The sequence below is a fragment of the Hordeum vulgare genome, chromosome 5H (genome assembly GCF_904849725.1).
Source record: "Hordeum vulgare subsp. vulgare chromosome 5H, MorexV3_pseudomolecules_assembly, whole genome shotgun sequence".
NCBI lineage: Eukaryota > Viridiplantae > Streptophyta > Magnoliopsida > Poales > Poaceae > Hordeum > Hordeum vulgare.
In genome coordinates, this window is record NC_058522.1 from 481,037,048 (window position 1) to 481,108,307 (window position 71,260).

Sequence of the window (71,260 nt, forward strand, 5' to 3'; positions counted from 1 at the left end):
AAGCGATGATCCTACGTGTCATCCTAGTCGGTTAACACGTGAAACATAGATCGGAGCTACGGCACAAGAAACATACAACACACGATATATATGCCATGAATGCGTCATGCATGCAAGTCATCACACCACGGCAAGAGGAGAAGAAGCCTATGTCGCCACAGCGAGCGAGAGGGAACCATGGCGGCAAAACGGAAACGATGCCACGACAACGTTCCTATCCCGATACTCAACGAGATATTGTGCAAACTTATACAAGCGTGTGCGGAAACGTTAAATAAAGAATGGGGTGATCTCGTATCTCGGGTTCCCATGTGTCGAGGCACGACGAAAGAGGACAACGGGCGACGGGCAACATAAGGTGCATACATACATATATTCATACATCACTTGTACACGGTACACCACGTTATACCTTCGGAGCATGCACATCGGAGCGGTTCGCTTCGGTGAAGGGGAACAACGGTCGTCGTGGACGTCGTGGAAGTCGAGGTACTCGGGTCTCGTCGACGGTAGTCGTTCGCTCGGCGTCGTGGTTCTCAGGTCTTCGGCGTCGGTAGTTGAACTCGTTTTTCGAAGCCGTCCGGGGGTCGTCGAGGACGTCGTGGTTCTCGGCGAGCTCGTCGTCGACCCACGGCAGGCAGGAATGGTGCACGCGGCGACGGCATACAGCGACAGCGGCAACACAACTACATCATCTACAACAAGGCACCTAACAACAACAGCTAGCTTCCTAGCAGCAACTAGCACTAGCATGCATCGGCAACCAAGCAGCACCTAGCACAACAACTAGCAAAGCTAGCAAGCAGCAACCAAGCAGCTGCAACAGCAGCAACTGCATCGGCAGGCAACAACAAGGCAGCGGCTAGCAGGAGCATCTAGCTAGCAACCGGCTACAGCAAGCACTAACAGCAACAACATGCAGCGGCAGCTATAGCAATCAGGCAGCACGCAAGCAAAGCACGGCACAAGCAGGCAGCAAGCAGCGGCAAGAAAGCACAGCAACAGCAGCATGTGCAGCAACAACAATAGCAGCTACTAGCATCTATCTAGCAGGCTAGCAAGCAAGCGCAGCAAGCTGCCAGCATGCAAAAACGGAAGCAGCAGCTACTAGCAACACCTGCAGCGGCTAAGCAACAGCTCGACAGGAGGAGCAGCTCCAGCAAGCAACACATCGGCAACAGCACGGGACAGCTATAGCAACTCGGCAACAGCATCAGCGGCAAGGCAAGCGCATCAGCATCTTCGCGAGCTCGGTAGGGGAACGGCGCCATGGCTCCTGCAGCAGGTGACGCAGCGAGGCCGGCGGCGGCTTGCTCGGCATGGTGCCGCGGCTCCTTGCAGCAGGTAAGACAGCAGGCGACCAACCGGCGAGAGGAGACAGCCGGCAGGCGGCGAGCCACGGGACGAGGGCGGCGCGCGGGGAGGAGCACGGCGGGGCGCAGCGCGGGGAGGCGAGATTGTGAGGGGCGAGGGGTGAGGCGGCGCACGGGGCTGCTGGCGCGGGGAGGTGCAGGCGGCGCAGCTGGGCGGCGCGGGGCTGGAGGCGGTTAACCGGCGGCGAGGAAGAGGAGAGGCGAGGCCATGGCGGGGCGAGGGAGGCGAGGCCAGGGCGCAGGCGGCATGGGGAGGAAGGAGGCGCACGGGGAGGGACGAGGGCTCGAGGGGAGGCAGCGCGAGGCATGGGGATCGGGACAGAGGAGGTTGCGCGAGGGGAGGATGACGGCGCGTGGAGGGAGCCACGAGGAAACACGGGATTGGGAGGCTGCTCGCTAGGGTTGAGGAAGAGGAGGCCTTGGGCCTTGGTCGGCTGGGCCTCTCCCTCTCTTGGTTTTTTTCCCTTTTTTAAAAACGAACAACAACACACACAAGATAGGAAAAAAAGGATTAAACAAAATAGAAAAAGGCTTTTGGGCTCCTTTGAAAAATTTACCCCAACTATAAAATAGATTGGGCATTTCAAACAAATAAAAATAAAACCCTTTTGAAGAATAAAATAAAACCTCTTTATTTAAAGAATAAAATAAAAGCCCTTTTAAATAGAAAAGAAAATGAGAGGGTTTGAAAATAAAACACAAGGAGAAATAAAATAAAAAACCCAAGGGTTGCCCCCACATTTAATAAAATGATTTTCTTTAAAAGAAGACGAATCTTTATTTTTAAAATAGGGGTTAAAACGGAACTTTAGCAAAACCACAAAGAAAGAAATAAGGGGAGAGAGAGCGGGAGTTTCTATCGCACTACGACTCGGTAATCTCTCGAAGCACAACACTCAAAACACCACACGTGACAGACGATGCAAGATGACATGCATGATGCGACGATGCAAACTAAATGACGATGCAACAAATAAAACTAATCACACGACAGAAACGGAAATAAAGGGGGAATCATGACGATGATGCCGGAGTACAACCTTGACGCAGCTCTTCCCCTTGGCGGTGTGTGTGCGTGCATGTGTAGGTTGTCAGGTCGCCATGTGTGCCTTGTTGTGGCGGGCGTATTGTGACGGTTTTAGCCCGGTTTTCCGATTATTAACCGGGCTAAAACCGTCACAATAACTTTTTTAATGAGATTGGTACCTAAGGGACCACGTTTCAAAAAAATGATTCACTCTTTAACTTAGTCTTGATCAACCTTGTATCTTATATTTCCTATAACCAATCGTTGGATAAAACCTTGAATACCACCTTCATCACCATACAAACTCTTTGAAACAAACAGATGAACTTCAAGAAGTGTCTATGGACAAATCCTTCGAATATAACTCAAGACGACAATTAGTCCATAGGGATTGTCATCAATTACCAAAACCATACATGAAAAATATGCTCTAACATGAGCACTCCTTGCATTTAAGGGACTCACTACGTTGGTTGTATCAAATGTACCGATAACAATAAATTGTAAGGTGGCTTTTTGATTGTATGCAATGTATGTTGGATTTTGCATTTCGATTCAAAAGCGAGATTCCAACGGGAACCATCTATGCTGAATCTAGTGATCCACATCGATATGTAATCACTACATTTATCAACTACATAGATAGATGATTTTGTAGTGTCAATGATATAAGTTATTTAAAAGAGATTTCACCTCTCAAGAATAGTGGGTATCTGCATGAACCCTTGTGCTACAATACTTGCTCTATATTTCACCACCTTCTGAAGAAAACCCATGTAGATATCACTACTGCAGGAATGCCTAGTACTGGCGGGCGCCAAATCGCGAGCAGTGGCTGGCAAGGCACCCAGAGGCGCCCGCCAGTGACTTCCTGCCACTTTATAATGTCATCATTGGTGGGTGGGTTCCCGCCGCTGTTACATCTTATCCACTAGCGGGCGTTGTTGAGTGCCCACCATTGGTGTGTGTCAATAGTTGCAGCGAGCAGTTCCTCGCACCCACCACTGCTACCTCTTCAACCTGCTACCGTAGCATCTCCTATGTATTATAGTATGATACACATTACTACATTACAACATACAACTAACGTTAGCGATCACACATATTACATTTAACATATAAATAATCTAAACTTCATACAAATAAATGTATGCATTACTATACAACAACTCATGTCGCATCATTACTCCGTACACATGCATACAAGACCTCATGATAACAACAATATCATAATGACAATGAGCAGGATAAAGGTAATCAAATTCTTTACTCGTCCACTTGTCCACACGGTCTTGCATACTTCATAGTTTATTTTCTGTTAGCGGATGTAGTTGGCATGATGACCCTCAGCTTCTCTGCGGACGTAGTTGGCATAAGCACCCTCAGCTTCTTTTTTAGTCTTATATCCTTTGTAGCAGCTTTTTGTAACCGTTCACTTGCTTCTTGGATATCTCCCATGAATCATAAATTCCAGGATTACTTCTGATGTACACCACATACCGGTTCCACTTTATCTACATAAATAAATAAAGAAGCTAACAACTCAATTTCATAGTTATCCAATCACATTGAGCTAAGTCACATCTTAATTTTCATAGCATCATAGACGATACAAGTTACCATGTTGCACAGTTCATTAGTAGTTTGGAAGCACATGTTTAGTTACATCATAGCATTAGAAATCTAGTTCACAAGCATCGATCATATAGATCACATGAAAGAAGTGCACTAGTTGTTCAGCTCCATCGCAGCTTCGATGGCTTCTCGAGCACTCTTCGCGTCTGCTCTAGCGCTCACAGGGGCTGCTCTAGCATTCTCTGAATATGACTGGTAGCTCTCGTTGGCTGCTCGATCACTCTTGACATAGGCGAGCACGATCTCGGTGTACTGAGCCACCCTGGTGACGTTGTCTATGACAGTAGGAATTCCATCTACGTGTGTGGGAGTCCTAACGAGGCATCTTGGCTTCTTCATCTAAATCACATTAAACAATTTGACATTTAAATATGGCATTTAGAAGAAGAAAAAACATGACCTTTGATAGAAATTGGACATATTGAGTGTTAGAAATTAAGCGAAACAAAACTTAATCCACGTTTCGCAAAAACATTGGCACTCACTATGAATACACATGCATCATGAAAAAACTCATGTACCATATGCTCATCCAGATTTTAAGGCAGTCACTTATGAAGATTAATGGTACAATTTAACTAAATTAATAAAATGTTGTATGAATATTTGTAGACATTGGCACTTATAGACATTGACGGTCTTGTGGCTGCTCAAGCACTCACAACAAATTTTAGCTACACTAATAAAATGCTATACTAGAGTTTTATTCATATATTGTACATTTAACTAAACTAATAAAATCATACCGCGAGTAACATTAACAAAGAGAAGGGAGGCGTGCTTACCGGGCCGAAGTCAGATGGTGGGCTCGACGAGGCGCGGGTCGATGGCGTCTGTGTCGGCAGACGGCGAGTTCAACAAAGACAAGGATGATGTTGGATGCGGAGGAAGGAACGAGCGACAGTCACGAGCAAATAGTTCGAGGTAGCATTGCACGGTAATGTCGACAAACTTCGAGGCGGGGATGGACAACGCGGGCGACGTGGAAGATTAGATCATCGACACCATTCGAGGCGGCGGACAACAACCTTGGTGGTGGCGACGAACGACACCACGGTGCTAGTGACGGCGAGAGAGGAGGGAGAAAGATTGAGAGTTCAGAAACATATCCGACTTCCGCGGGTGTAGGTAAGGTCTTCTTTAGGAGTGACGAGTGTGGAGTGACAACCGCCACCCCAGTATAAGCATTGGAGGCGGCAACGTGACCAAATATAGTAGTGACGAGCGGGGAACCCGCCACCCAACCCATGAAATTGTTAGAAAACATTTGGCGCGAGGGTGCCCAAATATGGCTATGGCGGGCAAGGAAGGCCGCCGGCCACTGGTATGGAAGCTAGCTATGACGGGAAGTAATCTGCACCCACCGCAGTAGCTTGTGAGCTAGGCACGAATTGGAAAGAACTTAAGTGTTGCCACCCGCCACAGCTACATGTGTAGCACTGACGACTGGGATTTAGTGCCCGCCACTGCTTGCTTTCAAAATTAGCTGACACGCACCGCCCGCCACAGAAGGGGGTTCACCTATAAGCCCTTTTCGAGTAATGTATTGCTTACCATTGCATTATTGTGCAAAAATAGTTCTACCTAGATTATACCTTTTGCTTGAGTTCGGTCCGAGTGTTGTTCACACTTTGCCATGGCCATGGCCTTTGGATGTGAATCATTTGAAATGTTTTACAATCTAGTTGAGAAATGTATGCTCATAATTGTAGACTTCTGGTTATATGTTTCTTCAGAATCTATGTATGGTTGATGGAAATATCGTTACTCATGATGGTTGCTCGCGATTTTCCAATGCGATTGAGTCGGGTATTTCGATGTTCCGGTCATTGTGTGCACCATGACCTCGGTTGGTGGAGGTTTTTCGTCCACTTGGTATACTACTCATTAGGTGTGTGTTAACGTAAAATTGACTTGCATTTACTGATTCAGAGGCATTGATATCCTTGCTTGCAAGAAACTGAATCCTGATGTACTATTGTCGTACTTCTCTTCCTCTTGCTTTGAACGGGGAGTTGAGTGGTTTTAGTTGGTACCTTCACTTTTTCAGACAATTTTTTTTCAGAATTGTAGGATTGTATGACATCTTTACAGTCAATAAATGAATCTGTCAAGTTATTTGTAATGAGTTGCAAATTTTCTGAACAAATGGTTCAGATCTTTAAGTACGTGAAATTGAGGCAGAAATATGTTGAACATTCTACTAATTTTCTGGTATTCTTTATAATACTTAAAATCTTTCCCTAATCTTCTCTACTATTAAAGCAGGATGTGCCATCGTGATGGTTCAACCTTCGCGATGGTTCGACCTCTCGATTCCACCTCCGTTCGACCTCCTCCTCATACGTAAAGAAAAACCCCATGTAAAGAAAAACCGGATTGGCCCCAGTGTTTCCCCCGCGCACTTGGCCTGGCTCGCCTAGATGCGATCTGGCGAAGCTCCATCCCCACCGCGCCGCCGCACCTCACGCCCGTCTCCTCTGTCACGCCCAAGATGCGACCCTATCCTCAATTTGGCACGAAGGCCTCGTCGGGGATAGAAGCGCATCTCGTGGTGTCGCAAGAATGGATATCATTACAAGTACATGTACTAAAAAGAAGAGATAAATACAGAGTTGGCTTACACTCGCCACAAGCTACATCAGAGTCTCATCAGTACGTTACATAATCATCAAGAGTAAGAGCAGGGTCCGACTACGGACGAAAACAAACGAGAAAATAAGAACGACGTCCATCCTTGCTACCCCAGGCTGCCGGCCTGGAACCCATCCTAGATCGATGAAGAAGAAGGAGAAGAAGCAACTCCAAATGAACAATCAACGCGCTCGCGTCAAGTAATCTTTTCCTGTACCTGCAACTGGTGTTGTAGTAATCTGTGAGCCACACGGGACTCAGCAATCTCATTTCCAAAGGTATCAAGACTAGCAAAGCTTAATGGCTGAGGTATGGATAAGTTGTGAGGTTGTAGCAGCGGCTAAGCATATATTTGGTGGCTAACTTACGAGTACAAGAAATAAGAGGGGGAAGATCTACGCATAACGGTCGTGAACTACTCATGATCAAATGAATGATCCTGAACACCTACCTACGTCAGACATAACCCCACCGTGTCCTCGATCGGAGAAGGAACTCACAAAAGAGACAGTCACGGTTACGCACGCAGTTGGCATATTTTAATTAAGTTAACTTCAAGTTATCTAGAATCAGTGTTAAACAAAGTTTCCACGTTGCCACATAACCGCGAGCACGGCTTTCCGAAAGATTTAACCCTGGAGGGGTGCTCCAACTAGTCCATCACAAATTACCACAAGCCGCATAGAAATCCTCAATCACGAAGCTCGTGATCTCGTCGGATTCCCTAGTGGAAAACCTCAACTCTGAGATTACCCAAAGCATGCACAAGATATTCCGTTAAAGGTAAAACTAATCCAGCAAGGCCGCCCGACGTGTCGACGATCCCGATAGGAGTCGCGTACCTCGTTCTCAGGACACGGCGGATGAGCTAGACGTCGGGATCGCTAAACCTCCGGGTGACCAGAGGGGCGCCGGACATCGCTCAGTTGGGGCCAACACTCATGAGGAGCACTGGCTCGGGGGTTGATTAAATTATCCTCGGGGTCCGGAAAGTCCCTATGCAATTTTATTAGGTGTTTAGGCAAATGTAGTACCAAAGTTGGGCCTTGCCAGACCAGCTTTAATCTAAAACGAATTATCAAGGGGGTCCCCATAACAACCCCGATCGTGTTAGGAGCGCTCATTTATGGAACATAACACCGGTAGCCGAAACTAAGGGGGCAAAGGTGGAACAAAACACCAGGCTAGAAAGGCCGAGCCTTCCACCTTTTACCAAATATATAGGTGCATTAAATTAGATAGCAATTGATATGGTGATATAACAAGGAACCCATGCTTTCGCATGGAAGCATCTGCACCTACAACTAGCAACGTTAACACAGGGTTAAGCAAGTGGTAACATAGCCAATCAGTGGTTTGCTAGGTTGAACAGGTTGAAGGTTTTCATGGCATTGTTGAGAGGCTGAATTTAACAGGTGGTAGGCAACGAGACATAAACGATAGAAGCGATAAACTAGCATGGCAATGATAGTAATGGTATCTGGGGAAATGGTCATCTTGCCTGAGATCCCGCTTGGAAGAAGAATGCCTCCGTGAAGCAGACGAACAGACGTCGTCGAACGGGTCCTCACAATCTGGCACGCTGCGGAACTCTATCGAGACGAAGCAAACCGGAAACACAAATCAACACACGATATACACCACACGACGCACAACACATATGATGCATGAACGGTCTAATGCAAGGCATGACAAGCACAACAATCAAACACTACACATTAAGTGAAGTTCAATTTGCAACGAGTTGCATATTGACGAAACTCCACGTTTAATTATTTAGTTCTATCCCGATTAGATACACGGCAATATTAATGTTGTCAAACATACGAGAGGTGAAGCGGAGATTAATCTACCTACCTAGACATTTTAAATGAGGTCGGAAGTGACATATAGCATCTCCGAGACGACCTCATATGTTAACTTACAATTCTGTCCACATCTGAACTAATGCATTTAATTAGTTGTTAAACAGCAAAACAAATAGGTTCACGTGATTCTACGCGTCATTTCAAGCAATCTACACATAAAGAACATCTCCAACGGAGCTACGGATCAAAAGTTACAAGCACCGCAAGATATGATGGCATGAATGCAATATGTGTGCAACGACGGTCACGAGCACTTCAAAATATAGATCCAGCAAGAGAAAATGAAACTACACGAGATTCTAAGCAAGTTTCATGTAGGACACGATCAAATCGGAGCTACGGTTCAACAACTACGAGCAAAACAAGAACTGACTACAATCTGCCAAAATCAGCCACATAGCATTTTCTTCGCCCCACAACTACGAGCTACACAACTCCGATAAACTCAACCAATGCATGGCACGAAAGAGGGCAAGACGCTCTACTACAAACAACTAACAACCACTAGCATGGCAGCAAGGAGCACTAGGACAAGAAGACACAAAACGGCATCTCACACACTATTTCAGACTTAGTGAAAATTACACCTCATGAAAGTGCAGTTTTCGATCTGAAGCAATATTGACAGCAGCAAAACCTATAGCTACAGGAATCCAAATGGCATGAAAATTTACAGCATGATATAGAAACACAAGGGGTACAACTAACTCCATTGGACCAACCTCAAAAGAGCTACAGATCACAAGATGCAAGCAATACAAGACAGCAACAAAATATAACAGATTCCAGACTTAGAAATATTTCAGCTCCTCTAAAACAGCACTATTTCTAGCAACTTGAGGGCAATCAAAACACACCTAAACATGCATTCCTATTGAAACTAAAAATACCAGGGGCTAGTCTAAACATCCAAGATCAAATCTCTAGTTGACAACTTAATCAAACGGAGCACGGAATAAATCCTACGAAATAAACAAAAGGGCATCACGGCAAAATATCGCGCGAACCAACTTGCTCTAATGCTAAAGCTAATTGCACAAAAAAATCCCATGGATTTTTCCACCCCGAAAACATATATAATTTGTGGGGTTGCACAACAACATAATGCCACACGTTAAATGCGAGAGAAATAACATATGCACGGGAAAATAAACTACCGCAAATCACTACGCGCAAAAATACCAACAGCTACTCTAAAATACATGCAAAAATGATTCCTAAAACATGGGCATTTAATCTAAGGCATACGGGCAATCCGGACTTGCACGAAAATTATTACGGGCACTAATCTAAAGGGACAGCACGGTAAACAGTGCATTTGACACGCTAAACTAACTCGAACAAATACGCAAGGTGCACAAACGTAAACTACGCGAAAACCATATGCTAAATGTCGCGATCCGACTTACGAAATGGAAACTACGGTCGTTTAAATATACGTTTATTTACTGGAATTATCTAAAACGAAATAAAAAAAACCTAAAATACTACATGGGCCGACAGGGGCGCAAGATTAGCAAAGAAGCGCCCAGGGCCAGGAATTAACGGCTCACCTTGGGGAGGCCTCGGGCCGGAGGTCGGTGGAGCTGGGCCGGGAGGCGAGGCCGGCCCACCTCGGACTGGGCCGTGGGGAGGCCGAGCCGGCCTGGGGCGCTGCGGCCCATGCGCGTTGGAAGGGGCATCGTCCTCCTCCTCGCTCCCGACCGAGAGGAGAGGAGACCAGCGAGGTGGTTGGCGGCGGGTTACAGAGCTCGCACAGGCAGCCCGCGGCGGGGCAAGGGAGGCCAGATCCGGCCGGCCCCGGGCAGATCCGGGCACCGGGGATCCGTTCCCGGCGGTGCACCAGGCGGCCGGCGACTCGAGGAGCGTCGCGATGGGCAGAGGGCGGCGCAAACAGGACAGGGAGGCGGCGAGGAGCTGCGGGCTCGGCTCTCCGCGAGATACAGCCGGCGGCGGGAAGAGGGCATCCCCGGAGCGGCGCGGGCAGGCCGGCGGCGGAGGGAGCTGCGCGGCTCGGGGCAGCTCGGGGACGGCAGGACCAGGGAGGCGCTGGCCCTCGGGCGGCGGTGCTGCGGGGCTTGCGCGGCGGCGGGGCGATTCGGGCTCGGGCGGGCCCCGGATGGGCTTCGCGGGCCCGGCTGCTGGAGGAAGGAGAGAAGCTGGCTAGGGTTTCGGGGGTAGGCACGGATTTCGAGGAGGAGAGAGAGAGGGGGTTGTCTAAAAATAATAGGAGGGGCTATATATAGACAAAGGGGGTCTAGGTTACCCGGAATCGCGTTCCGGATCCAACCGTGCGGTCGGATTCGGACGATTCCGAACGCGGGAATGGGTACGCGGCCGTGTAGAGGGTATAACCGGAGACGAGAGGGAGAACGGGCGGCGCGGCGACACAATTTAAAACACCGGAACACGTCTGACGGTATACCGAATACGGTGCCGCTACGGTCGACCGTTCGGGTACCAGACGGACTCCGATCGCGATGAAATTCGACAGGCGGCCTAGCTATAATAAAATAACACCGTACGTCAAATCTCAACCCGATCAGAGAAAGTTTAACGCACACTTTTAAAACAGGGTTTCAACGGTGCCGCGGGCGCGTGCGTGTGCGGTCAGGCTCGGAACGAACAACGACGAACGCGAAGAGAAGCGGCAACTAATAACGGATGCAAGTTTTTTTGAAAACTGGCGGCAACGGAGATGCCGATGCAATGCAGATGATGCGCATGATGCGATGATGACACGACAAATAAAATAAGCCACACGACGAAAACAGAAAGAGGGGGAAATCTTCTGGAACGTCGGCATCGGGCTGTCACATCCTCCGACCAGCCTGCACCCGCAACCTCCCCCCTCCCGTTTTCAGAAGGGAAGCGAAGGGAAGATAAGAGGGAGAGCGAGAAGGTGAGGCGACGACCATGGCCCTCGCAGATCCGTCGGCCCCGTGGTCGTCCTCGACGCGTGATTCTGCTTAGCGGCGTGACGGGGTGCCTGCTCCGCGCCCACGCCATGGCCGGCTCGGGACGCCGCCCTCCCCCCTCGTGCTTCTTCTCGGGACGCCGCCATCGACCTCGGACCACACCGCCGCCACCATGGATGCATAGGTCTCCTCCCTCGACCCATGTTCTTCTTCTTCTTAGTCCTATACGTCTCGGCTCCGGCCCTAACGTTGGATCCGATGTGCGATTCAGAAACCGCTTCCCCCGGGGAGTACTTGGTACTACGGTGCCCAGAACGGCGAGGAAGAAACAGGAGAAAAAAGTTGAGGAGTAAAGGCCGACCACCGGAGGCAGGTAGGTGTCCCTCTCGGATACCTTTCTTTTTCTCTTTTCCCCTTCTTCCTTCTCGGTGGATTGACAAGTCGGGGGCGTGAACTGTGAATTCGAAGTGTTAAGGACTGCCTTTTTTCGATATACTATTTGCTATTATCCTCGTTGGTGGTTCCCATCCTTACCGGTGAATCGATGGTTGCATGTCCTGCTATTGAATTGCTATATAATTTTATACTTTTAAGAAAGTGGTGTTGTTTTTGATAAATTTTACAGTAACTTTAGGCTTGTGAAAGAATCCTTTGGTTGAGCTTTTTCATGGGGGAGTCGGAGTCCTTGGGCTTGGCCTCGATTTCCTCGGCGCTGGCCGGACCGCCGCCGCCACTGGTCCTGCCCTCGAGCAGCCTCCTCCTGATTCGCGACGGCACCCTCGCCGCCGCACCCTCCTCCTCCGGTATGTCCATCACCACGGCTCCCTCACCCACATCACCTCACCGATCAGACTCCCCTCCGTCTCCCTCGTACTTCGCCGCATCCTTCTCTGCATAGACGGATCTGTTCTTCCTGGCTGTTTTCAGCGAGCCAGTAGGCACTCTGCATTTTCAGTCTCGTAGTATTTTGAAGCTTGAAACAGCTTGGGTTGTTCATTTCACAGTTTTCTTGTCTGGATCTTTTTGTGTTCACTTATAAGTACAATAAGTAGCAGCAATGCTGCAAAAGATACATGCCATGCGTTTCCAGTTACATGGTTTAATTGCTCAAGTCATTTTCTTCATGCCATTGATGCTCTCAAGAAAGGCGCCCATCTACTCAAGTGTGGGAAGAGAGGGAAGCCCAGGTTCTGCCCTTTCAGGCTATCATGTGTGAGTAGCCTCTTTGGCACTACGGAATACTACCAGCACAAGAATTTGGACGTTCTTTCACTACCCTCATACACAATATATTTTGAACCGTGCCAAGTTAATAGACAAATCCAAATCTAGATTTCAGGATTGGTCATGTATTCTCTGTTTTCATACCAAGTATGCATTTTATAATTGTACTAAAACTTGTAACCGTAAAAAAGTTCAGGTATAGAAAAAATAAAAGGCATTTCACACTAGCCCAACATAACTTCTCTTTTCTGTTTGCAGGATGAAAACCTGCTAATATGGTACTCCAAAGAAAAGCAAAAAAGTCTGAGCTTGAGTTTAGTGTCGAGTGTGGTTCTTGGACAGAAAATAGTATGTGGTTTTCTTCCCCGAACACTTACTTTAAGTACATGAAGACATGTTTAAAAAAAGTACACGAAGACATACATATTCTGAGAATGTATGTATTTGCAGACAAACCATTTGCGTTTGCATTGGCCAGAAAAGGAACCTCACTCCTTGTCAGTCATCTATCTATATATACTATATTACTATTAAAGCAGGATCTGCTGTTTGTCGTGATGGTTCGACCTCGTACGATCCCACTTCCTCCCGCTGGCTCCGGCTCCAGTGAGATCCTAAACCCTAACCAGACCTGTATAGATATAATATATGGTTTCTGATTCCGGATTTCACCGTCGGTCTTTATAATTATCTGTGTCTAAGTTTAGAATTTTGTGCCTGGTTAACTATCTGTTTGAGCCATATATGTGATTGGTGGATTTGGGGGTGTTCTGAACTGAACCTGATGATTATCAGATATCAACCTGCAGGGGGTGAGAGCATCTATGGGGCACTATTCGCTGACGAGTTCCATTCATGTTTGAGGTTTAATCACAGGGGTTTATTGGCGTGTGCCAATGCGGGGACACACGTCATTCTAATGGAAGCCGGTTCTTTATTACCCTTGACCGCTACGATTGGCTTGATAAGAAGAATACAGTTTTTGGGAAGGTATGTGTCTAGCTTGACTGTCCCCGTTGTGCATGTATTGGTGTAAACCTTTGTTTCATTGGAGGTGATTACAGTTTACCGTGTGTGTGTGCACGCGTCCAGGTCACTGGGGATTCTATCTTCAATCTTCTGGCCTTGGCTGATATCGAGACTGATAAGGATGATCGGCCTGTATACCTGTAGAAAGTTCTTTCAGTCGAGGTAGCTTTTCCCCTCATGTTTCATTTAGTTATGGAATACTTCTCAAACAAAGCAGATTCTTCTATCTGTTTTTCTGTTACCTGTGACGCCTAAGTGGTTGTTGATTACTTATGTGTGTTTATGCTTTTATAGGTACTCTGGAACCCATTTGATGATATAGTTCCACGACAACTTACGAAAATTCAGCCTGCTCCCAGGGCTGATGCTGAGAGGAAACCAGAGAAGAAAGCTGTTAAGTATGTTCTCTACATGTTGGAACCAATTGTCCTTGGTTTATCACGTCAAAAGGGAAAAAATGTGAGAGGGTCGTTTTGGTGCTCGGGCTCAGCTACACCCGAAATCTAAGCCCCTGGCAGGTGCGTAGGGATGGTCGAAAGGGTGTCAGGCGTGTCAGGGTTGAAGCGGCGGCAGCCCTGGGCGGTCTGCACGCGAGTGCCGCTGGAGTAAGATGTTGGAATTATGCCCTAGAGGCAATAATAAATATAGTTATTATTATAATTCCTGTATCAAGATAATCGTTTATTATCCATGTTATAATTGTATTGAATAAAGACTTGTATACATGTATGGATACATAGACAAAACACTGTCCCTAGCAAGCCTCTAGTTGGCTAACCAGTTGATCAAAGATAGTCAGGGTCTTCTGATTATGAACAAGGTGTTGTTGCTTGATAACTGGATCACGTCATTAGGAGAATCACGTGATGGGCTAGACCCAAACTAATAGACGTAGCATGTTGATCGTGTCATTTTTGTTGCTACTGTTTTCTGCGTGTCAAGTATTTGTTCCTATGACCATGAGATCATATAACTCACTGACACCGGAGGAATGCTTTGTGTGTATCAAACGTCGCAACGTAACTGGGTGACCATAAAGATGCTCTACAGGTATCTCCGAAGGTGTTTGTTGAGTTAGTATGGATCGAGACTGGGATTTGTCACTCCGTGTGACGGAGAGGTATCTCGGGGCCCACTCGGTAATACAACATCACACACAAGCCTTGCAAGCAATGTGACTTAGTGTAAGTTGCGGGATCTTGTATTACGGAACGAGTAAAGAGACTTGCCGGTAAACGAGATTGAAATAGGTATGCGGATACTGACGATCGAATCTCGGGCAAGTAACATACCGAAGGACAAAGGGAATGACATACGGGATTATATGAATCATTGGCACTAAGGTTCAAATGATAAGATCTTATGTAGGATCCAATATGGGCATCCAGGTCCCGCTATTGGATATTGACCGAGGAGTCTCTCGGGTCATGTCTACATAGTTCTCGAACCCGCAGGGTCTGCACACTTAAGGTTCGACGTTGTTTTATGCGTATTTGAGTTATATGGTTGGTCACCGAATGTTGTTCGGAGTCTCGGATGAGATCACGGACGTCACGAGGGTTTCCGGAATGGTCCGGAAACGAAGATTGATATATAGGATGACCTCATTTGATTACCGGAAGGTTTTCGAAGTTACCGGGAATGTACCGGGAATGACGAATGGGTTCCGGATGTTCACCGGGGGGGGGGAACCCACCCCGGGGAAGCCCATAGGCCTTGGGGGTGGCGCACCAGCCCTTAGTGGGCTGGTGGGACAGCCCAAGAAGGCCCTATGCGCCATAGGAAGAAAATCAAAGAGAAAAGAAAAAAAAGGGGAGGTGGGAAAAGGGGGAAGGACTCCTCCTTCCAAACCTAGTTGGACTCGGTTTGGAAGGGGAGGGTTGCCCCCCTTGGCTCGGCCGAACCCCTTGGGGGTCCTTGGACCCCAAGGCAAGGCTCCCCCTCTTCCCCCTATATATACGGAGGTTTTAGGGCTGATTTGAGACAACTTTGCCACGGCAGCCCGACCACATATCTCCACGGTTTTACCTCTAGATCGCGTTTCTGCGGAGCTCGGGTGGAGCCCTGCTGAGATTAGATCACCACCAACCTCCGGAGCGTCGTCACGCTGCCGGAGAACTCATCTACCTCTCCGTCTCTCTTGCTGGATCAAGAAGGCTGAGATCATCGTCGAGCTGTACGTGTGCTGAACGCGGAGGTGCCGTCCGTTCGGCACTAGATCGTGGGACTGATCGCGGGACGGTTCGTGGGGCGGATCGAGGGACGTGAGGACGTTCCACTACATCAACCGCGTTCACTAACACTTCTGATGTGCGGTCTACAAGGGTACGTAGATCGAATACCCCCTCTCGTAGATGGACATCACCATGATAGGTCTTCGTGCGCGTAGGAAATTTTTTGTTTCCCATACGACGTTCCCCAACGTAAGAATGCCTCGCCGACCCACTCTGCGCAATCTACTAGGGAGGTGAATCCTAAAGCCCCTGATGTGCGAAGAGGTAATCCAGTCACTTTTGTTTGTTCGAATCCTCCTGTGCGTGGCCATCATATAACTATATGTTGCTAAAAATCCTCAGAGTTAATTAGTTCATGTATTCTATTGTATGATTGGTCCCATGTGTTTGGATCGTTTGTGCCGTCTGTTCAGCGTGCTCAAATATTGTTGTTAGGTGATTTATTTATTTTTTACAGAATTGGGAAAACTGCTAATAGTTGATAGAACTTTCTGGGTAATTCAGGTTGTGCTTCGGTAGTCAGACCACGATTGGGAGGAGGTTGCCGATGTTGATTTCTGGAGAGCAACAGGATTCAGAGGGAGGGATCTGGGGAATGGGAGTGGGACATGTGACGTGTGACGTGGGTATGGTTTTATTTTTTTCCTTTTGTGCGACGTGTGGAGAGGAGGCAAGGCGATTTGTTTTTTTTGGCGTGCGGGGAGTTTACACGTCAAGGAAAGGCCTGGTTGAACCATCACGACAAGAAATGATGAGTGCCAAGCTCTCATCATTACGATAAGGCCTACCCAGAAAGAAATATCATGCTTCCCGTTTTAGTAACGCAATGCTGAAGAGACAACACAAACACACCATGTTCTATTCTTTTTCTTTTTGAAGATCACACCAGGTTATATTTGTACACCATTTTCTACCAGTAATTGCTGAGTATGTGAACACAATCATGTGTGAGCAAAAGTTGAACTATAAGTTGCGATATTGGAGATGTGTACACACAGAAAGGCATCAATTCAATTGATCGTCAGATTCAGAATAGTACGTGTGCAGTAGCTTCTATCTCAATTTGTTTTTTTATGTTGTTTGTGTCTGAATTAGTTAGTACATTGACCATCGTGTTTGTTCAGCCTGCAAGGTGATTACCACTCAGCAAACTATTGGAAAGATGTTGATAGCTCGTTTTTGAAGCTCTGAAGACATGAAGATTCAAGAATAGGTGTGGCTACATGCTTTCTATACCTGTCAGCTTCATAAAGCATTTTGGAGGGGTGCATTTTATTCGAGATGTCTGGTATGCATATTTAATTGAAGATTATTTTATATAATAAAGTTGATGAAAATTTGAACTTTAGACCGTATGAGGGAGAATTTTCATGATAAATTACTGGTAGTTTGTATCTTGGGGACATCTTGATGCCGACTGCCGTACTATATTAGGATATGTCCTCTCATGTGCCAGTTTTGAGATTTTGTTAGAACTTTTTAGATGCTGAACCGGAGAAAGTGAATTATTGGAACAAGTGAATTATTTGAAAATTAAATTTTTAGTCTGTTACATGTGGAAAGAGACCTCTTGGAACAAGTGAATTATTTGAAAACTAAAATCTTCAAATTTGTTAAAAGTGAAGTTAATCTGCAACTACAATTCTATGCAAGCACTGATCTTTAAATTGAAGGTGATTATTCTTTTTATAGGGGAGAATGATTCACTTTGGTGTATATGATCCGATGGTCTTTTCTATTGATTGCTATGTTTGTTCCTATTATATCCTCTAACTGACCCAACTTGTCATTTCATACTCATGCTATTAGATCGAGTGTTCATGCACGGAGGTTACTTCTCTTAAGTGTGTGTTACTGTTTAATTATGTTTGAAAAACAATAAGTGCCAACCTCTCATGATTACGGTAACTAATTATTCATCTAAGACATGCAGATTATCAGAAACTACCGGATGCCGCCACTTTGAAGTAGTGTCATATTTGTGTTGGTGAGACAGGGGACCAGCGAGTTGCACCGGGTGGAAGGTGCAGAGGTTGCTGCGAGAAAGCTGGCAAGCAGTGGCGTCCTACATGTTTAAGGTTTGATGCTTGCTGCTCACGTAGATGAATACTTATATCAGTGATGAGTTTCTTTCAGAAGTTAGTTTGTATCAGAAGTTAGCTTAAACTCTATTTCCTTTCAGCTGACTTAAACTACAAGATAGTGGGTATTTTCTTCCATGAAGCTACTATTGAATTTGATATAATCTGCACTTGTAATAAAAAAGCTGAAGAAATCTGCAGCTGTAATAAAAAAGCTGAAGAACTACATTGATTTTGCTACCTACCAAGTGTTGTTGTTTTTCGACATTGATTTCGTTGGTGGTTTTTGGTATCATGCTTGTTAGCTTGCTCGGCTGCTGTAGAGAGGTGACACGACGCGACGGGACGAGTGAAGGTAGACATAGTCGGAGACGAGCGTTGGATACAGAGGTAGCGCGACGACAACTGAGATGAGGGTGGCAAGACGGAGACAGGTACATAGGCAGCTTTTCATGCCATTTTGCATGCTAAATAATAAATATGACAGCGAAGTAATAATGGGCATTGGTTGTTATTTGCTAATGGTAATAGTACTGGACAGAGCATCATTCTGTTGTGGAAAGATATCTCTTATGTACAAACTTAACTTGTTAGTCATTTTACGGGGGCACACTTATATCGTTTGTTTCTCAATTTCTCATCTAGCTATTGATTAAATTTGGTGATACATAAATAAAGGCTGCCGCAAAGGATGAGCGTGTACTTGGATCAGTAAAAATGTCACGTGTTATATTTTCTTTCTTTTCTTTATCAAACTAGCCAATTCCTATCTAGCAAAAGAAGAAAAACATTAATAGACATAGACTATTTTTATTTTACTAAAATGTCTTCCATCTAAGCATATCAGACCTAAAATATGTTTTGTTAACAAATTATGCTTTACCCTAATTTGTACTTTTTGTTTAGGCCTTGCAGAGTAAAGAAAAGTATATGCCGTGATTGCTATGCATCAAAATCATTTAGCTAGGGTTAAGGTTTCAGGAAAAAAAAAAGACATTTTCTTGACAATGAACCTGGTCAAAGTACATAATGCAATTTCTTTATGCAGAGAAATTATTTTTCCTGCTAAAGGGAATCATGGTCTCACGGCTTAACATAATTGCTTATTGTGTAATTCTATAGATTGAAATGTAAGCTTGTAGATGCTTGAGCATGGGAGGCAGCATGGATTTCTCTATAAGGGTGTCAGGCGCCACCTTGAGGTGAGCACACACAAGCGCTCCATTTGACGTTCTTCAGAAATGTTGAAGATTACATTCAAGGAGAGAACATAGCCATGGCGACACTCAATAAAGTGAAGCAACCGCTAGCCTTGCAAGAGAGAGAGAGAGTAGTCCGGGCCTATCATACAATTTAAATATGTTAACTGATGTTTGCAGAATCGCTACAAAATTCATGTTAATTTCCTGTGAATGAATAAGGTCTGATTTTTTGTATGTATTTCTATTTCATGTTGTCTAGGGTTAGCAAGGTGGACATGACTAATACTATTGTAGAAAGCACTGCAAATTTTGTCTTGAATGAAACATGGTCTTTGGGTGAGACTGTGAGCACCCAAAACATTTTTGCTTGCTTCTTTTTTAAGATTCCAGTTATCCTCTATTTTCGGACTTCATGTTTACTGGTTGTGAATCATTCGTTGATGTCAGTAAATCCTTGTTGGAAAATCTTCATCGGTTTGACATAGGCACATTGATGAGAGTGCTTAAAGCTGCCACAGTTAAGCCAGAGCCATCTTATTTTCATTTTTATTTTGCTAGAGAATGATGTTACCAAGTATGTATGAAAATTACATGACTTCATGATCGATGGATATTTATCAATTCAGGCAACTATTTTAGAACTATATTTTTTTAACCCGTGACAACGCACGGGCCTTTAACTAGTGCCTGTAAATGTTCCTCATTAAATCAATCTACTGACATTAAATAACTTTTCATATCAAGGACTTAAGGTACACATATTAATTAAACATTAACATGCATGACCATGCGGTCTCGATCAGCCGGCCTGCCGTGCTTTATTTACGGTAGGGGTTGCTAAGCTAAGTAGCTAGGAGTAGGTAGTCGTCGGAATATCGGACCCAAATCGACAGACAGTTGAACCACTGCCCTAACTAACGAGGATGCATCCATCCATGACCATCCGCCCATGCAGAATGATGGTAACCTTGCAGCTAATGTTTGTTAATTTCTGGTGTGATGATTAAGTTATACTCTAAATACAACAAGCTATAGCGAGACCCACAACGTGTGTGCGTGCGTGGGTGCTTATCGATTATTGCCGACACGATTTCCACGGACATGATCATATGAAAGAGAAGGCTTGATGTCTCATGTCCCTTTTGTTGTCCATATCCTTGTCTTTCCTTCTTTCCTTTTGACAATCTTCACCCAACCATCGATCCTTTTCAGTTACGTTCACGGCCAGAGATATACTATTAGCTCGTCACGGGGAATATACTTGAGTCTTGAGATCGATGTGTCGATCGGTCACGGGTGAACACAGTTAATGCGAATTATGGGATGGAATTGAATGGGGATCCGATCGATCGAGTAATCAGGCCAGTGGTGCTTGCATTGCATTGCGCTGCGCTGCGCTGCATGGAGCACATTTGCAGCCGGGTCCATGCCATGGTGGCAGCGCTTGTCTCTTGCTGTAACAGGAAACACCACCAACAACAAGAATGATCAATGTGCCCTACTGCCCTTGGTTGTCATTTGCAATCTTATGCAGTACTCCTACCACCAAAACGAAAGCTGACAATCCGTGTTAGGTTTGGACGTCCTATACTGCGTGTGTTTGTCCATGACGAACTCACTCCGTTTCTGATGAATTTTCGTGCACTCTTTGAACGGCGGAGCTGCGTCGGTGTCCAACGGGGAGCTTTTTGAACGGCGCGAGGAGGAACTGGACGGAGACACATGCATGCACGTAGCCCGCCGCAAAAAGGAGGCAAATGTTGAAAAAGAATATGTAAAGGGTTTGGTTGGTGGCCCTATCCTATCAATCAACATGTCCGATGAGATGCCGGCGGCGGGCGGGTGCCATGAAACTTCCTCGAGATTTGCCAAATCCACGACGCTGCTGTTGGGATCGATCGATGGAGAGAATGGACCTCCTGATAGCATTCAGATCCTGTGCTTAGCAGGCACAGTGCAGTAGGTACATGGGCCCCGGCCTCGGATCCGCCACCGACGCGCGACACACGGCCGCGCCGCGCAGACACAGCCGGCGCGGGGGCGGGCGAGCCAGGTCGCATGCACGCAGCATATGCAGCCAGCAGGGCTGCCGAGTCCACGTCCACCTGGTGCCACCAGCCACACGTGTACCAACTCGTCCAGCGCTCCCCACAAAAAAAAAAAAAAAAACTCGTCCAGCGCACCGCACCCGACTGCCCGGCCCCGGCCGGGTGGCGGATTTCCGGTCCGCATCACGCGTCCGACGGTCCAAGCCGACGCAGCGTAGTACCGCATGATTGAGCATGACGACAGATTACTAACTCATGAACTGTACACATCAACGAGCCATCGGTAGCACTGTATACTACTGTAGCGTCGGGAGGTGGGTGGCGGATGGGTGGCTAGGCTAGCTGGTCCCGCGCGCGCATCGCCATGGCCGGCCGGCATCTGTAGGCCTGTAGGTGCATGCACGCACGCACGCACGCGCGCGAGCTTCACCGACGCGCAGGCTGCATGCATGCATGCAGCGCGCGCGGGAGGCTCGACCGGCTCGCCTGACCCCGCTCGGCGCCGCGCTCTGCCGCACGAGCCCGTGCGCGCGGCGGCCGGCCCCGTTCGCGATCCCCGTGGCCTCACCCACGCACGCACGCACGCACCCACGCACCTGTTTATTTATTCGCCACGGCCGCGTTACGCGATACGGCCTCCGCTGTAGATGCTCTGCTCCCTGCCGCTTCCCGCTTCATTTGGTTGCTTTCGCCGTGGCTCGTTTGTTTACGTACGGAGTACTCCTATTCTGAACGTAACACCCGAGACCGGCGGCATAAAATATGCAAGATTCGCGGATTCGGTGCTTGGCCTCGACAGTTCCCGATCCCGTCGGATCTTTCATCGCCCATCATCCCTGCCCCCTCCCTCCTGCTCCAACGAGCACCAGCGCGACCCGAGCACAAGCGCAAGCGGGCAGGCAGCGGCCGGCTCCCCGTCGTCGCCGTCCGTACTCGTGCCGGATCGGAATCGGAATTTACGCGGGCTGGCCCCTGTGGTGGTGGTCACATCGGGATCCGGACGGTGACGCGTCGCACTGACAGGTAAGGCTATATGGCAGGAACAATCACGCCTTGTTGGCATGGAGCACGAAACGGGTACCGTGACAGGGACAGCGGAGCCAAGCCAAAGATCGCTGGGGTTCACGAGTCACGGGTCGGGCGTACGTGTCAGCCCCGTGCGTGCGTGCGTGCGTGCGCAGCCTCTGCATGCGCGCAATCTTGGTTGGATCGCCGGTACAGTAGTACAAAAGCAGCGCCGGCGCCGGGGTGAACCGGGTTGATGATGACCAGCAAGTGAAGGATCCTCGCTCGACGCAACGCCAGCCTTGTTTGCTTGCGTTGCGCAGAAAGGCGCAGCGCCGGCTTCTCTTCCTCCTCCCGCACTCATAGCATCATCAAAGGAATCTACGTCTCCTCCATCCAAAGGAAGGAAAGGAAATCCAAGAGAAGAGGAGCATTAATCTTGAGAGGGGGCGGATAGTGGATGACCAACAAGTAGAAAAACGCGAGACGACCGACCAATCTGTGTGGGGTGGGTGACGGAGGGTAGCTGGTGATGATTACCAAAAAGAAAACAGCCAATTTGGGGGTGGCGACGGAGCGATGGAAAAGGCGGGTGTGCTAGGTTAGCTCCAGCGCCGGTCGGTCGGATCTCGCTACGTTTCCACAAGAAAAACAAGGAACCACATTCAGGATTCAGCCTCACTCACCTGCCCCACCCCACCACCTCCCTCCCTCCCTCGCAGTCGCCGGGCTGCCACCCCACCAGAGCCAGATAATAGTACTCCACTCACTCATCCCCGTATCTTCTCCATCAAAAAGAGAAAAAACACCTTCTTTATTAGCCAGCGCGGTGAGGATGCTCCTCCCCTCCTTCCTTCCTTCCTCGCTGCCTTCCTTCCACTCTACCACTACTCAAGTCACCGGGCGAGCGAGCGAGCGAGGGAGGGAGCTGTCGATCACACGGAGACGGCCTACGGCTAAGGGAGTAGCCTTTCCCACCCGCTTTACCTAAAGAATTGCTTGAGCGCGGACGGGCAGAGAGACGCAAAGGTTGATGCCATTGTTCGATTCTCTCGGCCTCCTTTCTCCTTCTCCCCCCTGCCTTTTTCTGCCCGTCTTTTCCTTCCCTCGCCACGTTCCTCGCCCCGTGGCGGCGTGGCCAACCTCCTCTGCTCCGCTTGCTATTAGTACTAGAGCTTGTGGTACCGTCGGCAGCAAAAGGATATATTAGTTGGTTAGCTGCTCATCTTCTCCGTGATCCGTAGCCGTAGCCGCCTTCTCTCTCTCTCTCTCTCTCTCTCTCTCTCTCTCTCTCTGTCCTCCATTGTTCTTGCCCGCCGGCTGCGTCTTCTTCCTGTCGCCAACACCCAAGAAAATTTCCGCTCTTCTGCAAGTGCGGGCGCCGCCGGCCGGAGGAAGCCGAGCCACTCGCAGAACGGAGCCTCCATTGCAACGCGCATGGACGGCTGACCCCTGCAACGCCGCAACAGCAGCTCGAGGTGAGCGATCCCCCGCCCTCCCCTGCCGCCGCTAGTTTCCTCCCTCCGCCTCGCCTGGGCGTGTTCATCATCGTCGCCGGAGCGAGTGACTGGAATTGCTTGCTTGCATTGGGAAATGGGGATAATGATCTGGAGGTGACGCGCGTGGGCAGGTTTCTCGCCGGCCATGGAGAGGGCCCGGAGATCAGGGACGCTGTCGGAGACGGCGTCGTGCGCCGGTACGCCAAGGTCCGGGTCCGGCCACTCCTCCGGCAACCTCCAGCTCCAGCATCGCCACTCGCAGAGGTTAGTACCACCCGCTTCTTCCTCTTCTGAATTACTCACAGACAGAGTTTCCTCCAATACTTGAATTGCTATTTTCATTTCACTAGTACTAAAGGAACAAAAAGTGTGTGGTTTGGTCATTTTCAGTAAGAATTATACACGGACCCACATATGCTAGTAGAAGGGAAATCATCCTGATTATCCGTGGAGAAAAAAAACAAAAAAAAATGTGAAAATAATACCGCAAATTGGCACCCGACTTAAACTCTGGACTCCAATCCGTAACCAAGTACGGCCTTCAGTTCAGTTCAGCTCGCCGTCCATATGCGATATGTGCACACACAACACTTAACAATTTTGACTGTTCAGCTGAGCAACTTATTATTCCGTGTACTGTACGCGCCCAACCGTCCTCGTCATATCGTCACATCTCATTCATCTCCTTTACACCACCCGTACGGCGCCCCTGTGCATAGATGCTCACTTCATTTCCTTTCTACCACTACACAAAATGGTTGACTCACACACTGTGCAAGCAAATTAATGGTACTAGACCCACCTTCACCTGCATGTACGTATGTAACCATCTATGGACTCGCTCCATGACGCACAAATGCAAATAAATACAGGGTTGAATGTATCGTGCAATGCTTCTTTTTAAAAATATCAGTGGATTCTGGCATGGAATCTGATCAGATGGTAATTATTCCTTGTGTGCCGTTTTAGCATGCTGAGGACACGTGAGGTTGCAGTGGACATGTCGCCGCGATTCTCCTACTGCAAGCCTGTGAGTAAACTGGATTTGTCTTTTCCATGTTTTTTACACCATCTTTAGTCCACCATTTGGCACAAAGGACTAAGTTACTCTTCGGGCGATTATATATGCACGATTTAACCAGTAGGCTGTTGTTTTATCACATATTATTGCAGACCATCAATCGAGACAGCAAAATGCTACACAGAAGACACTCGCTTAACTTGCCAGAGCATTTGACTCGCCAACACTCCAGGAAAACAACCGAAAGAACTCACAAGGCAACTTCAAAGGTTTGTGTTGTTGCGAATCCTGGCACATTGTTTCAAATATGCCGAACCGCAAGGTTTCTGTATTTTGTTCAAGCTGAAAAAAATATGCAGATACGCGTGTCTTATACTATGCTAGTATGTTTTTATTATGGAGTAATTTCTTTACCGTGAGCAGACCACTAATCCATTGCAATGTAATAGTCCAAACACAAACAATTTGATTGCATACTCAACTGAAAAGTGAGGAAGGAATGCATGTTCATCCGTACCTTTCGTTTTTTTTTCTCTTTCTAGAACGCTCATCTGTGCCTTGAATTATGCCTGTGTTCTTAGCCGTGACCTTGCAGTTCTGCAGTCCATCGCAGATTTAGCTGGGGAGATCGCGGCCCTCGAGCAGGAGGTCATCCGCAAGGAACTGCATCTACTGACCCTCTACAGAAGGGTATTTGATCAGCATCTGTCCGATTCCTGCAGTTTTGTCAGCAAGGTACATAACTCAGGGTGCTAGACAGATGAGACGGGCACTTTTCTGTCATGACAACAGTATGAAGTCCAATATGCTAACTTGGTAAGGTTAATGCCATAAAACAGCAGGTGGATCAAGAAGCAATCAAAAGTATTGATGAGGGCGCGCTCCGTTTAAGAGATATCAAGCATTCTGCAGCCTTCAACTTGCCAACTGTCTCAGATTCTATGAGTGTATGAACTAGAGATCTCCCCTCATTGATAATTTTCAGTATTAATTACCCATCCAAGCAACATAATGTTCCTAACTGGAAATGTGCCTGACTCAACTTTGGCATCTCACAGGAGGTATCGTCAAGACCGGCTTCGAAGCATTCTAGCCTAGTGAACTTCTTGAATGCTTCTATCTCAGATTACGTACCTAAGATCTCTTGCAAACTATCGGAAGACATCCTCGGCTGCATTGCTTCGGTCTACTGCAAGCTTGCAAGCACACCATCTCAAGATGCCGAGTCCGTGACCTCACCAAGTCATTCTGTTTCATCTTCAAGTACCTTGTCGCCGAGGCGTCGTAATGACAGCTGGAGCCCTCAGTACACCTTCGATGCCACCACAAGCCCTCGCCAATATCCAGACCAAAAAGAAAATAGTGAGAAAAATATAGGCATGATCATCGTTCCAAGGATACATATAGATGCTGACAAGTTTGAATATGCGTCAAAAATGCTGGAGACTATCAGGTGAGCAACAGAAAAAACAAGAGGAACATTGATTTTTCTGTACTGGAATTGAAGTTAAGAAAGATGCAAGGCTTCAGTCACTAACCTATAAATACCTCTACTGCATCCAGATCCCTGATACAGCGACTTGAAAAAATCGATCCAACAAAGATGACACATGAGGAGCAGCTCTGCTTTTGGATCAACATCCACAATGCGTTAGTCATGCATGTATTGCTCTACACTCAAAGAACATATTTAGTTACCTTTTGCTGTGTGGATGGTTAGCCTCAGAAATCAGATCTCATATCTAACCTATATACTGCCTTGTGATACACAGGCTTTTCTGGCCTATGGGATACACGATAAACGGCTGAAGAGCACTGACATGATTCTGAAGGTACATTTTATAGCCTAGCCTTGTCTCTACTTATAATCTGAAAGTGTCTAAGCATTTGAACCAAATGAATTTGTTAGGCTGCATACAATGTGGGTGGTGAATCAGTAAATGCGCAAACTATTCAGAACTCGATCCTTGGATGCCAGTCCCACCGTCCCTCATTGGTATGACCTCTTCTACGATATACAGAACATGAAATCCGCTATTATCAAGAAGACAAGAACAAACACACTAACAAGCCTTACCTTCATAGTGGGTTCGCGCGCTGTTCACGCCAGCAAAAAGATCCATGGCAGGGTCGACGACGAGGCACCCCTACGCCCTTCACCATTCCGAGCCGATCACGCATTTTGCGCTGTCCACAGGAACATTTTCAGACCCGCCCGTAAGCTCCTTGGCATCTCAAACCCTTCCTGCCATTGTCCACATCTTGTCCTCGTGTAAAATCTTACCGTGAAATTCACCGTGTGGCAGGTGCGGCTTTACACGGCCAAGAAGATCCACCACCAGCTGGAGCGAGCCCGGACCGAGTTCATCCAGGCCAACGTCGCGGTGAAGAAGCAGGCCCTCCTGCTGCCCAAGGTGCTCCACTACTATGCCAAGGACGCGGCGCTCGAGCTGCGCCACCTCGTGGAGCTGGTGTGCGAGACCACCTCGGAGACCCAGCGGAAGGAGATGGCGCAGCTCCAGCACAGGCTCAGGAGAAGGATCGACAAGTGCGTGGAGTGGCTGCCCTACAAGTCCAACTTCAGATATGTTGTACATAGGGATCTGGCCGAGTAGGCAGGACAGGCACCGGTTTACAGCTTTGGTTTTGGGTTTTGTTCTTACGGTGTAAGTAGTTACCGGGTTTTAGATAAACCTAACCCATGGTGTGGTGTGTAAGTGTGTAAATACAGCTGAACTGTGCATTGGGTTGGTTTTGGTCAGAGGGGCTGGTGGTCTGAATTGTGAAACCTTCTCATTTTGTCATTGTGGTGTGCACTGCTCAACGGTCAACTGTGCATCCAGAATTAACATGATGGGATTAGAGAAAATTGACAGTCTTATCTTATCTGCACTTCGAAATTAAAGTGAAAATTCATATTCAACCCTGGATTTGTCTACTAATTTCACTTTTCATTGTGGTGGCGATCTCATGACGGTGAAGAAAGTGGTACAAATGCAGAGTCGATAAAATAAACAGCAGCATGAATGCTAAACCCTGGAAGGAGGTTAGTAAATTGCCAGCAACGCCAGGCAGTCAGGCACCAGCAAAATGCATGATAGAAGTAACTGATCTCTATTCAACGTTTCAAATGTTTCATTGCTGATTGAATCAATTGCAAAGCATATGGAAACATTTCCTGTTGTCGCATAATTGGCGAGTGACAGTTGATATTTGGTATAGTAACGAGACGACATGGCGATTATTTGAAGAGGAAAAAAAAAGACTCGAGAACTGACATGATCTAGACATAGTTGCGACGTGCTTGGCTACTGCTTGTTCATGTTGTCTCTATTTTCACAACGGGCACTCCAGCAAATGGCCCTGGTCCTTCAGCGACTCGACGCAGTCGTTGAACATCTCTTGCACTCCTTTGAACTTGAGACCCAGCCCCTGGAGCTTGGATGTGTTTAGCTGATACGCCTGCTTCCCATAGGGGTTACTGAGCCTGCAGAGCATTTTCAAGGTGCACAGCTTGGTCAAAGTTCGGCTTAAAGAGACGAACTGCAGAAAATTATGTATGTTTGTAGCAAGAGCAGATATTAAGACTGCTCGTGAGCTTGAGTTGTATACATTGCATTGACTTACCTCCTTGGAATAGGGAATACTGGAAACTGCTTCGTGAGTAAGCCAACCAATTCATTGTTATCAAGAACTACTGAACTGCACAGATATCTGCCCCTTGCCTCGGGTGTTTCGTACACTAGGATGTGGCTCCGTGCAACGTCGTCAATGTGAACATATCCCATCCTCCCATACGAAGTGAATCTATCGGTGTCACCTGCAAGAGCATTTAACATAAGTTAGCGAACAAGAGCTACAAAGGGTGCAGCATTTGAAAAACAAAACAGCTAACGATCTGAATGATGCAGAAAATGCTCTTAGATCTGAAGCCAGGGACTTGCATTCAGGAAAAAAACTTGAAAATGTTAAGCTAGAAAGATCTTACATACCTTGAAGTAAACCAAGGATATCAGAAGCAGTAGTACACAATTCATGGGACAAGCTGGGCCCAATCACGAATGAAGGAAGAACGGTCACAAGGTCAATGTTATTCTCCTTGGCAAAGTCCAATGCTGCTTTCTCTGCAAATACCTTTGCCAGGGCATACCATAGCTTTTTCGGTGCATAGAAGAGGAACAATTTCAGATCAAGGTTTTATGCAGAAATGTAATCCGGAGTACAGTTTACAATGATCTATATTACCTGTAGCTTTTCGCAGAGTGACACAGAGCTCCATGTTGTTTCATCCCACAACAGTTCTGGCTGCTGAGTTTCGTCCCTAATCCTCACCGCTGACGATGAAGATGTGAGAACAACCCTTTTGAGAAATGGACTCTTCTTGCACGACCTTAGCACATTTAGCGTACCATTAATTGCAGGACCAAGTGTTGCTTCCTGCAAAATGAATAACATGTTCAGGCACATGGCATGAAAATGATAATAGAGTGAGTGCTTGAAGCAAATGCAGCATGCCTTGCAATTGGAGTCGGATTTCCCCAGGACAGGTGATGCAATGTGGAAGACACCCTCACAAGCCATCACAGCATCATCAAAGCTCCCTTCCTCCAATAAATCAGCCCTCACAAGTTGGAGCCTCTCATTTGCGCCTGGTAATTTCCAAAGGTGTCCAACTTTTTTCCGATTCCCTGCCAAGTTGCAGAAATCCCCAAACATATAGTTCAAACCATAGTTCATTTGCTTGCAGATATGTACGATAATAATGCCATCAAGAGGGATGCTAGAAAGGAATACCTGGGTCTCTGACTGTCCCTATCACATGATATCCACACTCAAGGAGTCTTTTGATGAGCCAAGAGGCGAGAAAGCCTGAAGCCCCAGTTACACAGACTTTACCCTTGGTTGAGCTCACCATTCTCTCGAACTGGAAGTGGTGAAGTTGAGATTTGATGCAAATCCAGCTTCTCATATAAGCACATCAAAGAACATTCTAGAGGAGGAGGATCAAGAATGGTTCACTACCACATTTTTGTGATCACAGTTATTAACAGGTACAAAGCTGGGTTGGTAGAATGCAGATTTACAGTACATTCTAAAGATATCTAGGTGACAGGTTGGTGTGAAATAGCAACAAGTTTGCTGACTGAATATTTTTGTCCATTCCATCAACTTGACAATTTGTGACTCTTTGAGACTATAGGCATCTAAATTTTCGTCAATAACATCAACGTGATCAAGCACTAAACCTGAAGCTAATATTTAATTATTGGGAGCAAAATGCTGCAGCGAGAGCATCGAGAACCCCATGGAAGCTGCTAAACCTCGAGCTGACGACGTCCACCTCAATGCCGAGCCTCCTGACGCCCTCGGCGGTGACCGGCCCATGCGCGGCCACGACCATGTCTGGCCATCGCGCCCTGAGCCGCGGCCAGCTCCACCCCGCGGCGTCCAGCCCCTTGAGCAGTCCCTCTACCTCAGCCGAGCTGGTGAACACGATGGCGTCGGGCGCGGCGGCGTCCGGGGCCACAAGCCCCTCGGCGCAGCCCGGGCCGACCCAGCAAGTGGTGTACGCCGGCGCGCGCTCGGCCGCCCACCCGGCCGCGTCGAGCCGGGCGAGGAAGTCGGGCACGACGGGCGGCTCGCGGAGGCCGTCGACGTCGGGCACGGGGCAGAGCACGCGGCGGCCGAACCCGCGCCCCAGCGCCTCCACGAGGCCGGCGGGGGTGGGGACGTCCGGGACGAGGACGGCCACCCTCCCGGCGTCGCGGCAGAGCCTGGCGAGGAAGGCGCCGTCCAGGAGGTCCGCGTCGCTGCCGAGTGCCGCGACGGTGAAGGGGGTCGCGGAAGCGGAGCCGGAGAGGGGAAGCTGGGCGGAGGAGGAGGGGAGGACGCGGGAGAAGGCGGCGATGCCGGAGCGGGACGTGAAGGCGAGCGCCGCGAAAGGGTCGAGGGCGCCCGGCAGGAGGTAGGGGCGGAGGCGGTCGGGCTCGTGGGCGCGGATGGCGATGGTGGGCACGGGGAGCGGGTGCGCGCCGCGCTGCCGCAGCAGCGCGCCGAGCCGGCCGCCGTATCCTTCCCCGCCGCCCCCGCCGGTGGTCTGCGGCGTCGTGAACGCCACCCGCCGGCCCGCGAGCGAGAGGGCCTCCGGCTGCGCCATTATCTGAAACTGAAGGATATCCAGTGTCTCTTCTATCACGTGCACTTCAACTGCCTTTCAGTAGTACATACAGTTCAGAGTTCAGAATCGCAGTGAACACCACCGACCGTCAGAATGATTCAGACAACATCGAAGAAAATACAGTAGGCTGGAGTAGATGTCAGGAGACAAGATCAAAACTACAGTAGAAAATTTCCAGCACTGTGAATTCAACAATCTACCACCAGTCTTTCTGGATTCTATTCCTCTTGCTGTTAACATTGTTCAGTAGTACGTAGTTGCTACAATGATACACATGGTATAACAACAGATTACAAGAATTTTACTGCATGATGGCGCCAATTTCACATACTTCAGGAGCGTAGTCACTAGGCATCACTGTCCAGCTGCGACCAAGCTATCTATCTATCTGCAGGCAGCTCTCCACATCTGAGCATTGTGGAATGTTGTTGGTTGGGGCTTTGAGTGAACGTCCTCGTTTGGCCCGACTGCGATGATGCAATGCAAGCGGTAGTTACTGCAGCTGGGTCTCGAAAGGGAGTTCGATGGGGGTGGCATTGCCGTAGAATTCCTCAAGGTTGTAGAACTCCCGCTGCGGGGGGAGAAATATATGGACGACAACATCACCTACATTAAGAGGACAGAGGATGGTCAAGTAGGTCTATGGCAAATTTGTGCATCATCATCAGTCCATCATAGCATTCGACACCGCAACATTGATCGCCAGGTGAATTTCTTTGTGCAACAATACGTACTCAACCCTCAACCCGCTAGTGTTTAAAAACTCATGAGCTTCGAAGGATGGTTACATGGAACAAGAAAGGTAGCAACAACATTGGCGGCTAGTTTTCAGCATATTTAAATGGCTGAAAGTTCCTATTCAATTTTATCTTTTAATTTCTTTAAGTTACTAGAAAAGAGAAACGGAACAAAACCAATTCTGCCTGGCTACTTGCATTGCTAACATGATGTATTAAACTGAGATGAAGCAGAAATATGCACAACACAACCGTAACAAAAATTGAGTCTAAAAATTTCAGGCTAAGTTCACAACTGGATAAGAAGTTAAGAACATAATTGTTATCCAACAGTTCAGGTTTACACAATTCAAAATCATGAGTCTCTGACGAAAAGCTTAAAATGTTCTCGTAGATTGAATATGTGTTCAGAAACTAATAAAATCTGTGTCTTCAACTTATAAGCAAAAAATAGCACTAGTTGTTTCACCATTCCATCAAGTCAGAAAGCTAATTTGTGTTTGAAGTCAAAGATCAACTCATAAGGAAAGAAATAACACTAATTGTTTGACTTCCCATCAAGTCAGAAAGCTAACGCCTGTTAAAAAAAGAGTCAGAAAGCTAAATTGTGTTCGAAGTCAAAGATCAACTCATAAGCCAAAAAAACAATACTAGTTGTTTTACTTTCCATCAAGTCAGAAAGCTGATTTGTGTTTGAAGTCAAAGATAAAGAGCTTTCTCTACCCCTATACATAACAATCAAGACCTTTCTCTACCCCTATACATACAAAACAATCAAGACGCTTCAGTAGAAGTTGGGTGCAGCCACTACTTGCCCAAACTATTATAAATCCAAAGTTCATATCATGAGTTTCGGACAAAAAGCTGAACATGTTTTCGTAGATTGAATTTGTGTCCGTAAACTAACAAAATACGTGGCTTCAACTTATAAGCCAAAAATAAATAAATAAAATAGCACCAGTTGTTTCACTATTCCACAAAGTCAGAAAGGTAATTTGTGGTTGACTCCAAAGATAAAAGACCTTTCTCTACCCTCTGTACATAACAAGCAAATGCTGCAGTAGAAGTTGTCCGTATGAAGCTGAAGCATTAGAACCAATTATAATGAATACATGACAGGAAAGTACAGGATGCTGACCAAAGTCCAGCAAGGTCCATGAATTGGGTTTTGTATCACCAGATGCAACTCTGCTAAACTGCTGCTCGCCGATGTCTCTCATTTTGGAACTGCAAGGCAAGAATACAATCACACATATTCCAAGTCAAACAAGAGGAATAACTAAACTCGTCCGAAAAAACGCAAAAACAGGTAGCCACTGCATATTCACGTTTCGCTTCCATTCAACTCGTGTTAATCAAGAAACTGAGTGTAAAGCATGGGGCACCTGATGGCCTCAATCTGCGCATTCGAGAAGGCGGTGAGGATGATGAAGAACTCGGTCCAGTACACAATCGGCTTCACAAAGAGCACACGGATGTCGGCGGCCTTGACCTCGCTTGCAACTTTAGCCAGAGAAACGGCCACTGAAACACATACGGCAAACAACCGTCAGATTTAAATAAAAGCATACAGAATTGCGCTTCTGGTTCTGCTGCGTCAGTATACGGTTAGCGTTTTATGAACATTTCTTGACAGGGGAGGCATATATGCAACATACGTGACAGGCACTCGGCGTCCTCGTCGGCCTCGCTGGCCAGGGCCGCGCTGCCGGCCCCGCCGGAGCTGTACACGACCTCGCCGTGCTTCTGGAGCAATTCCTCGAGCAGCTCGTCCGCGCCTTCCCCTGTCCCAGGGTTCTGCACGCGCGAGCAAGAAACGAAAAACCAGAGTCAGGACTGAGAACAAGTTGAAACAAATGGGAAAATGGCGCGAGGGCCGGAGCTCTGCCAGAAGTATATACCCACCACATTAGACGAGGAAGAAGGGGGCGGGGGGCGAGCCCGGAAGGGCGCGGCGGCGGGCAGCAGCAGCGGCAGGAGGTCGCTCCTCCTCAGGCGGTGGCGGGGGACCGCCCCGCCGCCGACGGCGCGCCGCGGCCGCGGGTGCAGCAGCGGGACGGCGGCCTGCGGCGCGCGGGCGAGGCCGTGGCCCTGGATCGCGGCGCCTCTCATGCTAACGCCGGAGAGTTTCCCACGGGAGGCGGGAGGTGCTCGCTTGCGCTTGCAGTGAGCGAAACGGCAAGCAACGAGGGAGCGAGGCGTGGAGGAGGATAAGCAGGAGGAACGAGCACTGACTCGAGGAGTGAAAGGGGATAGGCCAGGCCAGCAGAAAAAAGAAAGGGAACGGCTCGCTATTTTGTTTGTTTCTTTCGGCGGTCCAGACCGCCTGGAGATGCGTGCAAGGAACGTACTCTCTCTCTCTCGGTGGAATGCGCCTTCTCTGTGTAGAATATGCCTTCTTGACCAGCTGAGGAGCTCACTCTCTCTCTCTCTCTTTCTTCGCGACTCTGCGCTCGTAATCCGATCCTGTATTTTGGATGCAGTTCCACGTATTATGGGTAACGTATTGAGGCACCCTTATTTTTCCACTGGTGTCCTAATTACCACTGCTTAGCTTTCAAATTACCTCTAATCTTGTCTCCCTCTCTAACCATCATAACCCTGCATTTTCTGGCTGCTAATCTGTTTATCTGTTTAGTTTTCAGGCTTCAGCTACATTTTCATAAAAAGTTAACAGTTCTTGGTTTCACAATAACAATATACTCCCTCCCTTCCTAAATATAAGTCTTTATAGAGATTTCATTAAGAGGTTACATACGAAGCAAAATGAGTGAACATATACTCTAAAGTATGTCTATATTCATCCCTATATAGTTCTTTATTAAAACCTCTTAAAAGACTTATATTTAGGAACGGAGGAAGTATAAAAAAGACTGGATATGGGTCCTCATAGTAAAGCATTGTGGTTGCATGTCTAATTACAATGAAATATGGCTGAACAAATTAATTGAAGGCCAATGCAGTAAAATGTTACACTAGCAACATGAGAGATATGTATCAAAGGCCCATCCATCCTTTTTCATCAAACAGGGGGGCAAACGAGAGGTAAGCACTAACCGGGCACACATCGAGGGTGTTTGGTTGGGCTTCCAGCCAGCTTCCGTCTACCGGCTTCTAAGCCAAAAGCTTCTATTTAGGGGCTTCGGGCTGCAGCTGTGGCTTTCGGCCTTGTCACAGCCGGAGCCGAAAGCCACAGCTGCAGCCGGAAGCCCCTAAATAGGAGCTTTTGGCTTCGAAGTCGGAAGCTGGCTGGAAGCCCAACCAAACACCCCCATCATCATGAAATTTTGAGCAAACTCATAATTCTAAAATATCAATACTATGCACATAAGTCACAACCCTCTTCGTGGTTTAATTACATCCGTTATACGATGTCTGATACCCACACGAGGGCAAACGGGCAATAGCTAAGTAGTAGTGGTAGTTATATATAATTACCATCAGTTACTTTTTTTTTATTCTTTTTTCGGTTTTCCGAGCCTCCTGCATGAGCTGAAAACTAACGCCTCAAATCACACTTCTTTGGAAATGCTTCTACCTCTTCGCCTTTTTTCCAATGGGAATGATAGCAAAACAATGTCTAACAGCTGAGGACAAAGGAGTCATATCGACGAGACGATCATCCACCAAGATAAGTCGAGAAAGGTTTGCCGCTCATCCTGTCATGTAGAGGAGGATTTCCAGAACTCCCTGCAGAACTTGATTGCGTACCCGGTGCCAGCAGCAAAGGTCCACAGGATGGCAGCAAGCAAAACCAGTAGCGAGAACGAGATCAGCCCTGCGCCCCTTCTTCTGACCTGGATAACTGGGGCGCTTGCTTCTTCCTTTGGAGCTTGTTCTGATCTAAAGCTAGAAATGCGTTGGAGTGTTCTGTTGAGAACATTGTTTTCAGCCGCCAGAGCTGGATTGGCAGGTACCGCATCCAGCAGGGCTGATACAGCTGAATTGAACCATGACTGTGAATCTGCTGGATTCTGGTAACGTGGCTGCTCATTCACTGCGTGGAAACTGGCAGTGCCTGAAATGTTTAGAAGCAGCAGGTTCAGACATTTGACTTAAGTTATATCTGAGGGAATTTGTAGGTGATCATTCAAAGAAAAGCTTGCAAAACAAAATGAAGTCGTTAATCACCTGATGCATGTGAGAAGACGACATGGTTATGATTCATGTGGTTCCGCACATTCAGAGCGACCTGGTTGTGCGTCCACAATTCGGATGTATACTGGAACCCCTCGTTCTGGAATCCACTATCACCAAGATAACCAAACTGGTTTTCGGTCGCCACTCCAGCTGTGTCAAATGAGCCAGGTAGAAACATGGAAGCGTCGGCAAACTCCAAACTGTCAAACATCCCATTGGATGCAGAAATCAAGTGCTCGGTTGTAGTACAATTCATACTCTGTTGTCCTAAATCTTCTGAATCCAAGAAATCGTTGATTTCAAGGAACTCCTCGTCAACATCCTGATCGTTATAACTGGCCAACCCTGACACAGATCGCAGCGCACTTGTTTCTTCAGTGCAATCTGTTTCCCAGTTCAATGGCATGTTGGGGAGAGCAGACTGTGTAATTTGATTACTGGGCTCTGATCGTGGATCAAGATCTCTGTTTTCTTGCACTGAAGAAGAAGGATCTACAGAGCTGAATTTAGCACCGTGACATCCATGGAAATCTCCAGAGCCAACCTATGTAAGCCAATGTAACTTAAGATTTATAAACTGGACAACAGATATATAATACAAATACAATGTTAAAAAAAGCGGAAAGCATAAGCGGAGCGGAAGGCCACAGCTTAGAGCAATGGGCGCTTAAGTTTTTTTTTTTTAATTGGCCAGAATTTGAATGCTTTTGAATAATATGCACAGAAAAATAGGAAACATAGCACATAGCTAACTGAAATAGCATAAAAAATGCAGTTCGCACCATAGCAAATACATATCAGGTTCACACAGCAAGCAAAATAACAACTAAACTGCAGTTGAATTCAAATAGACATAGCCTAATAGAGATCATGTGGCCAGAATCTGTAGTTCCCAAACAGATCCGAATAATAAGATAAATGGCATATTGCCATTATTGCACAAGCAGCCAAGCAGAAGTAGTTCAAAAACAGCCAAAAGATTTTTAAAAACACTTAATCTACTGCTTAGGGCCAAAGCAAAGCGTTTGCTCCACGCTTAAGCGTCACTTAAAAACGCTTTCTTGAACACTGATATAACAGCATATGCATGTTACTACAAATTTAATAGTGTTATATGATCATTCAAATTCTGCCTCTGATGTCTTTTAGGGATATATTACTTCCGTCCCAAATTACTTGTCTAAGATTTATCTAGATACGGATGTATCTAATACTAAAATATGTCTAGATACATCCGTATCTAGAAAAATCTAAGACAAGTAATTCTGGATGGAGGGAGTAGCATATTCTCAAATACCGAGCAGACTCAAGAAATCATTTTGTGTCTTTCATGTTTTGTAATTGTGTAAGGATGAAGGCAGAAGTAGTTAGCAATTATGGCAAATGCAGAAGAATAACTAGCAGTTACACAAGTATGCAACATATCGAGCATTCCAGATTTTTCAATCATTTAAAGTATTTGTACAGAATATAGACTGTAGAGAACAAAACAAACCTGATGGAACTCGTGATGAGGAACTGGTGTGGAGAAATCTGCCAGTGATTCGACATTTCCCTGGTCATTCTCTAGTTGCAACAGAAGCCCTTCAACATCCTCATAGGGAAGCTCAGTGCCAGCACATCCTGAAGCATCCACAACGCCACTACCAGTGGTATAATCTGCAACACTAATCTCCTCCATGTTGGCATTGGGCCAAGCCTCATGATCATCATGCTGAAGCTGCAGCTGGGGAGCGAATTCTGGGAATTCTTCAAACGATTTAGTGGCCCGTTGATCATCCGATATTTCCATCAGTAGCCCCTCAAGATCATCAAAAGGGAGTTCAGTGCATGTGTTCTCCACCCCTAACATAGCACCGCTGCTGGTTGTAGCATCTGCAACCTCAGATGTGTTACCGTCGTCGTTGGGCCGGCCTCCATGCTGAAGCAGAGCTTGTGAAGAAACAGGTATTGAGAAATCCGACTGCAGTTCACTGCTTCCCTGATCATCTCCATTTTGCAACAGGAGCACCTCAAGATCCCCAATCTGGTCGTCCACTGTCATAACCCCAATCCGGTTGTCCACTGTCACATCCCCAATCTGCTTGTCCGCTGTCACATCCCCAATCTGGTCGACAACTGTCAGAACATCCCCAATCTGGTTGTCCACTGTCACGGCTCTAGGCACACTAACGGCGATAGGGATGGGATCAGCGGGCAGCTCACAGTCGTCGTCGTCGTCCAGCCAGTCCTCCTCCCGGAAGGGCGCGCCGTACTGCTCGCCGTTCTTGGGGCCGACCCCGCTCTTCTCGAAGAGCTTGTAGAGCGCGTAGGACTCGCGGCCCCGGGCGGGCGGCGGGAGCGCGTCGGCGAGGATGGTGTACTCGTGCATGACCCAGTCGGTGCGCTCCCCGCGGGGGGCGCGGCCGTGGTGGTAGACGAGCGTCTTCTTGTTGCCGACGGCGCGGCCGGCGTTGCAGATGGAGCGGTCCTTGCCCGTGGCCTTCCAGTAGCCGTCGGCGGTGGTGCGGCTAGCGCGCGAGCCGTTGGGGTACTTGCGGTCGAGCCGGCTGCAGAAGAACCACTGCTTGTCCCCCGTCCGCAGCGCCGACCTCTCTGCTCCACCGCGAAATCGAGGTCAGGAGGGGTGGAGGGAGATCGAACGGCGGGGGAGGCGGAGTAGCGGAGGGGACGTACCGGGGAGGTGGGAGGGGTGGGACCTGTAGACGTCGACGTCGGCGATGTAGGGGGTGGGGCGGCCGGCGGCGATCCGGCGCTTGAGGAAAAAGAGGACGAGCTCCTCGTCGGTGGGGCTGAAGCGGAAGCCCGGCGGCCAGCGCGGCGGCGGCGGCGGCGGCAGGGTCTCCATCTCGGCGGCCGGAGCGGAGGCGGTCGAGGGGGAGGGGGATGGGTTGGTGGTGGACTTCGGCTCGCGGGGAGAGAGAGTTTGCCGGGTCAACTTGGTGGTGCTCCGGCTGGGGTTAATAGGCCGGGCCCTGCTGCGGTTTACGAGCCTTCGTGGCAGCTTCGCGTGCTTGCTTCGCGGGGCCCAAAGGCTGAACCTCGCGCGGTAGGCCCGAGTTTCGGCCCCACTGGCCAGTGAGGCAGCCACGCACGAATGAGGCAATTTCACCGAAGAGAACGTGTGAATGAGTGAGGCATTTTATGGAGAATGATCAGCGGGCACGCGTCATGAGCGAGGAAGATAGGCTTAAGTGTTTTCTTTTTTGCGGGTAAGGCTCAAGGTTTATTGACTGTATATGATAGTCTACTCCTAACTAAGCGACCCAACAATCCTAGCTCCAATTCCAAACATGTCAACACTTGGCTAATATCATTTCTCTTTTAGCAAAGTACTCCACTGTATCTTGACCTTGTTGCATAGGGGTGACCAAATCAAGTTAGTAGATCAAGCCGAGATGGACACAATCGTTTCAGGATTAAAGTGTTTGAGATGTGAAGCTTCCTTTGAGGACTAAGGTGTTTGTTTGGCTGGTCCAAGAAAAGAGCATTCACACAACTCATGCCCTTTTATATAAAAAAAGGGGCAAGCGTGAAGAGGGTTTGAGTATAATGATCATTAGAAAGTATAGGATAGGATTTGTTCATGTCTTAGCTTATACTCTAAGATGATCATGTGTTTATATATATACGTTCATGAAGCTCAAGTAATACAACAAACAATTTCATAAAATCTCTTTAGTCCTTTTCAATATGGTATCAGCCTAACCGATTCAATCCTACCCGCCCTTTCGCTCCGCGACGCTCCTGGGGCGGTCGGCCTCCATAACCATCATCGGGGGGCCACATAACCCGTACCTTGGGCAGTCCGTCGGTCATGTTGAATAGTTGCCCTAAATAGTCTTTTTCCCGATCATTTCATCTGACTTTTCCCTCTTTCGTGGGTCGCCTTGATCGGCATTTCCTTTTTAGTTTTCTGATCTAAGATTGATTTGTGTTGCACGTCGCCGCCGTCGACCCCGCGCCGCTACTTCGACAGCGACGCGACCCCGTCGACCCCACGCCTATACTCCGACGCCGAGGCGATCCCGTTGACCCCGCGCCTCTACTCACACACCGACGCGACCCCGTTGACACCGTGCCTCTACTCCGAGACCGACGCGACTACTCGACCTCTACTCTCACCCGACGGCCTCGCGTGACGACACGGCGAGGGATCACAAGAAGGGATGTCTAAAGGGGGTTGAATAGACTACTTGACAAATTAAGACCTAACCTTTTGTTGGAAATATGCCCTAGAGGCAATGATAAAATATTTATTATTATATTTATTGTTTCAAGATAATCGTTTATTATCCATGCTATAATTGTATTGAATGAAAACATAGATACATGTGTGGATACATAGACAAAACAACGTCCCTAGCAAGCCTCTAGTTGGCTAGCCAGTTGATGAAGGATAGTCAAGGTTTTCTGACTATATGCAAAGTGTTGTCACTTGATAACTGGATCACATCATTAGGATGGTTTCATTTGGTCACCGGAAAGTTTTGGGCATTTCCGGGAGTGTACCGGGAGTGACGAATGGGTTCCGAGTATTCACCAGGAGGGGCCCGCCCACCCGGGAGTGAGCCCAGTGACCCAAGGGTGGCGCACCAGCCCTTAGCGGGCTGGTGAGGCCATCCCAATAGGGCCATGGCGCCACAAAAGAAAAAAAACAAAGGAAAGAAAAAAAGGAAGGAAATAGGGAGGTGGGAAGGAAGAGGAGGACTCCTCCTTCCGAAACCAAATTGGAGTAGGAGTCCTCCTCTCCCTTCAGCCGGCGCACCAAGGGGCTCCTTGAGCCCCAAGGATAGCCCCTCCCCTCCTCCTATATATACTGGTGGTTTTAGGGGTTTTGAGACACAACTTTCCCACGTGCAACTCAAACCTATACCACGTAGTTTTACCTCTAGATCGGATTTCTGCGGAGTTCGGGCGAAGCCGTGCAGGAGTAGATCATCACCACCACCGGAGCGCCGTCACGCTGCCGGGGAACTCATCTACTTCTCCGTCTCTCTTGCTGGATCAAGAAGGCCGAGATCGTCATCGAGTTGTACGTGTGCTGAACGCGGAGGTGCTGTCCGTTCGGCGCTAGATCGAAACAGATCGTGGGACGATGATGATTTGAATCATGAAGCTATACCACTACATCAACCGCGTTTCTTAATGCTTCCCGCTTAGCGATCTACAAGGGTACGTAGATCTAATCTCCTCTCGTAGATGGACATCACCATGATAGGTCTTCGTGTGCGTAGGAATTTTTTTGTTTCCCATGCATCGTTCCCCAACAGTGGCATCATGAGCTAGGTTCATGCGTAGATGTTATCTCGAGTAGAACACAAAGGGTTTTGTGGATGTTGATGTTCGATTTGCTGCCCTCCTTAGTCTTTTCTCGATTCGGCGGTATTGTTGGATTGAAGCGGCCCGGACCGACATTACTCGTACGCTTACGAGAGACTGGTTTCACCGACTGACATGCAACTCGTTCCATAAAGATGACTGGCGGGTATCCGTTTCTTCAACTTTAGTTGAATTGGTTTTGACGAGGCGGTCCTTGGAGAGAGGTTAAATAGCAATTTGCACATCTCCGTTGTGGTTTTTGCGTAAGTAAGATGCGATCATACTAGATACCCATAACAGCCACGTAAAACACATGCAACAACAAATTAGAGGAAGTCTAACTTGTTTTTGCAGGGTATGCTTGTGATATGATATGGCCAATTACGTGATGTGATATATTGGATGTTGTTGGGGAACGTTGCATGGGAAACAAAAAATTTCCTACGCACGCGAAGACCTATCATGGTGATGTCCATCTACGAGAGGAGATTTGGATCTACGTACCCTTGTAGATCGCACAGCAGGAAGCGTTAAGAAACACGGTTGATGTAGTGGAATGTCCTCACGTCCCTCGATCCGCCCCACGAACCGTCCCGCGATCCGTCTCACGATCCGTTCCGATCTAGTGCTGAATGGACGGCACCTCCGCGTTCAACACACGTACATCTCGACGATGATCTCAGCCTTCTTGATCCAGCAAGCAAGACGGAGAAGTAGATGAGTTCTCCGGCAGCGTGACAGTGCTCCGGTGGTGGTGATGATCTACTCGTGCAGGGCTCCGCCCGAGCTCCGTAAAAATCAGATCTAGAGGAAGAACTATGGTGTCTAGATCTGAGTTGCACGTGGCAAAAGTTGTCTCAAATTAGCCCTACATCACCACTATATATAGGAGGGAGGGGGAGGAGGCTTGCCTTGAGGGCCAAGCGCTCAAGGATGCGCCGTCCAGGAGGAGAGGAGAAAACCTACTCCAATTAGGATTGGAAAGTGGAGTCCTTCTCTTCCTTCCCACCTCCCATTTTTTTCTTTCTCTTTGGTTTTCTTCTCTTGGCGCCAAGGCCCTCTTGGGCTGTCCCACCACCACACTAAGGGCTGGTGCTCCACCCCTAAGGCCATTGGGCTTCCCCCGGGTGGGTTGCCCCCCTCCCGGTGAACTTCCAGAACCCATTCGTCACTCCCGGTACAATGCCGGTAATGCCCGAAAACTTTTCGGTAACCAAATGAAACCATCCCATATATCAATCTTCGTTTCCGAACCATTCCGGAAACCCTCGTGACGTCCATGATCTCATCCAGGACTCCGAACAACATCCGGTAACCACACATATAACTCAACTACACTACAACATCATCGAACCTTAAGTGTGCAGACCATGCGGGTTCGAGAACTATGTAGACATGACCCGAGGCACTCCTCGGTCAATATCCAATAGTGGGAACTGGATGCCCATATTGGATCCTACATATTCTCTGAAGATCTTATCGGTTGAACCTCGGTGTCAAGGATTCATATAATCCCGTATGTCATTCCCTTTGTCCTTCGGTATGTTACTTGTCCGAGATTCGATCGTCGGTATCCGCATACTTATTTCAATCTCGTTACTGGCAAGTCTCTTTACTCGTTCCGTAATACAAGATCCCGTGACTTACACTTAGTCACATTGCTTGCAAGGCTTATGTGTGATGTTGTATTACCGAGTGGGCCCCGAGATAAGTCTCCGTCACACGGAGTGACAAATCCCAGTCTTGATCCATACTAACTCAACGGACACCTTCGGAGATACCTGTAGAACACCTTTGTAGTCACCCAGTTTACGTTGTGACGTTTGATGCACACAAGGTATTCCTCTGATGCCAGTGAGTTATATGATCTCATGGTCACAGGAACAAATACTTGACACGCAGAAAACAATAACAATAAAACGACACGATCAATATGCTACGTTCATAGTTTGGGTCTTGTCCATCTCATGATTCTCCTAATGATGTGATCCCGTTATCAAGTGACAACACTTGTCTATGGTCAGGAAACCTTGACCATCTTTGATCAACGAGCTAGTCAACTAGAGGCTTACTAGGGATAGTGTTTTGTCTATGTATCCACATGTGTATTTGTGTTTCCAATCAATACAATTATAGCATGGATAATAAACGATTACTATGAACAAGGAAATGTAATACTCCCTCCGTTCCTAAATATAAGTCTTTTAAGCGATTTCACTATGTGTCTACATACGGAGCAAAATGATTGAATGTACACTCTATAATATGTCTATATACATCCGTATGTGGTCCACTAGTGAAATCTCTACAAAGACTTATATTTAGGAACGGAGGGAGTACTAACTAATTTATTATTGCCTCTACGGCATATTTCCAACAGTCTCCCACTTGCACTAGAGTCAATAATCTAGTTCACATCACCATGTGATTTCAACGAATCCTACACCCATATAGTTCTGGGGTCTGATCACGTCTTGCTCGTGAGAAAGGTTTTAGTCAACGATTCTGAAACTTTCAGATCCGTGTGTGCTTTACAAATCTTTATGTCATCTTATAGATGCTGCTACTACTTGCTATTCGGAAATACTCCAAATATCTACTCTACTATACAAATCTGTTTTACTACAGAGTTATTCGGATTAGTGTCAAAGCTTGCATCGACGTAACCCTTTACGACGAACTCTTTAATCACCTCCATAATTGAGAAAAATTCCTTAGTCCACTAGTTACTAAGGATAACTTTGACTGCTGTTTTAGTGATTCAATCCTGGATCACCTTTTGTACCCCTTGACAGACTCATGGCAAGGCACACATCACGTGCGGTACACAGCTTGGGATACTTTAGAGTCTATGGCTAAGGCATAGGAGATGACCTTCGTCCTTTCTCTTTCTTCTGTCGTGGTCGGGCTTTTGAGTCTTTACTCAAATTCACACCTTACAACACAGCCAAGAACTCCTTCTTTGCTGACCCCTTTTGAACTCCTTCAAAAACTTGTCAAGGCATGTATTTTATTGGAAGTTCTATTAAGCGTTTTGATCTATCTCTATAGATCTTGATGCTCAATGTTCAAGTAGCTCTATCCAGGGTTTCCTTTAAAAACTCCTTTCAAACAACCTTTTATGCTTCACAGAAATTCTACATTACTTTCGATCAACAATATGTCAACCACATATACTTATAAGAAATTCTATAGTGCTCCCACTCACTTCTTTGGAAATACAAGTTTCTCATAAACCTTGTACAAACCCAAAAGCTTTGATCATCTCATCAAAGTGTATATTCCAACTCCGGGATGCTTGCACCAGTCCATTGAAGGATCGCTGGAGCTTGCATACTTGTTAGTATCCTTAGGATCGACAAAACCTTCTGGTTGTATCACATACAACCTTTCCTCAAGGCAACCGTCGAGGAAACAATGTTTTGACATCCTATGTGCAATATTTTCATAAATAATGCATCAACTGCTAACATAATTCCAACATACTTTTAGCATCGTTACGAGTGAGAAAGTCTCATCATAGTCAACTCTTTGAACTTGTCGGAAACATCTTTGGGATAAGTCGAGCTTTTCTTAATGGTGACTTTTTACCATCATCGTCTGTCTTCCTTTTAAAGATCCATCTTTACTTAACAGTCCTACGACCATCAAGTAGTTCTTCCAAAGTCTATACTTTGTTTTCATACATGGATCCTCTCTCGAATTTCATGGACTCCAACCATTTGTCGGAATCCGGGCCCACCATTGCTTCTCCATAGCTCGTAGGTTCATTGTAGTTCAACAACATGACCTCCAAGACAAGGTTATCGTACCACTATGTAGTAGTACGCGACCTTGTCGACCTACGAGGTTTGTAGTAACTTGATCCGAAGCTCAATGATCACCATCATCAGTTTCTACTTCAATTGGTGCAGGCGCCACAGGAACAACTTCCTGCACCTGTGCTACACACTGGTTGAAGTGACGGTTCACTAACCTCATCAAGTTCTACCAATCTCCCACTCAATTCTTTTGAGAGAAACCTTTCCTCGAGAAAGGACCCATTTCTAGAAACAAACACTTTGCTTCCGGATGTGAGATAGGAGATGTATCCAACTGCTTTGGATATCCTATGAAGATGCATTTACCCGCTTTGGGTTCGAGCTTATTAGACTAAAACTTTTTTCACATAAGCATCGCAGCCCCAAACTTTTAAGAAATGACAGCTTAGCTTTCTCCAAACCATAGTCTTTACTGTGTCATTTCAACGAAAATACGCGGTGCCCTATTTAAAGTGAATGCTGTTGTCTCTAATGCATAACCCATAAACGATAGTGGTAATTCGATAAGAGACATCATAGTATGCACCATATCAAATAGGGAGTGGCTATGATGTTCGGACACACCATCACACTATGGTGTTCCAGGTGGCATGAATTGCGAAATAATTTCCACATTTTCTCAACTGTGTACCAAAACTTGCAACTCAGATATTCATCTCTATGATCATATCGTAGACAGTTTATCCTCTTGTCACGATGATCTTCACTCTGAAATAGCTTTGAACCTTTCAATATTTCAGACTTGCGATTCATCAAGTAAATACTCTTGTATCTACTCAAGTTGTCGGTGAAGTAAGAACATAACGATATCCACTGCGTGCCTCAGCACTCATTGGACTGCACACATCAAGAATGTATTACTTCCAACAAGTTACTCTCTTGCTCCATGTGGTATGATTTTGCATGTCTCAAGTGATTCAAAATCAAGTGAGTCCAAACGATCCATCTGAATGGAGTTTCTTCATGCGTTTATACCAACATGCATGGTTTGCATGTCTCAAACGTTTCAAAAATGAGTGAGTACAAAGATCCATCAACATGGAGCTTCTTCATGCATTTTACACCAACATGACTCAATCGGCAGTGCCACAAGTAAGTGGTACTATCATTATTACTTTGTATCTTTTTGGCACCAATATTATGAACATGTGTAACACTACGATCGAGATTCAATAAACCATTGAAAGTAATTATTCAAGCAAATAGAATAACCATTATTCTCTTTGAATGAATAATAATATTGCAATAAACATGATCTAATCATGTTCATGCTGAACGCAAACACCAAATAACAATTATTTAGGTTTAACACCAATCCCGATGGTAGAGGGAGCGTGCGATGTTTGATCACATCAAACTTGGAAACACCTCCAACACTTATCGTCACCTCGCCTTTAGCTAGTCTCCGTTTATTCCGTAGCTTTTATTTCGAGTTACTAATCACTTAGCAATCGAACCGGTATCTAATACCCTCGTGCTACTAGGAGCACTAGTAAAGTACACATAAATATCATGTATATCAAATATACTTTTGTTAACTTCGCCAGCCTTCTCATCTACCAAGTATCTAGGGTAGCTCCGCCTCAGTGACCGTTCCCCTCATAACATAAGCACTTAGTCTCGGGTTTGGGCTCAATCTTGGGTTTCTTCATTAGAGCAGCAACTGGTTTGCCATTTCATGAAGTGCCCCCTCTAGCCCTTGCCCTTCTTGAAACTAGTGGTTTTACTAACCATCAACTATTGATGCTGCTTTTTGATTTCTACTTTCGCAGTGTCAAACATTGCGAATCGCTGAAGGATCATCATATCTATCCTTGATATGTTATAGTTCATCACGAAGCTCTAGCAGCTTAGTGGCAGTGACTTTGGAGAACCATCACTATATCATCTGGAAGATTAACTCCCACTTGATTCAAGCGATTGTTGCACTCAGACAATCTGAGCACACGCTCAATGATTGAGCTTTTCTCCTTTACTTTGTAGACAAAGAATCTTGTCGGAGGTCTCTTACCTCTCAACAAGGGCACGAGCATGAAATCTCAATTTCATCTCTTAGAACATCTCTTATGTTCTGTGACGTTTGAAAACGTCTTCGGTGCCTTGCTTCTAAGACATTAAGAATTACGCACTGAACTGGGTTGATGGAAATATCGTTAAATGTTTCTCCAGAATCTATGTATAGTTGATGGAAATATCGTTACCCATGGTTATTGCTCGTGATTTCCCAATGTGATTGAGTCGGGTATTTTGATGTCCTGGTCATTGTTTGCACTATGACCTGGGTTGGTGGAGGTTTCCAATCCACTGGGTATACTACCCATTAGGTGCGTGTCAGCGTGAATTTGACTTGCATTTACAGATTCATAGGCATTGATATCCTTACTTGCAAGAAGATGAATCTTGATGTACTATTGTCGTACTTCTCCCCCTATTGCTTTGAACAGGGAGTTGAGTGGTTTTAGTTAGTACCTCCACTCTTCCAGACAATTTTTTTCAGGATTGTAGGATCGTATGAAACCTTTATAGTCAGGAAATGAATCTAGCAAGTTATTTGCAATGATTTGCGAATCTTCTGAACGCATGGTTCACATCTTTGAGTACGTGGAGTTGAGGCAAAAATGTGTTGAACATTCCACTAATCTCCTGGCATTCTTTATGATACTTGCAAAATCAGGTTCAATAAAATCTCTTTAGTCCATTTCAATATGGTATCAGCCTAACCGATCCAATCCTACCCGCCCTTTCGCTCCACGACGCTCCCGGGGCGGTCGGCCTCCATGACCGTCGTCGGGAGCCACATAACCCGTACCTTGGGTAGTCTGTCGGTCATGTTGAATAGTTGCCCTAAATAGTCTTTTTCCCGATCCTTTCATCCAACTTTTCTCTCTTCCGTCGGTCGTCTTGATCGACATTTCCTTTTTTAGTTTTCTGATCTAAGATTGATTTGTGTTGCGCGTCGCCGCCATCGACCCCGCGCCGCTACTTCGATAGCGCCGCTACCCCGTCGACCCCGCGCCTCTACTCCGACACCGAGGCGATCCCGTTGACCCCACACCTCTACTCAGACACCGACGCGACCCCGTTGACACCGTGCCTCTACTTCGAGACCAACGCGACTACTCGACCTCTACTCTGACCCGACGGCCTCGCGTGACAACACGGCGAGGGATCACAAGAAGGGATGTCTAGAGGGGGTTGAATAGACTACTTGACAAATTAAGACCTAGCCTTTTGTTGGAAATATGCCCTAGAGGCAATGATAAAATATTTATTATTATTTTCTTATTTCAAGATAATTGTTTGTTATCCATGCTATAATTGTATCGAATGAAAACATAGATACATGTGTGGATACATAGACAAAACAATGTCCCTAGCAAGCCTCTAGTTGGCTAGCCAGTTGATCAAGGATAGTCAAGGTTTTCTGACTATATGCAAAGTGTTGTCACTTGATAACTAGATCACATCATTAGGAGAATCATGTGATGGACTAGACCCAAACTATGAACGTAGCATGTCATCGTGTCATTTTGTTGCTATTATTTTCTGCGTGTTAAGTATTTATTGCTATGACCATGAGATCATATAACTCACTGGCACCGGAGGAATACCTTGTGTGTATCAAACGTCGCAACGTAACTAGGTGACTATAAAGGTGCTCTACAGGTATCTCTGAAGGTGTCCTTTGAGTTAGTATGGATCAAGACTGGGATTTGTCACTCCATGTGACGGAGAGGTATCTCGGGGCCCACTCGGTAATACAACATCACAAACAAGCCTTGCAAGCAATGTGACTAAGTATAAGTCACGGGATCTTGTATTACGGAACGAGTAAATAGACTTGCCGGTAACGAGATTGAAATAGGTATGCGGATGCCGACGCTCGAATCTCGGGCAAGTAACATACCGAAGGACAAAGGGAATGACATACGAGATTATATGAATCCTTGGCACTAAGGTTCAACCGATAAGATCATCGGAGAATATGTAGGATCCAATATGGGCATCCAGGTCCCGCTATTGCATATTGACCGAGGAGTGTCTCGGGCCTTGGTGCCACAAAATAAAAAAACCAAAGGAAAGAAAAAAAAAGGAAGGAAAGAGGGAGGTGGGAAGGAAGAGGAGGACTCCTCCTTCCCCAAACCGAATTGGAGTAGGAGTCCTCCTCTCCCTTCGGTCGACGCACCAAGGGGCTCCTTGAGCCCCAAGGCTAGCTCCTCCCCTCCTTCTATATATACTGGTGGTTTTAGGGTTTTTGAGACACTACTTTGCCACGTGCAACTCAAACCTATACCACGTAGTTTTACCTCTAGATCGGATTTCTGCGGAGCTCGGGCGGAGCCTTGCAGGAGTAGATCATCACCACCACCGGAGCACCATTACGCTGATGGAGAACTCATCTACTTCTCCGTCTCTCTTGCTGTATCAAGAAGGCCGAGATCGTCATCGAGTTGTACGTGTGCTGAACGCGGAGGTGTCGTCCGTTCGGCGCTAGATCGGTACGGATCGTGAGATGGATCATGGGACGACGGTGATTTGAATCTCGAAGTTGTACCACTACATCAACCGTGATTCTTAACGCTTCCCGCTTAGCGATCTACAAGGGTACGTAGATCTAATCTCCTCTCGTAGATGGACATCACCATGATAGGTCTTGGTGTGCGTAGGAAATTTTTTGTTTCCCACGCAACGTTCCCCAACACCTTTTCCTAGTTTTAATTGTTGGAAGATTTTAGCATTTAGAACAAGTCATACACACTCTACACATGCAAGTCTATGAGTATAGCAACAGAAAGTAAAGACATGCATATGCAAAGTAAGGAGGAGAGGTTAGGAAGAACAAACACAAAGATGGACACGGTGATTTTTGGCGTGGTTTCGATAGATCATGCTATCGTACATCCCAATTGATGCATACTTCAACCCACGGAGGGTAATGACCGCACGAGTCCACGAAGGGGCTCAGCCCACGGAGGGTCCACAGAGAAGCAACCTTGTCTATTCTACCACGGCTTACGTCCACGAAGGACTAGCCTCACTGGGGGTAGATCTTCACAAAGTAGGCGATCTCCTTGCTTGTACAAACTTCTTGGTTCAACTCCACAACACGAAGTAGGAGGCTCCCACGCGACACCTGGCCAATCTAGGAGGCACCACCCTTCAAAAGGTAATTGATACGTCTCAAACGTATCTATGATTTTCGACGGTTTCATGCTGTTATCTTGTCAACTTTGGATGTTTTATATACCTTTTATATCTTTTTTGGGACTAACTTATTAATTCAGTGCCAAGTGCCAGTTCCTGTTTTTTTCTGTGTTTTTGACTCTTTTCAGATCTGATTTTGGAACGGAGTCCAAACGGAATAAAATCCCCGAAATGAATTTTTCCAGAACAAAAGAAGATCGAGGGACTTGAGGGCCAAGGCAGGAGGCCCACAGGGGGCCCACAAGCCCTGTAGCCGCGGCCAGGGGGGCTCGCGGCTACCAAGCTTGTGGCCTCCCCGGCGCTCCCCTGCCCTAGCTCTTTGTCCTATATATTCCCTAAAATCCCAGAAAAAATAAGGGCGTCCACGAAACCACTTTTCCGCCGCCGCAAGCTTCCGTTTCCGCGAGATCTCATCTGGAGACCCTTCCCGGTGCCCTGCCGGAGGGGACTTTGGAGCTGGAGGGCTTCTACATCAACATCATTGCCTCTCTAATGACTCGTGAGTAGTCCACTTCAGACCTACGGGTCCGTAGTTACTAGCTAGATGGCTTCTTCTCTCTCTTGGATCTTCAATACAAAGTTCTCCATGATCTTCATGGAGATCTATCCGATGTAATCCTCTTTGGTGGTGTGTTTGTCGAGATCCGATGAATTGTGGATTTGTGATCAAATTATCTATGAATTATATTTGAGTCTTTGCTGATTTCTTATATGCATGATTTGATATCCTTGTAAGTCTCTCCGAGTCTTGGGTTTTTTTGGCCAACTAGATCTATGATTCGTGCAATGGGAGAAGTGCTTGGTTTTGGGTTCATACCATGCGGTGACCTTTCCCAGTGACAGAAGGGGTAGCAAGGCACGCATCGTGTTGTTGCCATCAAGGGTAACAATATGGTCTTTCATCATAGATTTGAGATTGTCCATCTACATCATGTCATCTTGCTTAAGGTGTTACTCTGTTCTTATTAACTCAATACACTAGATGCATGCTGGATAGCGGTCGACGTGTGGAGTAATAGTAGTAGATGTAGAAAGTATCGCTCTACTTGTTTTGGACGTGATGCATATATGTATGATCATTGCCATAGATAACGTCATGACTTTGCGCGGTTCTACCAATTGCTCGACAGTAATTCGTTCACCCACCGTCTACTTGCTTTCATGAGAGAAGCCACTAGTGAACACTACGGCCCTCGGGTCTATTCAAAATTATCATCTCCGCTTTTACTTTTACTTTGCTTTGTTAACTTTTTGCTTTCAGTTCTCACTTTGCAAACAATCTATAAGGGATTGACAACCCCTTCATAGTGTTGGGTGCAAGCTCTTTGTGTTTGTGCAGGTACTTGTGACTTGACGCGTTCCTCCTACTGGATTGATACCTTGGTTCTCAAACTGAGGGAAATACTTACCGCCGCTGTGCTACATCACCCTTTCCTCTTCAAGGGAACACCAACGCAAGGCTCCAAGGCCGCGGGGGAATCCTTTGCATATTTGCCAAGGAAATCCCTATAGGCGTAGCCAGCAGCAGAAGGATTTCTGGCGCCGTTGCCGGGGAGGAAGATCAAGTCAAGAACTCATCCAAGTAAGTGTCGCAATCTCATCTCTTGCATTTACTTTGTTTGCTAGTTGCCTCTCGTTTGCCTCTCCCCCACTTCACCAATTTGCCTTTTTATCGTTTGCCTTTTTCATTCGCCCTTTTCTCTCGCTTGCTTTCTATTCGCTTGTGCACCATGTGCCTTCAATATGCTTGCATCTTCGCTTGCTGAAAATCTAGTGATATGGATCCTCATCCACTTGCTAATGTCTTTAAGAGATCCAATTATGTTGATCCAATTGCTAGTGAGTTGAGTGCACTTGACTATCTTTATGGAGTTTTGCTTGAGATGCGTGAATCTGAAAATTGCGAGGAAGAAATTTATGAAGTTATTCACGAGGGCTCCTTGGATGAAAAGCATGATTGCAATGGTTTCACTATAAATTCTATTAGTGACAATCATGCTAAAAATATGCAAAACCCTAAGCTTGGGGATGCTATTTCTGCTATGTCCACTACTTGTTGCAATGATCATGAGTGGGGCGATGATTTTTCTTATGATTATGAAAAATTGTTTAAGCCTCATGATGAATATGATATTTGTAATATTATTGAAAGTGGGTTTGGAGAAGTCATGACTTTAGTTGATGATAATCCCACTATTTTTGAAGAGCGTCAACTTTGCATGCATGTGGATCATGAAAAGAATATCCTATGTGATAGTTACATTGTTGAATTCAAATATGATCCCACATGTAATTATTATGAGAGAGGAAAATATGGTGGTAGAAACTTTCATATCACTAAATCACCTCTCGTTATGTTGAGATTGCTAGTGTCTCTTTGTTCTTCCTTGCTTATGGTAACTATTGGTTGTCTTGACAATCTGTTTTCCTATGAAATGCCTATGCATAGGAAGTATGTTAGGCTTAGATGTGATTTTCACATGCTTTATGATGCTCTCGTTGTGCTTCAATTCTTGTCTTTTATGTGAGCATCATTGAATTATCAATGCCTAGCTAAGGGCGTTAAACAATAGCTCTTGTTGGGAGGCAACCCAATGAATTTATCTTTTTCTTTCTGTTTTGTGTTTTCCGCACTTTTATAATTCTGTTATGATTGTGTTTTTTGTGTTTATTTTGCGTTTGTGCCAAGTAAAACCGTTATGATTAGTCTTGGGGATGATCGTTTGATCATGCTGGAAAAGACAAAAACTTTCTGCTCACGATATTTTTTTTCATTTTCTTTCTATGAGAGATTTTGAGTTGATTCTTTTTGCTGATGATTGCTACGAAAATTCTTCACACTGTCGTAGTTTTTCAGAATTTTTGAAGTACCATAAGTATACGAAGTATACAGATTGCTACAGACTGGTCTGCTGTTAACAGATTCTGTTTTTGTTGAGTTGGTTGCTTATTTTGATGAAAAGCATAGTATCGGGGGGTATTAGCCATGGAAGATTGAAAATACAGTAACCCAACATCAACATAAGTAGAATTTAAGTTTGCTACAGTACCTAAGGAAGTGGTGATTTGCTTTCTTATACTAATGATATCACGAGTTTCTGTTTAAGTTTCGTGTTGTGAAGTTTTCAAGTTTTGGGTGAAGTTCTTATGGACAAAGAGATAAAGAGTGGAAAGAGCTCAAGCTTGGGGATGCCCAAGGCACCCCAAGTTAATTCAAGGATGCCGAAAAAGCCTAAGCTTGGGGATGCCCCGGGAAGGCATCCCCTCTTTCGTCTTCAATCCATCGGTAACGTTACTTGGGGCTATATTTTTATTCACCACATGTTATGTGTGTTGCTTGGAGCGTCTTGTATCATAGGAGTCTTTTATTTTTGTTGTGTCACAATCTTCCTTGATGCGCACCTAGAGAGAGAGACATGCACTCACCGTGATTTTGTCGAGCTTCACTTATATCCTTTGGTTAGGCAATTCAGTTCACATGTGTTTCACTTATATCTTTTGAGCTAGTTGATTTTGCTCTATGTGCTTCACTTCTATCTTTTGGAGCACGACAGTGCATGGCGTGGTAGTTGATCTATGCTTTGGAAGTAGTCTCAAAAGGGGTAGTTATCCAAAGGGATATGAAAACTTCCACCTTCATGTGCATTGAGTAGTTAGAGAAGTTTGATTCATCTCAATTAGTTGTGAGTTGTGGTTGTGGTAATATTGAAGTTATACTAGTAAGGTGTTGTGGATCTAGAAAACTTGTGTTGAAGTTAGTGATTCCCGTAGCATGCACGTATGGTGAACCGCTATGTGATGAAGTCTGAGCATGATTAGTTTATTGATTGTCATCCTTTGTGTAGCGGTCGGGATCGCGCGATGGTTTATACCTACCAACCCTTCCCCTAGGAGTATGCGTTGAATGCTTTGTTTCGATTACTACTAAAACTTTTGCAACAAGTATATGAGTTCTTCATGACTAATGTCGAGTCCATGGTTTAGATGCACTTTCACCTTCCACCATCACTATCTTCTTTAGTGCCGTGCAACTTTCGCCGGTGCATAAAACCCACCATTAGCCTCCCTCAAAACAGTCACCATACCTTCCTACTATGGCTTTTTCAAAGCCATTCCGAGATATATTGCCATGCAACTACCACCATGACATGTGCCACAGCTTCTACATTGCCATTGCATGATCATAAGATAGCTAGCATGATGTTTTCATTGATGTCTATGCCATGCTAGGTCATTGTCACGGTACACTACCGAAGGCATTTCATATAGAGTCATCATTGCTCTAAGTTTTGAGTTGTAAGTGTGATGATCATCATTGATGGAGCATTGTCCCATGTGAGGAAATAAAAGAGGCCAGCGAAGCCCATTTACAAAAAGAGGCCAAAGATGCCCACAAAAATAAAAAAAAATAAAAAAATAATAATAATAAGAGGCCAAAGAGCCCACCAAAAAAATGAGAGAAAAAGAGAGAAGGGACAATGCTACTATCTCCTTTCCACACTTGTGCTTCATATTAAGCACCATGATCTTCATGATTGAGAGCCTCCCGTTTTGTCACCACCATATAGCTAGTGGGAAATTTTCATTATATAAGTTGGCTTGTATATTCCAATGATGGGCTTCCTCAAAATTGCCTTAGGTCTTCGTGAGCAAGCAAGTTTGATGCACACCCACCAGTTTTCTTTAAGAGCTTTCACTTACTCTTAGCTCTAGTGCATCATTTGTATGTCAATCCCTACTCATTCACATTGATATCTATTGATGAGCATCTCCATAGCTCATTGATATGCCTAGTCAATGTGACCATCTTCTCCTTGTTTGCCTTGCAACCTCCACCACACTCCATTCCATTTATAGTGCTAAAACCATGGCTCATGCTCATGTATTGCGTGAGAGTTGAAAAGGTTTGAGAAAGTAAAGGTGTGAAAACAATTACTTGGCCAATACCGAGGTTGTGCATGATTTAAATTCGTTGTGCAAGGATGATAGAGCATAGCCAGACTATATGATTTTGTAGGGATAACTTCCTTTTGGCCTTGTTATTTTGAAAGTTCATGATTACCTTGCTAGTTTGCTTGAAGTATTATTGTCTCCACATCAATAGCAAACTATTGTTTTGAATCTAACGGATCTGAACATTCATCTCACATAAGAGGAGTTACAAAGGACATCTATGCTAGGTAGCATGAAAGCATCAAAAATTCATTCTTTATCACTTCCCTACTCGAGGACGAGCAGGAGTTAAGCTTGGGGATGCTTGATACGTCTCAAACGTATCTATAATTTTTGACGATTTCATGCTGTTATCTTGTCAACTTTGGATGTTTTATATACCTTTTATATCTTTTTTGGGACTAACTTATTAATTCAGTGCCAAGTGCCAGTTCCTGTTTTTTTCTGTGTTTTTGACTCTTTTTAGATCTGATTTTGGAACGGAGTCTAAACGGAATAAAATCCCCGAAATGAATTTTTCCAGAACAGAAGAAGATCGGGGGACTTGAGGGCCAAGGCAGGAGGCCCACAGGGGGCCCACAAGCCCTGTAGCTGCGGCCACGGGGCGCGGCTACCAAGCTTGTGGCCTCCCTGGCGCTCCCCTGCCCTAGCTCTTTGGCCTATATATTCCCTAAAATCCCAGAAAAAATAAGGGCGTCCATGCAACCACTTTTCCGCCGCCGCAAGCTTCCGTTTCCACGAGATCTCATCTGGAGACCCTTCCCGGTGCCCTATCCGATGTAATCCTCTTTAGCGGTGTGTTTGTCGAGATCCGATGAATTGTGGATTTGTGATCAGATTATCTATGAATTATATTTGAGTCTTTGCTGATTTCTTATATGCATGATTTGATATCCTTGTAAGTCTCTCCGAGTCTTGGGTTTTCTTTGGCCAACTAGATCTATGATTCTTGCAATGGGAGAAGTGCTTGGTTTTGGGTTCATACCGTGCGGTGACCTTTCCCAGTGACAGAAGGGGCAGCAAGGCACGCATCGTGTTGTTGCCATCAAGGGTAACAAGATGGTCTTTCATCATAGATTTGAGATTGTCCATCTACATCATGTCATCTTGCTTAAGGCGTTACTCTGTTCTTATGAACTCAATACACTAGATGCATGCTGGATAGCGGTCGACGTGTGGAGTAATAGTAGTAGATGCAGAAAGTATCGCTTTACTTGTTTTGGACGTGATGCCTATATGTATGATCATTGCCATAGATAACGTCATGACTTTGTGTGGTTCTACCAATTGCTCGACAGTAATTCGTTCACCCACCGTCTACTTACTTTCATGAGAGAATCCACTAGTGAACACTACGGCCCCCGGGTCTATTCACAATTATCATCTCCACTCTTACTTTTACTTTGCTTTGTTAACTTTTTGCTTTCAGTTCTCACTTTGCAAACAATCTATAAGGGATTGACAACCCCTTCATAACGTTGGGTGCAAGCTCTTTGTGTTTGTGCAGGTACTTGTGACTTGACGCGATCCTCCTACTGGATTGATACCTTGGTTCTCAAACTGAGGGAAATACTTACCGCCGCTGTGCTACATCACCCTTTCCTCTTCAAGGGAACACCAACGCAAGGCTCCAAGGCCGCGGGGGAATCCTTTGCATATTTGCCAAGGAAATCCCTATAGGCGTAGCCAGCAGCAGTAATATATGCGGTAGTACGATGAACTCCTTGCTCTTGTGCTTCAAAAGATAGTCACCTCAACACTCAATCACTCTCTCACAGATTTGGCTTGGATAGAAGAGATTGATTGGGTGGAAAGCAACTTGGGAGGCTAGAAATCAAGATTCATATTGTAGGAATAGAATATCTTGATCTCAACACATGAGTAGGTGGCTCTCTCTAAGAAAAATGGATATGGCAAGTGTATGTGTGTTCTGAGTGCTTCCTCTACGAATGAGAGGTAGTGGATGGGTATATATAGGCATCTCCATAAATCCAACGGTTACAACATTAATGCCCAACTCAATGAAGCTGAAGTGAATCTCGATGGCACTGATTCACACAAAATGTGGCAACTTTCAAATTCTCGGTGAGAGCGATATAGGAATCTCGATGGTAGTGATATGGTGACCTAGGGCAGTTTCCAAATCTCGATGAGACCGATTGCAAGACTCGGAATTTCCGATTCTTGAAAACGACATACCAAAAACTTAGTCACTGGTTTTTGTGGCACCGAATGGAATGTTGGCGGAACAGAGATTCTAGGATTCGGTAAAGGTTCTATCTGGTGGAAAATCGGTATGGCTGGATGGAAAATCTTGGTGGCATAGATTTTGTTGTTTATTTTTTCCATGGAGAACTTTTGTGAGAGAATGGCTGAATATTTTTGGTGGGTATAGCTAAGCACTTGAGCAACCAATTCATAATAGACACCTCACCCCTTTTTAATAGTATTGGCTTTCCTAGGGACTCATATGTGATTTCTCACAAATATAAAATGTCGAGTCTTGTAGCTTGAAGCTCGGTCAATCCTGTTCCTTTCTATCCTTGGGCTTATCCACACAATCCTTCAAAATTGGTGAGGTTTTTCTCCTTGCATGCCTAAGACCACCAGACAACCTTTTAATTCATTTACTCTTCAGTAAGACCCACTGAGATAGTGTTGGAAATATGCCATAGAGGCAATAATAATTGGTGATTATTATATTTCCTTGTTCATAATAATCGTTTATTATCCATGCTAGAATTGTATTGATTGGAAACTCAAATACACGTGTGGATACATAGACAACACACTGTCCCTAGTGATCCTGTAGTTGACTAGCTCGTTGATCAAAGATGGTCAAGTTTTCCTCGCCATAGACAAGTGTTGTCACTTGATAACGGGATCACATCATTAGGAGAATGATGTGATGGACAAGACCCAAACTATGAACGTAGCATATGATCGTGTCAGTTTATTGCTACTGTTTTCTGCATGTCAATGTATCTGTTCACCACAACCACCACCACGCCACCGTGCTAGAGAACTCATCTACCTATCCGCCCCTCTTGCTGGATCAATAAGGCAGGGGTTGTCATCGAGGTGTACGTGTGCTGAACGCAGAGGTGTCGTCCGTTCAGCACTAGATCGGGATGGATCGTGATGGGATCGCGAGACGGATCGTGATGAGATCGCGAGACGGATTGCGATTTGGATCGGGAAGATGTTCCACTACATCAACCGTATTATATACGCTTCCGCTTAGCGATCTACAAGGGTATGTAGATTCACTCTCCCCTCTCGTAGATGATCATCACCATGGATAGGTATTGAGTGTGCATAGGAATTTTTTTGTTTCCCATGCAACGTTCCCCAACAGTGGTATCATGAGCTAGGTTCATGCATAGATGATATCTCGAGTAGAACACAAAAGAGTTTGTGGGCATTGATGTTCAATTTGCTGCCCTCCTTAGTATTTTCTTGATTCAACGACATTGTTGGATTGAAGCCGCCCGGACCAACTTTACTCGTACGCTTACGAGAGACCGGATTCATCGACTAACATGCAACTTGTTGCATAAAGATGACTGGCGGGTGTCTGTTTCTACAACTTTAGTTGAATAGGATTTGACCGAGGCGGTCCTTTGAGAAGGTTAAATAGAAATTTGCATATCATCATTGTGGCTTTGCGTAAGTAAGATGCGATCATGCTAGATACCCATAGCAGCCACGTAAAACATGCAACAACAAATTAGACGACGTCTAGCTTGTTTTTGTGGGGTATGCATGTGACATGATATGGCCAAAGACATGATATGATATATTGGATGTATAATATGATCATGTTGTAATAGTTAAATATCGACTTGCACGTCGATGCTACGACAACCGGTAGGAGCCATAGGGTTATCTTTAAACTAACGTTTGTGCTTGCAGAAGCTTTTACTATATCGCTAGTTTGTAGCTTTAGTAGTAATAGCATAGATAGCGCGACAACCTCGATGGCAGCACGATGATGGAGATCATGATGATGGAGATCATGGTGCAGCGTTGGTGACGATGGAGATCATGTCGGTGCTTTGGTGATGGAGATGAAGAAGCGCAAGTTCATGGCCATATCATGTCACTTATGATTTTTATGTGATGCTAATCCTTTTATGCACCTTATTTTGCTTAGAACGCTGGTAGCATTATAAGATGATCCCTCACTAAAATTTCAAGATAAAAGCGTGTTCTCCCCGACTGTGCACCGTTGCGACAGTTCATCGTTTTGAGACACCACGTGATGATCGGGTGTGATAGACTCAACGTTCACATACAACGGGTGCAAAACAGTTGCGCACGCGGAACACTCGGGTTAAACTTGACAAGCCTAGAATGTATATACATGGCGTTGGAACACAAGAGACCGAAAGGTCGAGCATCAATCATATAGTTGATATGATCAACATGGAGATGTTCACCATTGAAACTATACTCAACTCACGTGATGATCGGACTTGAGTTAGTGGATTTGGATCACTGATGACCCACAAGTGTAGGGGATCTATCGTAGCCTTTTCGATAAGTAAAGGTATCAAACCCAACGAGGAGCAGAAGGTATTGACAAGTGATCTTGAGCAAGGAATAACTACAAGTACTGAAAGGTAACTTTTATGGGTTTTCTAGTATAAGCAACAAGGAAATAAATGCAAGTAAAGTAAATCGTGCCAAGATGCAGCAAGTGGCCCAATCCTTTTGAACACAAAGGATAAGCCGAGGGACTAAACTTACAAAGACTAAGACGTTCCCGAGGACACACGGAAGAGATAGTCAAGTGCTTTCGCCATATTCCGTCTAGTACTATGTTTTGTATTGATAAGTGTTATGTGGGTGGATCTTAACTAGTGCACCGTCTAGGCTAAGACAAGTACACTCTTATGATCAATCCCTCTTGCAAGCATCCACAAATACAAGAGAGAAATAAAGGCAAATCCTAACCATAGCAATAAGCTTTAGGATCCAATACTCCCTCATGCAAAAGTATGCAAACTGGGGTTCAAGTTTTTGTTACTCCGACAACCCACCATAAGCATTCTTTATCCACGATGCATTCCCCTAGGTCCTTAAAAAGGCGAAGTGTTATGTAGTCGACGTTCACATAACACCACTAGAAGAATAACACCATAACTTAAATATCAATCAACACATATTACTTCAACATCATATGACCACTAGCATCTAGACTTTTCCCATGTTCTCAAGAACTAATGGAACTACTCACAAGACATAAAAGAGATTATGATCAGAGGTGATCAAAATATGATTCACAATCTGGTCATAACAATAATTCTCCAACAAAACTCAATAGCATTGGATGTCTACTACGCAACCTTCTCCTTGTAGACGTTGTTGTGCCTCCAAGTGCAGAGGTTTGTAGGACAGTAGCAATTTTGCCTCAAGTGGGTGACCTAAGGTTTATCAATCCGTGGGAGGCGTAGGATGAAGATGGTCTCTCTCAAGCAACCCTGCAATCAAATAACAAAGAGTCTCTTGTGTCCCCAACACACCCAATACAATGGTAAGTTGTATAGGTGCACTAGTTCAGCGAAGAGATGGTGATACAAGTGCAATATGGATGGTAGATATAGGTTTTTGTAATCTGAAACTACAAAAACAGCAAGGTAACTAATAGTAAAGGTGAGCACGAACGCTGTTGCAATGCGTGGAAACAAGGCCCCGGGTTCATACTTTCACTAGTGAAGTTCTCTCAACAATGATAACATAATTGGATCATATAACTAGCCCTCAACATGCAACAAAGAGTCAGTCCAAAGTCACTAATAGCGGAGAACAAACGAAGAGATTATTGTTGGGTACGAAACCACCACAAAGTTATTCTTTCTGATCGATCTATTCAAGAGTCCGTAGTAAAATAACACGAAGTTATTCTTTCCGTTCAATCTATCCTAGAGTTCGTACTAGAGTAACACCTTAAGACACACATCAACCAAGACCCTAATTTCACCTAGATACTCCATTGTCACCTCAAGTATCCGTGGGCATGATTATACGATATGCATCACACAATCTCAGAATCATCTATTCAACCAACACATAGAACTTCAAAGAGTGCCCCAAAGTTTCCACCGGAGAGTCAAAACGTGTGCCAACCCATATGCATAGGTTCCCGATGTCACGAAACCCGCAAGTTGATCACCAAAACATACATCAAGTACTCACATGAATATCCCATTGTCACCACAGATAGACATGTGCAAGACATACATCAAGTGTTCTTAAAGACTCAATCCGATAAGATAACTCCAAAGGGAAAACTCAATTCATTACAAGAAGGGAGAGGGGGAAGAACATCATAAGATCCAACTATAGTAGAAAAGCCTGCGGTACATCGAGATCAAGACATCTCAAGAACATGAGAGAGAGAGAGATCAAACACATAGCTACTCGTACATACCCTCAGCCTCGAGGGCGAACTACTCCCTCCTCGTCATGGAGATCGCCGAGATGATGAAGATGGCCACCGGAGATGGATTCCCCCTCCGGCAAGGTGTCGGAACGGGCTCCAGATTGGTTTTTGGTGGCTACAGAGGCTTGCGGCAGCGGAAATCCCGATCTGGGTTTCTTTTTGGGGGTTTCTGAATTTATAGGAATTTATGGCGGTGGAATTACGTCGGTTGGGCCCACGAGGAGGTCACAATCCTGGTAGGTACGGCCTAGGGGGTGGGGGCGCCTCCTGGGCTTGTGACTCCCTCGTGGCTCTTCTGGCCTTCTTCCAAAGCTTCGGGGGTCTCTTTCGGTCCAAAAAAATCATCGCGAAAGTTTTATTCCATTTGGACTCCGTCTGAAAAAGGGTCAAAACACGGGAAAAACAAAAACTTGCACTTGGCACCGAGTTAATAGGTTAATCCTCAAAAAGATATAAAATAGCATATTCATGCATATAAAACATCCAAAGTTGACAAGATAATAGCATGGAATCATCAAAAGTTATAGATACGTTGGAGACGTATCAAGCATCCCCAAGCTTAACTCCTGCTCGTCCCCGAGTAGGGAAGTGATAAAGACCGAATTTTTGATGTGGAATGCTACCTAACATATTTGTCCTTTGTAACTTATTTCTAGTGTCATGAATTTTCAGATCCATAAGATTCAAAACAATATTTTACTATTGACATGAAAACAATAATACTTCAAGCATACTAGCAAAGTAATCATGAACTTTTGAAATAACAAGGCCAAAGAAAGTTATCCCTGCAAAATCATATAGTCTGGCTATGCTCCATCATCCCCACACAACGAATTTAAATCATGCACAACCCCGGTATTGGCCAAGTAATTGTTGTTGCACTCTTACTTTCTCAAACTTTTTCAACTCTCACGCAATACATGAGCGTGAGCCATGGATATAGCACTATAGGTGGAATAGAGTGTGGTGGAAGTTGTGAGGCAAAAAGGAGGAGATGGTCACATCGACTCGGCATATCAACGGGCTATGGAGATGCCCATCAATAGATATCAATGTGAATGAGTAGGGATTACCATGCAATGGATGCACTTAGAGCTATAAGTGTGTGAAAGCTCAAAAGGAGAACTAGTGGGTATGCACCCAACTTGCTTGCTCACGAAGACCTAGGGCAATTTTGAGGAAGCCCATCATTGGAATATACAAGCCAAGTTATATAATGAAAATTCCCACTAGTATATGGAAGTGTCAAAACAAGAGACTCTCTATCATGAAGAACATGGTGCTTTTTGAAGCACAAGCGTGGAAAAAGATAGTACCATTGTCCCTTCTCTCTTTTTCTCTCTTTTTTTGTTTGGGCTCTTTGGCCTCTTTTCATTTTTTTGGTGGGCATCTTTGGCCTCTTTTTTTTATTTCCTCACATGGGACAATGCTCTAATAATGATGATCATCACACTTTTATTTACCCACAACTCAATAGTTAGAGCAATGATGACTCTATATGAAATGCCTCCGGCAGTGTACCGGGATGTGCAACGATCTAGCTTAGCGTATGACGTTGAAACATCTCGCTAGCTATCTTACGATCATGCAATGGCAATATGAAAGTGACGGCACATGTCATGAGACGAAACGGTGGGAGTTGCATGGCAATATATCTCGGAATGGCTATGAAAATGCCATAATAGGTAGGTATGGTGGCTGTTTTGAGGAAGGTATATGGTGGGTTTGTGCACCGGCGAAAGTTGCGCGGTACTAGAGAGGCTAGCAATGGTGGAAGGTAAAAGTGAATCTATAGCATGGACTCAAATTAGTCATGAAGAACTCATATACTTATTGCGAAAGTTTTATTAGTAATCGAAACAAAGTGCTAAACGCATACTCCTAGGGGAAGGGTTCGTAGGTGTTAACCATCGCGCGATCCCGACCGCCACACAAAGGATGACAATCAATAAATCAATTATGCTCCGACTTCCTAACATAGCGGTTCACCATACATGCATGCTACGGGAATCACTAACCTCAACACAAGTATTTCTAGATTCACAACACCCTACTCACATAACTCCAATATTACCATATCCATATCTCAAAACTAATTGTGAGGAATCAAACTTCTCTTACTAATCAATGCACTTGAATATGGAAGTTTTTATTATATCCTCTTTGGATGCCTATCATATTTGAAACTAATTTCATAGCACACGCCAATTACCATGTTACTTAGAGAGAGCACTCTCAAAAAGATATAAGTGAAGATCGAGAGTTTTTATTTCTACAAAATATGACACTGTCGTGCTCTAAAAAGATATAAGTGAAGTACTAGAGCAAAAGGCAAACTACTCCAAAAGATATAAGTGAAGCTCAATGAGTAGTTGAATAATTATTTGGCTATGTGAAGACTCTCCCAACTAAGAATTTCAGATCCTAAGTACCTTATTCAAACAGAATAAAATGACGCTCCAAGCAAAACACATATCATGTGGTGAATAAAATTATAGCCCCAAGTAAAGTTACCGATGGATTGAAGACGAAAGAGGGGATGCCTTCCCAGGGCATCCCCAAGCTTGGGCTCTTTGGTGTCCTCGAATATATCTTTGGGGTGCCTTGGGCATCCCAAACTTATGCTCTTGCCACTCCTTTTTCCATAGTCCATCGAAACTCTACCCAAAACTTGAAAACTTCACAACACAAAACTTAACGGAACTTCATGAGATGGGTTAGTATGATAACGAGCAAATCAATCACTTGGGTACTGTCAAAACAAGACTCATAATTATTTTCACGCAATGCCTACTGTATATTACCATTTCCAAAATTTATATCACTTAATATAATCTATGGAAACACTAAAACAAGCAAACTATGCATTGAAAATAGAATCTGTCAAAAACAGAACAATCTGTAATGATCTGAACAATGACCATACTTCTGCTGCTCCAAAAATTCTGAACAACTATTACAATTAGGGCAATTTGTATATCAATCAGCTGCAAAAAGAATCAACCTAAAAGCACTCTCTGGATATGAATGAAAAATAATTTTGTGAGCGCAAAATTTCTGTCTTTTTCAGCATGATCAAACAACTATCACCCAAACTAATCATAAAGGCTTTAATTGGCACTTTATTGAAACTAAGAAACAAAACATGATTAATACAGTAGCTTTATCATGAGAACACACAAAAACAGTAAGGATACATATCGGGTTGTCTCCCAACAAGCACTTTTCTTTAATGCCCTTCAAGCTAAGCATGATGATTTCAATGATGCTCACATAAAAGATAAGGATTGAAACATAATGGAAGCATCATGGAGCATATGACTAGCACATTTAAGTCTAACCCACTTACTATGCATAGGGATTTTGTGATCAAACAATTTATTGGAGCAAGAATCAACTAGCATAGGAAGATAAAACAAGCATGACTTCACAAGTTTCAACACATGGAGAGGAAGCTTGATATTATTGCAATATGTAGAGGCATATGATCCTCTCTCGTAATAATTTTCAGTAGCATAATGAATGAATTCAACAATATAACCAGCACCTAAAGCATTCCTTTCATGATCTACAAGCATAGAAATTTTACTACTCCCCACAATAGCAAATTTATCCTCATGATTAATAGTGGGAGTATCGTAAAAGACTTGAGCACTACAAATTGTTTCCACATTAAAAGAGTGATGTTCAGTGAAAGGATACTCAAGAGTATGACAAGTTTTATCATCCCTCTTATTTATAGCATAAGTATCATCACAATAATAATCATAGATAGGGGGCATGCTTTCATCATAATAATTTTGATCATTCAAAGTGGGGGAACTAAAAAGATCATCTTCATCAAACATGGCATCCCCAAGCTTGTGGCTTTGCATATCATTAGCATCATGGGTATTCGAAGAATTAATACTAAAAACATTGCAATCATGCTCATCATTCACATATTTTTTGCCAAGCATTCTATGTAATTCTTCTTCTAGCAATTGAGCAGAATTTTCTTTTCCATCATTTTCACGGAAGACATTGAAAAGATGAAGCATATGAGGCAACCTCAATTCCATTTTTTTGTGGTTTACTTTTATAGACTAAACTAGTGACAAAACAAGAAACTAAAATATTCGATTGCAAGATCTAAAGATATACCTTCGAGCGCTAACCTCCCCGGCAACGGCACCAGAAAAGAGCTTGATGTCTACTACGCAACCTTCTCCTTGTAGACGTTGTTGGGCCTCCAAGTGCAGAGGTTTGTAGGACAGTAGCAATTTTCCCTCAAGTGGGTGACCTAAGGTTTATCAATCTGTGGGAGGCGTAGTATGAAGATGGTCTCTCTCAAGCAACCCTGCAACCAAATAACAAAGAGTCTCTTGTGTCCCCAACACACCCAATACAATGGTAAGTTGTATAGGTGCACTATTTCGGCGAAGAGATGGTGATACAAGTGCAATATGGATGGTAGATATAGGTTTTTGTAATCTGAAACTACAAAAACAGCAAGGTAACTAATAGTAAAAGCGAGCACGAACGATATTGCAATGCGTGGAAACAAGGCCTAGGGTTCATACTTTCACTAGTGAAGTTCTCTCAACAATGATAACATAATTGGATCATATAACTAGCCCTCAACATGCAACAAAGAGTCACTCCAAAGTCACTAATAGCGGAGAACAGACGAAGAGATTATTGTCGGGTACGAAACCACCACAAAGTTATTCTTTCAGGTCGATCTATTCAAGAGCCGTAGTAAAATAACATGAAGCTATTCTTTCCGTTCAATCTATCCTAGAGTTCGTACTAGAATAACACCTTAAGACACACATCAACCAAGACCCTAGTGTCACCTAGGTACTCCATTGTCACCTCAAGTATCCGTGGGCATGATTATACGATATGTATCACACAATCTCAGAATCATCTATTCAACCAACACATAGAACTTCAAAGAGTGCCCCAAAGTTTCCACCGGAGAGTAAAAACTTGTGCCAACCCATATGCATAGGTTCCCGATGTCACGAAACCCGCAAGTTGATCACCAAAACATACATCAATTACTCACATGAATATCCCATTATCACCACAGATAGCACATGCAATACATACATCAAGTGTTCTTAAAGACTCAATCCGACAAGATGAATCCAAAGGGAAAACTCAATTCATTACAAGAAGGGAGAGGGGGAAGAACATCATAAGATCCAACTATAGTAGCAAAGCCCGCGGTACATCGAGATCAAGACATCTCAAGAACACGAGAGAGAGAGATAAAATACATAGCTACTGGTACATACCCTCAGCCCCGAGGGAGAACTACTCCCTCCTCGTCATGGAGATCGCGGGATGATGAAGATGGCCACCGGAGATGGATTCCCCCTCCGGCAGGGTGCCGGAACGGGCTCCAGATTAGTTTTTGGTGGCTACAGAGGCTTGCGGCGGTAGAACTCCTGATCTAGGTTTTCTTTTCGGGGTTTCTGAATTTATAGGAATTTATGGCGGTGGAATTATGTCGGTTGGGCCCACGAGGAGGTCACAAGCCTTGTAGGTGCGGCCTAGGGGGTGGGGGCGTCTGCTGGGCCTGTGACTCCCTCGTGGATCTTCTGGCCTTCTTCCAAGACTTCGGGGTCTCTTTTGGTCCAAAAATATCATCGCGAAAGTTTTATTCCATTTGGACTCCGTGTGAAAAAGGGTCAAAAACACGGAAATACCAGAAACTCACACTTGGCACTGAGTTAATAGGTTAGTCACAAAAAAGATATAAAATAGCATATTCATGCATAGAAAACATCCAAAGTTGACAAGATAATAACATGGGACCATAAAAAATTATAGATACGTTGGAGACGTATCTAGCATCCCCAAGCTTAACTCCTCTCGTCCTCGAGTAGGGAAGTGATAAAGACTGAATTTTTGATGTGGAATGCTACCTAACATATTTTTCCTTTGTAACTTCTTTCTTGTGGCATGAATGTTCAGATCCGTAAGATTCAAAACTATAGTTTACTATTGACATGAAAACAATAATACTTCAAGCATACTAGCAAAGTAATCATGAACTTTTGAAATAACAAGGCCAAAGAAAGTTATCCCTACAAAATCATATCAACTGGCTATGCTCCATCATCCCCACATAACAAATTTAAATCATGCACAACCCCGGTATTGGCCAAGTAATTGTTTTTGCACTCTTACTTTATCAAACTTTTTCAACTCTCACGCAATACATGAGCGTGAGCCATGGATATAACACTATAGGTGGAATAGAGTGTGGTGGAAGTTGTGAGGCAAAAAGGAGGAGATGGTCACATCGACTCGGCGTATCAACGGGCTATGGACATGCTCATCAATAGATATCGATGTGAATGAGTAGGGATTACCATGCAACAGATGTACTTAGAGCTATAAGTGTGTGAAAACTCAAAAGGAGAACTAGTGGGTGTGCACCCAACTTGCTTGCTCACGAAGACCTAGGGCAATTTTGAGGAAGCCCATCATTGGAATATACAAGCCAAGTTATATAATGAAAATTCCCACTAGTATATGGAAGTGTCAAAACAAGAGACTCTCTATCATGAAGAACATGGTGCTTTTTGAAGCACAAGTGTGTAAAAAGATAGTAGCATTGTCCCTTCTCTCTTTTTCTCTCTTTTTTTTTGTTTGGGATCTTTGGACTATTTTAAATTTTTTTGGTGGGCATCTTTGGCCTCTTTTTTTTATTTCCTCACATGGGACAATGCTCTAATAATGATGATCATCACACTTTTAGTTACCCACAACTCAATACTTAGAGAAATGATGACTCTATATGAAATGCCTCCGGAGTGTACCGGGATGTGCAACGATCTACCTTAGCGTATGACGTTGAAACATCTCGCTAGCTATCTTACGATCATGCAATGGCAATATGAAAGTGACAGCACATGTCATGAGACGGAACGGTGGGAGTTGCATGGCAATATATCTCGGAATGGCTATGAAAATGACATAATAGGTAGGTATGGTGTTTGTTTTGAGGAAGGTATATGGTGGGTTTGTGCACCGGCGAAAGTTGCGCGGTACTAGAGAGGCTATCAATGGTGGAAGGTAAAAGTGCATCTATACCATGGACTCACATTAGTCATGAAGAACTCATATACTTATTGCGAAAGTTTTATTAGTAATCGAAACAAAGTGCTAAACGCATACTCCTAGGGGAAGGGTTGGTAGGTGTTAACCATCGCGCGATCCCGACCGCCACACAAAGGATGACAATCAATAAATCAATTATGCTCCGAATTCCTAACATAGTGGTTCACCATACGTGCATGCTACGGGAATCACTAATCTCAACACAAGTATTTCTAGATTCACAACACCCTACTAACATAACTCTAATATTACCATATCCATATCTCAAAACTAATTGTGAGGAATCAAACTTCTCTTACTAATCAATGCACTTGAATATGGAAGTTTTTATTATATCCTCTTTGGATGCCTATCATATTTGGAACTAATTTCATAGCACACGCCAATTACCAAGTTACTTAGAGAGAGAACTCTCAAAAAGATATAAGTGAAGATCGAGAGTTTTTATTTCTACAAAATATGACACTCCGTGCTCTAAAAAGATATAAGTGAAGTACTAGAGCAAAAGGCAAACTACTCCAAAAGATATAAGTGAAGCTCAATGAGTAGTTGAATCATTATTTGGCTATGTGAAGACTCTCCCATCTAAGAATTTCAGATCCTAAGTACCTTATTCAAACAAAATAAAATTACGCTCCAAGAAAAACACATATCATGTGGTGAATAAAAATATAGCCCCAAGTAAAGTTATCGATGGATTGAAGACGAAAGAGGGGATGCCTTCCCGGGGCATCCCCAAGCTTGGGCTCTTTGGTGTCCTTGAATATTTTTTTGGGGTGCCTTGGGAATCCTCAATCTTAGGCTCTTGCCACTCCTTGTTCCATAGTCCATCGAAACTCTACCCAAAACTTGAAAACTTCACAACACAAAACTTAACAGAACTTCGTGAGATGGGTTAATATGATAACGAGAAAATTAATCACTTGGGTACTGTCAAAACAAGACTCATAATTATTTTCACACAATTCCTACTGTATATTATCATTTCCAATATTTATATCACTTAATATAATCTATGGAAACACTAAAACAAGTAAACTATGCATTGAAAACAGAATTTGTCAAAAACAGAACAGTCTGTAATGATCTGGACAATGACCACACTTCTGTAGCTCCATAAATTCTGAAAAATTATTACAATTAGGAAAATCTGTATATAAATCAGCAGAAAAAATAATCAACCTAAAATCACTCTCTGGATAGGAATGAAAAATAATTTCGTGAGCGCAAAGTTTCTGTCTTTTTTAGCATGATCAAACAACTATCACCCAAACTAACCATAAAGGCTTTACTTGACACTTTATTGAAACTAAGGCAACAAAACATGATTAATACAGTAGCTTTATGATGTGAACACACAAAAACAGTAAGTATACATATTGGGTTGTGTCCCAACAAGCACTTTTCTTTAATGCCTTCCAAGCTAGGCATGATGATTTCAATGATGCTCACATAAAAGATAAGGATTGAAACATAATGGAAGCATCATGGAGCATATGACTAGCACATTTAAGTCTAACCCACTTACTATGCATAGGGATTTTGTGATCAAACAATTTATTGGAGCAAGAATCAACTAGCATAGGAAGATAAAACAAGCATGACTTCACAAGTTTCAACACATGGAGAGGAAGCTTGATATTATTGCAATATGTAGAGGCATATGATCCTCTCTCGTAATAATTTTCAGTAGCATAATGAATGAATTCAACAATATAACCAGCACCTAAAGCATTCCTTTCATGATCTACAAGCATAGAAATTTTACTACTCCCCACAATAGCAAATTTATCCTCATGATTAATAGTGGGAGTATCGTAAAAGACTTGAGCACTACAAATTGTTTCCACATTAAAAGAGTGATGTTCAGTGAAAGGATACTCAAGAGTATGACAAGTTTTATCATCCCTCTTATTTATAGCATAAGTATCATCACAATAATAATCATAGATAGGGGGCATGCTTTCATCATAATAATTTTGATCATTCAAAGTGGGGGAACTAAAAAGATCATCTTCATCAAACATGGCATCCCCAAGCTTGTGGCTTTGCATATCATTAGCATCATGGGTATTCGAAGAATTAATACTAAAAACATTGCAATCATGCTCATCATTCACATATTTTTTGCCAAGCATTCTATGTAATTCTTCTTCTAGCAATTGAGCAGAATTTTCTTTTCCATCATTTTCACGGAAGACATTGAAAAGATGAAGCATATGAGGCAACCTCAATTCCATTTTTTTGTGGTTTACTTTTATAGACTAAACTAGTGACAAAACAAGAAACTAAAATATTCGATTGCAAGATCTAAAGATATACCTTCGAGCGCTAACCTCCCCGGCAACGGCACCAGAAAAGAGCTTGATGTCTACTACGCAACCTTCTCCTTGTAGACGTTGTTGGGCCTCCAAGTGCAGAGGTTTGTAGGACAGTAGCAATTTTCCCTCAAGTGGGTGACCTAAGGTTTATCAATCTGTGGGAGGCGTAGTATGAAGATGGTCTCTCTCAAGCAACCCTGCAACCAAATAACAAAGAG

General features: G+C 45.0%; 5 protein-coding genes across 6 annotated transcripts; 1 reads left to right on the forward strand and 4 right to left on the reverse strand.

Moving 5' to 3' along the window:
• The first annotated feature begins 23,553 nt into the window (after positions 1–23,553).
• Positions 23,554–27,602, forward strand: LOC123399505. Of its 2 annotated transcripts, none has more exons than XM_045093909.1 (12): positions 23,554–23,756; positions 23,909–24,041; positions 24,747–24,807; positions 24,951–25,067; positions 25,402–25,533; positions 25,638–25,745; positions 25,857–26,251; positions 26,362–26,461; positions 26,571–26,630; positions 26,708–26,794; positions 26,884–27,015; positions 27,105–27,602. In XM_045093909.1, exons 2-12 carry the CDS (start codon positions 23,923–23,925, stop codon positions 27,411–27,413), a joined length of 1,620 nt encoding a protein of 539 aa, XP_044949844.1. In that variant the 5' UTR covers positions 23,554–23,756; positions 23,909–23,922; the 3' UTR covers positions 27,414–27,602. The 2 variants fall into 2 exon arrangements, with proteins under 2 accessions (XP_044949844.1, XP_044949845.1); XM_045093910.1 differs by having other exon boundaries at positions 25,641–25,745.
• Positions 27,603–27,889: 287 nt separating this feature from the next.
• LOC123399506 (tetraketide alpha-pyrone reductase 1-like) lies at positions 27,890–29,771 on the reverse strand. The gene is made up of 6 exons (XM_045093911.1): positions 29,593–29,771; positions 29,314–29,486; positions 29,044–29,235; positions 28,791–28,953; positions 28,426–28,618; positions 27,890–28,285 (listed from the first exon to the last, which is right to left on the reverse strand). Exons 1-6 carry the CDS (start codon positions 29,765–29,767, stop codon positions 28,135–28,137), a joined length of 1,047 nt encoding a protein of 348 aa, XP_044949846.1. The 5' UTR covers positions 29,768–29,771; the 3' UTR covers positions 27,890–28,134.
• A 29-nt stretch (positions 29,772–29,800) lies between these two features.
• Positions 29,801–31,067, reverse strand: LOC123399507. Its single transcript, XM_045093912.1, has one exon. The coding sequence runs from the start codon at positions 30,953–30,955 to the stop codon at positions 30,062–30,064; it is 894 nt and encodes a 297-aa protein (XP_044949847.1). The 5' UTR covers positions 30,956–31,067; the 3' UTR covers positions 29,801–30,061.
• Positions 31,068–31,163: 96 nt separating this feature from the next.
• LOC123399508 (protein Iojap, chloroplastic) lies at positions 31,164–33,957 on the reverse strand. Its single transcript, XM_045093913.1, has 5 exons — positions 33,619–33,957; positions 33,372–33,510; positions 33,099–33,237; positions 32,852–32,940; positions 31,164–31,582 (listed from the first exon to the last, which is right to left on the reverse strand). The coding sequence occupies exons 1-5, from the start codon at positions 33,823–33,825 to the stop codon at positions 31,470–31,472; spliced, it is 687 nt and encodes a 228-aa protein (XP_044949848.1). The 5' UTR covers positions 33,826–33,957; the 3' UTR covers positions 31,164–31,469.
• Positions 33,958–35,013: 1,056 nt separating this feature from the next.
• LOC123399509 lies at positions 35,014–38,783 on the reverse strand. Its single transcript, XM_045093914.1, has 4 exons — positions 38,530–38,783; positions 37,349–38,448; positions 35,845–36,397; positions 35,014–35,731 (listed from the first exon to the last, which is right to left on the reverse strand). Exons 1-4 carry the CDS (start codon positions 38,699–38,701, stop codon positions 35,376–35,378), a joined length of 2,181 nt encoding a protein of 726 aa, XP_044949849.1. The 5' UTR covers positions 38,702–38,783; the 3' UTR covers positions 35,014–35,375.
• Between the last annotated feature and the right edge of the window lie 32,477 nt (positions 38,784–71,260).

Bases quoted from the DNA above. Each gene is read 5' to 3' on its own strand.
- LOC123399505 (XM_045093909.1), top strand. From the start codon at position 23,923: ATGGAGAGGGCCCGGAGATCAGGGACGCTGTCGGAGACGGCGTCGTGC. The intron at 25,068-25,401 runs GTTTGTGTTGTT...GCAGTTCTGCAG, and splicing joins CTCACAAGGCAACTTCAAAG to TCCATCGCAGATTTAGCTGG. The intron at 26,252-26,361 runs GTGAGCAACAGA...TACTGCATCCAG, and splicing joins AAAATGCTGGAGACTATCAG to ATCCCTGATACAGCGACTTG.
- LOC123399509 (XM_045093914.1), bottom strand. From the start codon at position 38,701: ATGGAGACCCTGCCGCCGCCGCCGCCGCCGCGCTGGCCGCCGGGCTTC. The intron at 36,398-37,348 runs GTTTGTTTTGTT...TGGCTTACATAG, and splicing joins CTCATCACGAGTTCCATCAG to GTTGGCTCTGGAGATTTCCA. The intron at 35,732-35,844 runs GTGATTAACGAC...TAAACATTTCAG, and splicing joins CGTCTTCTCACATGCATCAG to GCACTGCCAGTTTCCACGCA.
- LOC123399507 (XM_045093912.1), bottom strand. From the start codon at position 30,955: ATGGCGCAGCCGGAGGCCCTCTCGCTCGCGGGCCGGCGGGTGGCGTTC.
- LOC123399506 (XM_045093911.1), bottom strand. From the start codon at position 29,767: ATGAGAAGCTGGATTTGCATCAAATCTCAACTTCACCACTTCCAGTTC. The intron at 29,236-29,313 runs GCATGCTGCATT...TTCATTTTGCAG, and splicing joins AATCCGACTCCAATTGCAAG to GAAGCAACACTTGGTCCTGC. The intron at 28,954-29,043 runs GTAATATAGATC...GCACCGAAAAAG, and splicing joins CACTCTGCGAAAAGCTACAG to CTATGGTATGCCCTGGCAAA.
- LOC123399508 (XM_045093913.1), bottom strand. From the start codon at position 33,825: ATGAGAGGCGCCGCGATCCAGGGCCACGGCCTCGCCCGCGCGCCGCAG. The intron at 33,511-33,618 runs GTGGGTATATAC...TCGCGCGTGCAG, and splicing joins CTTCTTCCTCGTCTAATGTG to AACCCTGGGACAGGGGAAGG. The intron at 33,238-33,371 runs GTATGTTGCATA...TATGTGTTTCAG, and splicing joins GGACGCCGAGTGCCTGTCAC to TGGCCGTTTCTCTGGCTAAA.